Consider the following 72,089-nt stretch of genomic DNA (forward strand, 5'->3'; position numbering starts at 1 on the left):
AGAATTCTGGTAAAACCACGTGTTTCTATACATTTCAAAAGACGTTGCCCTTATAATTCAGCGTAATTCATTCTTCGATATTGGAAACGGAGCCACATCATCTTTGAGGTGTGCTTGTCGAGCTGCTTTATCGTCTCCTGTGTTGCCAGGAATGTTACAATGCCCTGGTATCCACTGGAATGCTATTTCATGCTTCGCTTAGCTTGCCTTTGTGAGGTCTTTTAGTGTTTCGTATATTATACTGTCATTGATTCTTTTCCCTGGTTTGTGCTGCAGAGTGATGTTAGAGCCGCCTGTGAATCGCTGAAACTTACCCATTTTTGCGCATCTCTTACTGACAATGTAACTTTTATCTCACATAGGATTGCCAACAGTTCAGCCGTTGTGGACGAAGTCGCACGAGATAACTTAAATGATTCTTGTTTGTTGTGCTGCGGTATAATAAATGCTGAAGTTGAAGAGGTTGCTGTGCTGGCGCCAACTGTATAGACATGTGTGTATCCAGGATACCGCATATATATCTGATAGAGTGCTAGTTGCTGAACAGCTTAAATGAACATATCCTTTTTTTCTAAATATCCCGTCTACTGAAAATACGATTTTTGGAAGTGCAAGCAGCCATGGAGGATATCTTACGTCGGAGTTCCAAAATTCATTTCTTGGAAATATATGAAGATTTTCTCGAATTTCTTTATGCACATAACTTCTATCTCGTTTCATTATGTCTAGAGCTAGTGGGAGGCTTTTATGCTGTGTTTGAAGACGGAAATAATGTCGGCATGTTTGTGTAGTTCGCATAACTGGAAATGATTATTGGCAAGCCTCAGCTATTACAAGAGAGCTAGAATTCGCTCGTGCAACTCCTAGACATATGCGTAGACCTCTAGCTAAAAGTCTTTCAAGCCGTTCTTCTGATGTGTGGGAAAGTCCGTGAAAGGTGGGCGCGGAATACGCAATTTTTTTGTCCTATTAATGTATCGTAAACAGTCAGCACTGATCCGCCCCATTTTGTGCCTGCAAATCTGCGAAGCACAGTCACTTTCGCATTTACCTGGTTGTCGAGTTTTTTTTTTATGTGGGGTGGCCGGGATAGCTCCCTATCAAGTATTATGCCAAGAAATTGATGCTGTGTGAGGATGATTAGAGGGTGCCCTTCCAAATTAAGAGTGAAATTTTTTAACTGCCTCCGAGTGAAGGGCAATAGAGCTGTCTTTTCGTGTGATAGTACCATTCCTTTCTCTTTCAAAAATTGGTTAATGATATTTATGCCGTCTTGGAATGTCATCTGAAGTAGTTGAGCATTAAACTCAGATATCGAAATACACACATCATCTGCATACAGTGAAAACTTTAAATGTGATGGTAGTCTTCTTGTTCAACCAGCCATGACGCAGTTAAAAATAAAAGGGCTGGGCACACTTCCCTGTGGTACTCAATGTTTGACAACAGGTTCAGCACTCTTTCCGTCACCCGTCTGAACAAATATTTTGCGACCTGATAAAAATTCAGAAATTCATCGCAAGGACCTGCCAGACATTCCGAGTTCCAACGTACTTAGCGGAACATGAACGTGACTATAACAGTGATAAATGCCCTCTTGATGTCTAGGAATACTGCTATCGTCGTTGTTTTCACGTGCACGCTCTTGTTCCACACATGTTACTATATCTAATGTTGCATCCATTGTGTATCTATCTTTTCTAAAACCTGCTAAGTAGTTGGGCAACACATCTGTTTCATTACACCACCATTGAAATTGCGCGTCAACCATTTTCTCGATTAATTTGCATAAACAACTTGTCAAACTAACTGGGCGGAAGGACTCAAAGCGCAAGAGCGTTATTTTCGGTTTTAAAATTGGAATCATTCGAGCGACTTTTCAAGAGTCAGGTACATTTTCTTCTATCGATAAATTATTATAGATGTCTTAGAGAGCATTTGTACCTGTCCGCCCGAGGTTTCTTAGCTTATTGTACGTTATGCCGTCCGGTCCAGCAGCAGGCTTTCGGCGACATGATGCAACTGCACATTGAAGTTCGCCCTATGTGAAATTATCATTTAATTGAGGATGTTGGGCCCAATAGCAAGCAGTAACTTTCTGTTAGCTAACCCTACTGAAATATCAAATTCTGCACGTTGTGATGAGAAAGCAGGTCTGGAAATGAGCTGGCAAAATTTATCTGCAATTATTATCTCGCACGTGTTCCGAGCTACAGCGAGCCCGAAATAGGAAGCTCTGTCTTACAGGTCCACTTAAAGAACAATTTACTAAAAACATTCGTGGGACAGACGTGTGAGGAGACAACATGCCGCCGACATCGCGCCAGCGCCGTTTGCCTAAATTTTCGATGCGTCTGCACATTACATTGTGTATTTTCTGAGCTCCTTTGTATGCTTCTAAACTTCCGCTCCGTCGGTACGCTCTTTCATATCGGCGTCTGATTTCTCTTAAATGTTCATACCCTCCGTCAACTGCAGCATAATCTTTTGGAATTGAGACCTTATTTGTGCTAATGTTCATATTTTCTGCAAAAATTCTGCATAAGTTACCACCTTTCATCATCATCATCATCATTAGCCTGGTTACGCCCACTGCAGGGCAAAGGCCTCTCCCATACTTCTTCAACTTCCCCAGTCATGTATTAATTGTGGCCATGTCGTCCCTGCATACTTCTTAATCTCATCCGCCCACCTAACTTTCTGCCGCCCCCTGCTACGCTTCCCTTCCCTTGGAATCCAGTCCGTAACCCTCAATGACCATCGGTTATCGTCCCTCCTCATTACATGTCCTGCCCATGCCCCCCCCCCCCCATTTCTCTTTCTTGATTTCAACTAAGATATCATTAACTCGCGTTTGTTCCCTCACCCCATCTGCTCTTTTCTTATCCCTTAACGTTACACCCATCATTATTCTCAATTTAAGTAGAACCCTTTTCGTAAGCCTCCGGGTTTCTGCCCCGTAGGTGAGTACTGGTAAGACACAGCTATTATACACTTTTCTCTTCCACCGTTTTCTCCACCGTTTTCTCCACCGTTTTCTCCACCGTTTTCTCCACCGTTTTCCACCGTTTTCTCTTCCACCGTTGAGTGCTGATTAATTTGATCCGTATGCGGTACCGAAAAGCTTGCCAGTTGGTTAGTCTGCTGTAACGCCTGATATCATAGTGCATGCTAGGGTGATTTACAAAGATGGGAAAGTAATCACTTCCGCGCGCTTCGATATCTGTTGTCCACCCTACACCATTTACTAGATCATGTGAACACATGGTAACATCTATGCAGCTTGAATAATTAAATCCACGAAGAAATGTTGGCGACCCATCGTTTAAAACAGGAAAGTTGCATTTGTCTATGGCACACTCAATTACGTTACCACGAATATCACAATGATCACTGCCCCAGATGATGTGTGCGTTGAAGTCTCCACATATAAATACATTAGAATGAGCTATATTGAAAATATCTACTAGCACTTCTACTGAAATCCGGTTTCAAGGTTGTAGTTATAGATTAATCACTGTTATGCAGAGCTTACCAAAGGATAATTTACATGCGACGAATTCCGGAAAGTCTGAATCACTGGACTGAATTTCATAAGATGGTAGGTCCTTTCTGACGCACAGGAGTACTCTGCTAACGAAAAGTCTTGTACATAACACAATTCGACGGGTGAAAATCGTCATTGGTTCCAGCCTCTTGAATGCGAAGTATTGGAAAGTTGTATTGTACAACCAATTCACGAAAGTCAGCACACTTTCTTCGAAGACTGTTGGCATTCCACAGAAATATGGAGACATTTTTGTAGCGGCTATTCATGTAGTGTTTGCCGCAGTTTGGCCCGGATTGTTGACACAGTAGTGCCTCCAGATGCAACAAGGCTTTCACTTCCGGTGGGTTGTTTGCTTCCCGTAGAGCAGATATGATTGCCTTAAAAGCTGCGATAAGCATTGGCAAAATCTATTGTGTCACCGATGCGGAGGTATGTTCGCTATTGGCTGGCGTTACTACTGCAGTAGGTGCGTAAGGTCGCTGAGAATAATGTCTGAGAATATTGGAGCTTTCTGGTGTATTACTTTCTGCCTGTTGTCGCCTGGGTATCCGTAGCATTGATGCATAAGACTGGGCGCTTGACTGTGATCCTCTTGGTTGGTCTCTTGATTGCACTGTTGGTTGTTCACTTGAGGGGGGATAGCTTGTTGGTTCTCTTGGCTGTGGTGGTTCCGATGCCCGCTGAGGTGGGTGACCTTGCATTGGATTAACAATCTCAAGGTTTGGGGCCGGTTCATTGCGTCTCGGTTGTCTTCCATATATAAGTTCATGTCGACGCATTTTGTGCCGCTGCCTTGTTCTGAGGGCAGCCTTAGTAGGAGGCAGCATGGTTACCCGCACAGCTCGCACATTTAGGTTCAAGGAGAGTCTTGCACTCATCGTGGTCATGATCTGAGAAGATTTTGCATCTACGTGTGCTGCGGCAGTTTTTAGCCATGTGCCCAAATCTCTGGCAATCATAGGAGCTAAGTGCTGGTACTACATATTCCTTGACAGGGTGACTGGTGAAATTCAAGTAATTTCTTCATGGAGTAGGGCGATCGTCTCTGAAAGTCAGAATTACTGTATGAAGTGGATGTGACTTTACTGCTCCATCTTCTTGCGGTAATACTTCATCTTTCTGCGTGCTGGTATAACTCCTCCATCTTTCAAGAAGTCTAGGAGTTGCTCGTCTGTGCGCAGAGGCACGTCTTACTTTCCCCACGTTTCGCGTGTAGGACTCTAGGATGAAGGGCTGGACTTCCAGGCCGCCTACACTTGAGATCATCAAAAGGCATTTTGCGGATGCGAAGGAAGCAACGCTGACACTGAAACATATCTCTGGTCGTACTGAAAGACTGTACTTTTTCTTTGGCAGCGGAAACTATTTCGGCAGACAGTCGGTTTGGATTTACTTGCCAAAAAGTAGTACCTTCACTTGTTGGGCGAAAGACAACCGGGTTGCCTTCTGCTTGTTTTTTCTTATACGGAACCAAAGTTAATGGTGCATCCTCACACATCTCTTCTTCATCACTTAGCTCATAATTCGATGTTGTATCACCATACTTGCTGTCCTCTAGGCGAGGTTTCTAGCTCTCAGCTTCACCGTCAGCCATTACTCCTGAAGTCGTCGTAGTTGATTCCGAGTTGTGGAGAACCAAATGTGCCGGCATTATGAAGCTTTGCGACGCCTGCAAGACCCCAGGCTTTTCATTACGGCCTGCAGCATCATTGATATGGCTTGCTACACTTGGACGAGCATAAGGCTCGTGACCATGTTCTCGGCTTCCGACCACCGTAGTGGCAGGGTAATAGCCACGTCCGGAAAAAAGAAACGTCGTACCTGTAAGGCACCTGGCCTCTCTGAATCTTCACCCGACGTCTTGTTAGTCAGTCGTCGTCAATGCTGGCCGTAAATGTCCAAAACACCGGAAAAATCAGAGCACCACCCAATGACAGCGTCTAAGCAAATACCAAGTTCCACCTTATTTCGCTAAACGCCAGAAATAAGCTAAACTAAACGCGCGCAGTGGAGTCTATGTTACTCTTATATGATCCGCATGTCTGCGTGATTACTGAAACTTCGCTTCATGACGATATTCGCAATGATGAAATTGCTCCACTAGGATACTGCGTGTATGGGCGGGATAGGGGTTCCCGAGGAGGAGGCGTGGCTGTTCTTGCAAAATATTCTGTCGATATTACTACCGGTGATCAGATTGCTCATCATGGAAGTTTTCGGCTAAACGTATGTTTTTTGGAGATTACATTTTTTCTTTGTGCAGTGTGTCGCTCTCCCGTTGCAAGGGATGGGTACCTATGAAATATGTACGATCACTTACTTAGCTGCGTGATAGAAATGTCAATATGACGGGTGATTTTAACCTTCCTGCCGTCAATTGGGATCGGTTAAGATGAGGATATTCCAGAGCAATTGATGTCATCTTGGATATGATGTTATGTCTAAATTTAGAGCAAATAGTGCGTCAGTTCACGCGTTCTAGATCCATTGTCGATCAGCTGTTTATAAGAGAAATGTTTTATGGTGCATCGGCATCAGTGCTGCCGGGAATCTCGGATCATAATTTAATCTAGTTTTATTGGGAACTAACAAATAGCAGGCCTAATTTAGCAAAAAACTCCTCAGTTGTTCGGGATTTTTATAACGCCGATGACGTTTCAATTATTTATTATCTAGGTATAGATCTCGACTTTGCAGTAACTGACATTGAGACTTCATCGAAGAGGTTCCGTGAAGATGTTAATTTTTGTGTAACGAATTTTACACATACTAGAGTTATAAAGAAGCGACGTTTCAATCCTTGGATAACTAGGGATATCATACACAGAAAGCTTAAATACAAGCGACTCCGCAAGCAGAAAAAGACGTCTATATTTCTTGATTTGAAAAATAATTTATTTAAAAAAGTGAGTCTCGCAGGGCTTACTTCAACCATAGTCTTTTTCATTTAATTAAAAGTGAGAGCCAGAAGTTCTGGCATTTCATAAAGAAAAATAAGCAGGATATTTCTAAAATTAAAGTTGGTGACAGCTTAATTACTGACGCTCGACAGATCACAGAGCATTTTAATAATTGTTTTAATGGGTTCTTTACGAGGGGTGGTGGTTACATACCTAAGAGCACAGGATCATGCATAGCCGATGACGTAACATTGACGCGTGAAGGCGCCGTGCCTATGAATCTTAATGTTAACCTAAAAAAAAACTTCACCACCGGACGGTATCCCAAATGATTTCCTGCGTCGGCATGCGGAACATATGTCTCACTTCAAGACACATTTCTTAAATTTATCAATTGCAGCAGGTGAAATCCCGGATATCTGGCGCTTAGCACGCGTTACTCGTATTCACAAAAAAGGCGACCGTTTGTCTTTAAGTAACTACGGGCCAATATCGATTACATGCACATGTGGTAAGTTGCTGGACCACGTCATCTCAAAGTACATTAACGATTTTCTTGAAAGTCGTGGTGCGTTATCACCCCATCAACACGGCTTTAGAACGTACTTGACAGTTTCTCAACTTGTATCCATAGTACACGATTTTGCACATATCCTTGACATGGCTGGTATAGGAGTTGAGGAGGACTTTGGGATGAAAACTGGAGGTTTATTTACATTATGTACAATGGGAGTACAAAGAAATTAACAGTCGTAAAGTCATTACGGGCCGGCAGCAACTCGGACGCTGCGGCCCGTGGCAAGAAGCTCGAAAGAGATGAATGAAGAAATGCTCTCTTGCTGCTCCCAGTCTCTGGCTTTTAAGCCCTTCGGTGTCTCGACGTCACGTCACGTTCGGCCAATCGGCGAGCCCGCTCAGGTGACGCCATTTTCGGCCAATCGGCGAGCCCGCTCAGGTGTCGTCATTTTCGGCCAATGATAGGCGCCCGTGCGATTGTGTCACACCCGGCGGAGAGGATCGCTCCTTGCTCCCCAATTGTCCGAGTGCTTACTTCTCTCTGCGCTCTCGCCTTCCCGGTCTGCAACTACCGTGACAAAGGCGAACCTGGGGGGATTGCTGCCAGGGCTTCACGGTGCATTACACCCGTCTTGCCTCTTGGACCCACGTTACCTGGAACAGTGCCAGGCTCTCGCTTCACTTTCGGGAAGAGTCAGGCAGCGAATAGCTCCAGATGCGGCGTACGAGGTGGGGCCCGCCAACTTGATTGCACGTGCCGCGCCTCGGGAATGTGGTATACGTGCTTCTGCGCTCCTTAATTAGTTGTGGCGCGATTCGATGTGGTCTGGTGAACTCGAAGGAGGCTCAGGAAAAGGTCCCGTATCTAACACTGGTCAGCTGGACGCCTTCTTCCTAGATTTTTCGAAGGCGTTTGATAAAGTCCTACACGGGAAGCTGTTACACAAATTGGAATGCTTGGGTCTTCCGTTAAATATTAATAATTGAATTGGTGCCTACCTTCGGGAGAGGCGGCAATTTGTACATATTTTAAATCGCTCTTCATAATTCTTGCATGTTACTCCTGTCGTGCTCCAGGGAAGTGTTTTGGAACCGTTATTGTCCTTGATTTATATAAATGACTTAGCAGACATGATTCATGGTGGTGTCCGCATTCGACTGTTCGCGGATGACTGCGTTGTTTTTAAGGAAATCAGTAATCCAAATGATCATACAATATTACAAGAAAGCCTACAGGCCATTGGAAACTACTGTATTTGATGGGATATAGAATTGAATAAAGAAAAAAAATTGTACTTTTGCTTGTTAGGAGAAAGAAAACACCTTGCACGTTTACGTACTCACTTAGCCAGCGTAGCATACAGGAAGTAGATAAATGCAAGTATTTCGGTATCACTTTAAATAACAAACTTACCTGGTCATCTCAGATATCGGCTGTTTGTACTTCAGCGCTACGAAAAGGATCGTTTCTCAAAAAGAAACTTAAAAGTGCACCTCCTAACGTTAAACTTACAGCATATAGTACATGCTTGGAACTACGCTCGAATATGCCTTCATTGTATGGGACCGCTCTAACAAAAGTGATATTCGAGAGCTAGAGCGTGTGCAGAGAAACGCCGTGCGCTTCATATTCAATAAGTACAACATGACTGACTGACCCTCCTTACTTATGCAGCTACACAACATCCCATCTTTATAATCCCGCAGAAAACTCAATGGGCTGGTTTTTCTTGATAACTGTCTTGCAGGAAACGAAAGTAAATATACCAAATTCCTTGCGTCCCCACTCAACTAGGAAAACTACACACAACCAGAGCAGGTCACTTGCCTCAATTTTCGCAATGACGAATTGATATAAATACAGCTTTTTTGCTAAAACATTGTTGGACTGGAATGCTTTACCCCCCACTGTTTTTTATTCAAATGATTTTGGACGCGACATAGAACGCCTGTATTACGATTGTAATTAGCGTCACATGACTTGCATTATCTATTTTTGTTGTTTTTCTTCCTGCCTGATTGTTACTTGCTTGTTATGATTGTGTTTATTATTTAGTCCTGCATGGACCACACGGTGGTCGGCAGTATAAATAAATAAATAAATAAATAAATAAATAAACAAACGTTCACGCTGCGCTGTTTATGAGCAACTTCGGATTATGATAGTTAAGTTTTTAGCAAACACCTTAGCACCAATTTTGGACCATATCTTTATCCTGTTCCTTAAATCGGGCGCCTAGGCTCCAGTTCCGAGGAGGGTGTCGACGTCCATCGGCGTAAACGAGCGAACGAGCAGAGCGATGAATGAAAGAGCGAACGCGGAGCGCTGCGGGTGATGAACGATCCGCGGCAGCGGCAATGCCGGCCAAATAGGGGAATAAAAAAGTGAACTCGCCATCCCAGCCCTGCAAAAGCGAATGTCCAGCGAAGCTCATGAAAACCACCACTACAACTGCAGATGGTGGTATGCATTGCTTAATGGCTTTAGAGTAATGGTGGTAGTGCTATGTTCGAGTAACGAAAGGAATGGGAGTAACCATAATTTTGATGGCACGCCGGCACCCATAGCGCTGCTGCAACAATATTGAAATCAGTTGCTCGGCTGGGTGTTTAATACAGGAAAGGCTAGGGACATTGCACCCCACGTTGCAAGCTGGCGTCGCCGCGGCAGCTTGCGCAACAGTAATCTTTAGCGGGAAACGTAAGAGGAGAGCGCTGTGCGCTTCGCATTGCTTTCACGAGCGCCTTATCAATGATGTGGTTTGTATGCTTTTTTGAGCTTATTCTTTATTGAAACGTATGTTGTTCTGTGTGTTGTATGCGTGGTTCCAAAGAATGTATGCACTGTTCGTTGGAGGTTGTTTAGTGCGCACCCGCCGTGGTTGCTTAGTGGCTGTGGTGTTTGTCTGCTAAACACGAGGTGGCGGGATCGAATCCCGGCCATGGCGGCCGAATTTTGATGGGGGCGAAAACACCCGTGTACTTAGATTTAGGCGCATCTTAGAGAACCCCAGGTGGTCCAAATTTCTCGAGTGACCCACTAAGGCGTGCCTCATAATGAGAAAGTGGTTTTGGCACGTGAAACCTCGTAATTTTGTTCAGTGCTTGTGGGGCTATGCGCCATTGCATATTTGGCTTGCGTACGGGTGTATGAGTGCTTACAGGGTTATGAGCTGTTGGTGATAATAGTTTTCTGGCGACGGATGCGAAAACATCCCGGGATCTTAGCTATATACAGCTTCACTGTAAAAACCACAAAGCTCGCATTCTCGCATAGCGTTCGCCGCTAGCGTTTCCCAGTACCGTTGCATAAAGTGCACATGTGTGGCCGGTCCTTATAGTATAGCGCCACACTTCGCGGATCTACCAGTCGGTGGGGTGATCGGTGCGATGCCTCAATATATCGCGAAATGAAAACAGAGAGCTGCGCTCAAATTTCGCATTAGGGATTGTCGTAGTCGTCGGTGAATTTTGTTTTTGTTTTTGTCCTCGTTCCGTTCCGACACATTGCGCGCAAGGCGTCAGTCTGGAAGTTTTTGCTTGAGTGTCCGAAATATCCCAGTGAACTAATCGCCATCAAGTGGCACGGAATCGCCGTGTGGCGGCTTGTTGGAACTACGCTTAGTGCAGATCGCTCCTCGAGTTGTCTAGTGGCCATCGTTGCGTATACACATGTGTGTGCGGCGTGCATATCTTCTCAAGACTTATTTCGGTGGTTAGGGCACAGATGCCGTTGACCTCAAGCATTTCAATTTTATTGCGATAACACTTATATGGACACTCCAAGCCGTTGGTGTCGCTGAGAGGTTCCGTATATATTTAGGTATATGTATGCTATATGCCATGCCATGCTGTGTAGCATGTGGTATATGCGGGTTATGTTGCCACACCCTTATATCACTAACTTTACTGATACCAGTTCGTACATTCTTGACAAAATTATATTTCAGAATTCTGAAAACGGCAGCCCACAAACAAATGTATTAAAACAAAACACCGACAGCGCATGCCTTTTATTTTACATCATCTCATGACTCAAACCTTAAAATAATGTACTTTTATTGGCGCGGTTTTGCACTACCTCGAATATCAGCCCAGGAAAAAGGTTTCGAACATGCCCGATACGATAAAGTGGTGGTAAAGTCGCTAAGACAGATGATGGCTTTAATTAATAAACATAAATGAAATTGTCCAATGGCAGGATTCCAACAGAAGACCCCCAGCACAACAGCTCCTTTTTACTTGGTCAGCTTACGTTCACTTCAAGCCATACTGCCACTACAACTAAGAGTCTCACACTGCGTGTTATATCCTAACATGTTGCTGTCGCCTTCATTGCTTCGCTCTTACGGCGAAACCGTGATTTTTTTTTCTTCCGCTCAGCCTTTTAGCACAAGCAACATCCGTGTAGGCGACTAGGAATGCTTGTAACCCGACTTTATTTATACATAATAAGCCTGAGATTGTACGTAGTGTTCTGCCTTTGCTACTTCCTCGGCCCGCGCAGTAATTTCACGGACAATGTCCCGCGAGGACAACATAAGTGCTGTCGTGTGACGAAAACGGGCAATAATATCCGCCAAACACTTTGTGAATTGCGTTAAACATTTTCTAAAGTGACACTTTCCTTGCCTCATGCTTAGACGGGCCCGCTGATGTTACTACTGATGCTGTCTTGCGGAATTGCTGATACCAGGATGGTACTCCTATCTTCACTACCCTTACTTTGATTATACCTCCGTTGTCTAGTCATCCGACGGCGTAGCCAGGATTTTTTTTTTTTTTTCGAAGGGGGTGTCACGCACTTGACTGGAGACTGGAGGTCTGGAATGGTGATGGTACTCGACAGGCGACATCGTGGTACACCGGAATTTTGGGTGGGAGGCGGGGAGGGGCGGTGGCATGCGTCCGGTGCGCCCCCTATGGCTACATCCCTGAGGTCATCGTGGTCGTTTCATCCTCATCATACCTTCGTAGTGATTCCAGTGCCGTCATCCCGTTGCCATGCTTCTGTCGTGACACCATCGCCCTTATCGCAGCTTCGTCATCTCATTATCGTCATACTGTGGTCCTTATTCTAGACTCGTCATGCCTTTGTCGTCATGTCGTTGTCGTCACGCAGTCTTTACTCTTTCGCCAACACTGCGTTGTCATATTGTCATCACACCACCATCTCTGAGCCGTGGTAGTCATAACGTCATTGTGATCAGTTTGTCGTCAATCCATCGTCGTAAAGCCATTGTCGTCCGTGAGTGGTCGCCACAGAGTGTCTGTTGATCCGCAACGAAAACGTAACCGAAACATTCTTTTCTTCGTTTTGGAGTGAAACCGAAATATTTTTATCTGTTTTCGGTTAAAGGGGACAGTCGGCAATACGAAACAACCGATGTCAGACAACGTCACCCTTGGCGCCTATCTCAGGCAGGGATAGTGCGAGCGAAAGCCGGTCGAGCGCTCCACTAATCTAAGCCTGCCGCTCGGTGCACTAAAAAATCTGCATCATAGCGGTCTCGCAGGTCTTGTGCGCTGAAGAGCTCATTGTTTCGTTTTCTAGCGATGTCGCATTTCGGAGAGTCCACTCGTTGGCGTGCTGCTTCTGAGATCATGCTCAAAGCTTTGACTCAAGCCAGTGAGCATGATCTCAGGATTCATAATCCACTTATTAAGATAAATATATACATTTACCGTTACATTGCTTCGAAAATTATTGCATGCGAACCAAATTCGTCATGAAGCGTCATGGATCAATTTTTGTTTTCATTTTGGAACAGAACTGGAACGGAACTTTTATCACTAGAACAAAACTAAAACTGGAACGAAAAAAGTGCCAGTTTCGCCCGAAAGGAGGAGCATCGATTGCAATAGCAAATTAGTAGAAAGATATACGAAGTAAGATGGCAGGTTTATCGGCCGTATTAAGTTAGAAACATTCGCTTACTATAGCTAAAGTAACAAGCACAGTGTCACACGCGCACATGTAAACATTAACACATCTCGCTCCATCACCGCGAAAACTCGCTGTGAAAACGGTGGAGTGAGCAATCGCGGCAGCAGCAGCCAGCGAATTGAATGCGTGCATCTCTCGCTTCAACGCGAAACGTCGCAAGCACACCGCATACGAAGCTACCGGCACTACGCGCAATCTGCAAACATCGGATATCGTTTTGAAGGCCCGCGTGGGCGCGTACTTTCGCCACGTCGCAGATCGCTTTCAAGATGCAGTGACTGCACGGCCGCGCCGTAAGCAGCAGCCGCCAAAGAACGTGTCAAACACTTATTTAGTGATTCTTTGTTAATTAGTTAATTGTGAATTTCAATATTTTGTGCAGGTAATGTCCGCCTCTTCCATTAGACCAGCTCATGGACTAGAATTGTGCTATTTGCCACAGGCTATTCCAAAATTTTTTGAAATTTTGAAATTTATTTACTATTTAGGTAGGGGACACTTCTCGACTTGCTTGCGAAGCGTGATTAACCAGATAGAGTAATAACGTCGCGCGCCTGTCGGTCTACTGACGGCGGCGGCTACCTATCGGCGCTATGACGCAACTTGAAGGCAGAAAAGGTTTTATCTCCCGTTGGCATAGCAACAGGCGCTTCACGGGAAATCCGAAATGCTTGACTGACGCGACGAAAGTGCGTCACTGGCGGAGAGAGAAACGCACCTATCACAGCGGCTATACATCTGCGAGGCGACGCAGCAGAAAGGGCGCCCGTCTGTCAATGAATTCAGATTTCCCGCGAAACGCTTAGTTGCTATAGCAACGGTAGATGAAGCCTTTTCTGTCTTGAAGTCGCGTCGTCCCGTCGATACATATCCGCTGCCGTCCCCGGACCGACTGGCTCGCGCCGTGGCTACATTATCTGGTCGATCGTGCTTCGTGACTGGCCTCACCTTACACAGTGGTACGTACCCAAAATTTAAAAAAATATATTTATTTATGGGGTTTTCCGTGTCAAAACCACGATCTGATTATGAGGCACGCCGTAGTGGGGGACTACGCAAATATGGACCACCTGGGGTTCTTTAACGCGCACCTAAATCTAAGCAGACGAGTATTTTCGCATTTCGTCCCCATTGAAACACGGCCGCCGTGGCCGGGATTCGATCTCGCCACCTCGTGCTTAGCAGCCCAAAGCCATAGCCAATAAGCAACCACGATGGTCCGACGGCTGCTTTCGAACCCTGTTTCGACACCACAGCAACCTTATGCTCTACCCATTAGACTATGGACTACACAGCAACCCAAGTTGTCAGGAAAGTGGTTACATAGCCTGACAGACATACACAAGTACAGCCTCCTAACAGTGCGTGATATTCCCAAAGAATGATAGTCACATTAATAGATTAGCACTATTTTTGCTGGAAGTTGGTGGAGCCTAATGAGGCAGAGGCGAGTCCTTCGGATCAACTTACACATTCATGATGATCAGCGCGCACAGAGACTAATAAAAAAAGTCGCAGTTTTGCCGGTAAGGCGAAAATTGCGATAAAACATTAGTAGACAGCTACTCAATGTAAGGATAGTAGCTTTATCGGCCGTATAAACTTGTAAATATTCGCGTACCAACTAAATTAACAAGCGTGGTGTCACGCGCAAACAAGCAAACATCGACACATCTGCCGCCCGATCCATGGCCAATCCCCCGTAGTGGTTTGTGCTATATCTACAGGCACCAAACCAAACTAAAATCACTCGAAGAGCGCGGACATTCGGTGTCACAATGCTAGCGCCAGGTGGAGCGGCAGCAGCATGAGCGAATTGACCTTCGTGCTGCTTCTCGATTCAACGCGAACTAAGCGGCGGCAACACTGCGCACACGAAGCTATCAGCAATCGGCCGCGCACCGACTCTGTACTCATCGCAGATCGCTTTCAAGATAGGGCCTGCGCGACCGCGCTCAGCCGTGCCATACGCAGCCGCCGTTGGGGTACACAAACGTCAGGGGCAGGTATGCATCCCCACGTGGATAAATGCGAAAGCATCGCGACGTCTTCTTGATGACGACTCGTTCTACGGAACGTGACGGCATTGTTTTCACGTTGCCTTGTATCATTTCTCGCATCACGTGCGTCGGCCTCGTTCGTCTACTTGCGTGGGCGTCCAAAGGAGCCGGGTGCAGGTACTCACTGAGAATTGGAATTCGAACGTTCATCCATCCACCCAAGTCACCGCACCGAGTGGCAGTAGGGCAGTGCCGTCATTGCCTTTGCAGAGGGAGGGGTACTATGGGAATGTTGGCGTGATGAGCGCCATATGAGCCATCTGGGGAAGGACACGACGACGAACGCGCGAGCAGTGGCACAAGCGCGTCTCTGTGACCACTTTTCGTACGATCTCCGACCACGCCGCCAGATTTTCCGCTTCATGAGCCATATAATGCTTTCGCATTCATAACACCCGACATTTACAACATATCGTCCCTAATATTGAAATACTACGCAGTATCTACCGCACAGTTGCCAGTTTCAAAATCCTCGGCATCAGGGGTGAATAGCATTTGAGTAACGGAAATTTTCAGTACCCGACTCACGGAGGTCCCGTGAACCACCAGAGTGTTGCCACGACCCCAAACTGGTTTGTCGTCTTTCCAATTTCACTCTTGCGCCAACGTTCACGGACGCCGGAGCTAGGTGGAAGACGCGCACTTGCGTTTCCCGGCCGTGCTTTGCGAAACGCTGCAGCCGCTCTGAAAGCGCGTCTCCACCCGTCACTGTTTCATCTCTCAACAACAACGTTTTCATGATGGCTATCGCAACAAGTCTGGAGATGTGAGCGGTATTTCGCTTGTACTTCTTAAAATTGAAATAAATTGCCTGTTATTCGTCTACTGTGAATCATTCTTCGTGAAAGCGTTCCTCGTAAGCATTCAAAGCTTATGATGCAGATAATTTACCTTCTTAATTTGGTGTCTGCACTCCGTTAACGGTCAAAAAAAAAAAGAGCCATGCAAGATGTAGTGTGTCACAAACATTTAAAGTTGATGCTTTCGAAGTCTCTGTAACAAGTAATGTTGACGTGTCTGCCGCAACTGTAATACTTGAAAAAAGTTAGGTATTTATTCATTTGAAATGAACTAATTATGCAGAGAACAAGAAATATGAGACTCTCCTTCAGCTTGCTGCGAACGACATGCAGTTGGTTTCGTCCGCATGGAAGGCTTTCTTTTTCTTTTTAACTTGACGTAGAATAGCTGGAACACCCAGTATATGCAAAGGTTCAACGTGATAAGTGCCGGTGAAGTTTTATTCATGCAACCACTTTTGATAGGTTTCTTTGTTGAGTACACCGCCGCATCAACCAGACTCCCGGTAGCAGAAGTGCGTCGTGTTGCAGTTGCGCAAACAGCAGATCATTCCGCTATCCTCGCATCTCAGGCTGCGACATGATTTGCCGTCGTGTTCGTAAAGGCTGCAGTTTTCGTTGTCTCTGACGACGTAGCAAATCGTTGTCACGATAGTTTCCGCTGTGGCTGCACGGAAGAATGTCAAAGAGGTGCAACATGAGTCACGAAACGAGCTGCAATTTTGAACAAAAGTTTTTCGGGCACAGTTAAAGAAATAACGGTAGCGTTAACTAATACGACAGTGGCAATACATATTGCAGAACAAACGCTGCACTTGCAACTGGTTTAATTCAGGAAGGAGGACGGCAAAATAAGTATACGTGTGGACCAAGTGAAATTCTAGGCGTTGTCATCGAAGAGAAAGAAAAAACAAGACGAACGACAGCCAGCTTTTTAGTGCACCCGGTTAATAACTGTACGCGCCGCACACGTTTGGGTTCGAATCTCAATGGCAGCGCGACGAAAGTCTTATTATTCAGAACAATTGCTTGGAATATTATTAAATGCCCATATTTGCAATCTCTTTCGCAGGAAGTCCTACTCTTTAACCGCATAAAGAGCAGCAATGAAGCATTTGATGATGAGGGCGATATCTCTGACCAAACGTATGATCGCTTCTTTCACTCTAGAATCACGTTGGGACGAAAAGCCACAAGCGAGGCCATAAACGAGGCTAATTGGCGGTGTATACTTCACGGTAAATGCTGCTTTTCATCATGGCATAGGTACTGACGCGATATTTTCGAGTATGCTTTCTATTTCGATAGCACATACACGGGCACTCCAATCGAATTTCCGCCGTCGTTGTCGCCGTGATGTTCTGTACAAAGTTCAAGTGCGATAAAATCGCAGCCGCACGCCGTATGCTATAGGTGCGAGGAAAAGCTTGCCATGGTTAAACGAGACGGATGGTGGAGACTTTGTTTTCCATATTTGCCCCGAGCGCCATGGCCATGCGTGAGTGGCGAGAGACACATACGGGGACTTCCGCTTTTCCGAACCTGGCTTTCCTTAGGTACTAAAGTACCACAGAGGAAAGCATGCTTTGATCCGTTTGTCCCTAGCTGAGCTGCACTACGCGACAACACATAAATACTCCGGCATAAATCTACTGTCCGGCCGTATGTGCTTGGGACGGACAGTAGATTTCCGTATAGCGCTTGGGTGCCTACAGGCCTCCCAAGCGCTGCGCTGGCGCTTGGGAGGCGTGGAGTGCGAATCGCGTGCACGATTGCTTGTTTTCTTCTTTTTTTTGCGCAATCATAGTTTTCCTCCTTTGATTTCTGCACTAGGTGTTTGTTACCTAGGCTCTACTACCAAGCGTGACACGGAAGGTTCCTGCCAAGGGGAGCGAAGTGACCGGGCGCAAAGCGCGGGGGAAGAGAGGGAAATTGTGATGGTTACTTAGATGTCGCTTTAGCGGCGCCAGAACAATGGGGTATGAGACGTTACTGCGAACTTATTGTAATATAATCATTTACATGTTATACTAATTTTCTTACCTGGCCGGCGCCTACGCAGAGCGATAATCTTGTCGCCAAGGACGTGTGCTACTGGCAGAGCGCCGAACACGCAATGCGAAACGGCTACCCTGATGTTACGTGTGCTCCAGTGACACGGGCCAATCACCGAGGCAACAATGCTTGCGCTTAGCAATTATAGCTAGGCTGTGTATCGAACGGTATGATCCGCTATGAAGGGAAATTTATTCGGCAGGCGAAGCAAAGCGCATCGTCTTCCTTAGTATACACGCAAAACCACATTTTGAGGCGCAACAGAGGGAAGATTCCCTCGCGAAAAGTGACCACATTTCTCTCTGCCGAGTTTTTCGCTCGCGCAAATACGATAAAGGAGCTCTCGTAGAAGGAAGTGACTTGATGCGGCAGCATCTCGTGCACGCAAGGGAGGAATGCGGGGAGGGTTCGCGCCATCTTTTCTCGCGAGCAAGGGAGGGGGGGGGAGGGGGCATCGGGAATATATGCGCAAGCGCAAGGAGGGCTAGGTGGTCGGGCTGGGGCGCATGTCCTCATCTAACCGGGCATCGGCGGCTGAGCGCAGCTACGCGCGCCCTTTCTCCTAGGTAATGTGCGATGGGTTCGAAGTGTAGGCGACCCGAAAAGTTGGTGGCTTTGTGTGCGCTGTGTTCTCGGGTGCCTAGTTCGCATTGAAGCAAGAAGCAGCAAGAAGGGCAATTCGCTCGCCGCTGCTGCCGCTTTTCATCACAGCAGCGTTCAGACAGCGAGTGCCTGCGGTCATCGAGTGAGATGAGTTTGTATTTGCCTGTGCGCGCGTGGCAACGTGCTTGTTTATTTAGTTAGTAAACAAATCTTTACAGCAGTTTATGCAGCTGACAAAACTGCTAACCTTACTTCGTATAGCTGTCTAATAATTTGGTATCGCAATCAATGCTTCGCCTGTTGGGCGAAACTGCGGTGCTTTTGTCTTCATTGAAAGTCCGGTACCTCAAAAAACCCCTCCCCCACCCAATAAAAGAAGAAGAAAAATACCGTAAAGCGTCACAGCGGACTAAATAATTTAAGATAGTAGATTTTATGCAGCCAGTTTCGGTTTCGTTACTGTGTGCTGACGTTATGACGTAGTATGCAGTCACGTCGGAGCAGGACATTGCGACGTTTTAACACTTGCTCCGGCACGCTGGGTCGTGCGCTATGCTGCTACATCGGCCCGCAACGCGAGTTGCAGCATACGAGGCGACTGAACGAGCCGGAGCGGGTGTCAAAATGTCGCAGTGCCCTGTTCCCACGTGACTACATACTATGTCATGATGCTACAACACAGTATCTTCCTGCGAAACGAAACCGGAACTCACTGTAGAAAAGCTTCTATACAAGACAACTTAGGGTGCTGTGAGGCTTGTCAGTAGTTTTCAAGGGTTCATAGGTAAGGACGTCCATTTAACGCACATAGACACAAAAAAAGAGAGAAGAGTCTGATATATTATGCCAGAACCCTTTTAAGAAAAAGAAACATTTTAGAAGCAGGCTTCAGACAAATTGGCATAAATGTTTTCATTTCGAACATTCTTTCTCTGGAAGTCCCCTCCCTTGCACGATGTCATAGGGACGTGGAAGCACTTTTGGGCACTTCAAGCAGTTTCTCCTGACGAATTCTTCATGCAGTATTTTTCATTCACTTCTCCCAACAATTTCTATTACATATAGTAACAATACAAAACTTTCCTTATATCATCCGAATCTCGCTCTGTTCAGTCAAAATGCGCCATCACTGAAGGCAAACGAAACAAAACGTTCCGGCGGTGTCTTCTTTACGCTCGATAATGACATGTGTCCATTTGCTTAGTGCCGCAGGCAGCACACTTAGATTCGATGCGTCAAGTATGCAGCAAAGTTACCTGTGCAACAAGAGTACGCGTACTGCTCCGCCTAGCATGGTGTTTCTCTACCCAGACAAAATGCAGCTGCACACTCAACTACGGGATACTGCTGCCACTGTTCGTAGCTGACGCATTCGCTTTTGCTTGTTCGTTTCAAATTGTTTCGGTCCCTAGGCTGTAAGCGAGAGTCGACAACATTAACTTATAGAATGCGATAGAAGATATTTATCTTCCGTTTACACTTTCGCAGAGTGTAGCCTAAACACGCCCCAGAAGATTTACTCACCGTGTTCGCTGCAGAAGAACGAAACCATGGTCAGGAGGAAGCCAAAAGCCGCGAAGGCGAGCACCGCACCGTACTTCATGGCGTAGCAGCAGAATTTCAACGTCTGCAAGAGAGAAGGCGCCCTGTTGACGGTTGTTATAACACAAGCGGCGTTTACATTGACTCGCCCTCTTCCTCCCCTTTAGACAATTTGACTGCGCTATCTTTTTAAATAAATAATTCACTCAATAACATTACCTCGGCAATGCCACGCAGGGCTTCTTTGGTGCGTTCGAGAACTGATTTTCTGTTTCATGCGATCGCTAAGAGATGCTGTATAGAGTGGTCGGCGATCAGGTTCGAGAGAGAGCGAGAGAAAGTTAAGTTATAACTGGAGAGCGTTTCCTAGCGAAAGGCTTGGCGGATTGGGCGATCCCACCGACACAAGTATAAGGGCGACTGCAGCGGCTCCTTTTGCTACTGTTATATACGGGCTATGGCCCCTGAAATTGCAGTAGTGCGTGGGAGGAAATTTCCAGGTATGCCTGCAAACATTACGCATCGGCACGGACACCACTGTTGGCTGAGTCGACAGGATTGGTTGCAAGTAAGCGACGCTTCAGGTTGGCGATGTCGGGTCCGTCGGCTGGCTCGTCGGCTGGTGTTCAGGCGCAAGTGGCCGAATATGGCGCGTTGTATGTGATAGGTACGGTGCCGGTGCCTCGCTTTATGAAAGAGCACGCGCGAGACGCCAACGCTACGAAGGCTTTCAACCACATGGCCCACATGTGTCGTTCTCATTCGTTTTTATTCGAGGGAGGCTGTCGTTAGGCATAGCAATTGATATAACGACTGTACTATACAGGGTGTCCCACGTAATTTTAGCCAAACTTTAAGGACGTACAATTGCCGCTTAGCTGGACAGAACAGAGGTAATCTTGTTTGCCGTCGCTCGGAGATACTCAGGGAATGTTTTGCATTCCGTCTGACTATTTAAGTACTCTTAATTAATTAATCGATTACCCAAATTAACTGTTAATGTTATAATTAGATGAAAACTGTGAATGGGAAAATTGTAGAACGACATAAAAGAATAGCGGTACTGCTTTCGGCTGCCCAATACGGGCTACATAAAAGTGTTTTTCCGAGCGTGAAAGGAACCCCCGAGTACACGGAAAAAGGCTGCGTGACTGGCAGCTCGAGGCACACCGCGTATATCCGCGAGCTTTTTTCACGCTCGGAAAAGCACCTCTGTGTAACACGTATCGAGCAACAGAAAGCTGTATTGGGAGTATTTCATGTTGCTCTACAATTTTTTCATCATTGACACTTTTCATGAAATGTTAATATTTGAGCAGTTGATTAATTATTTGAGGCTAACTATGTCAACAGGAAGAATGCAAAAAATTATCTTAGTATCTCCACGCGACATCAAACAACATTACCTTGGTTCTATCCAGCTACGTGGCATTCACATACTTTGATATCTTGGTGCATGGCAGTCAGGACACCGTATAGATGGATACAACCACAAATTACCCGCCGTGGTTGCTCAGTGGCTATGGTGTTGGGCTGCTGAGTACGAGGTCGCGGGATCGAATCCCGCCCACGGCGGCCACATTTCGATGGGTGCGAAAACACCCGTGTGCTTAGATTTAGGTGCACGTTAAAGAACCCCAGGTGGTCGAAATTTCCGGAGTCCACTACGGCGTGCCTCATAATCAAAGTGGTTTTGGCACGCAAAACCCCACAATTTAATTTTTAACCACAAATTGGGCTCTCTTTGTTTTTTGGTGTTTACCGCCAAGCTGTGAGTGCGACTAGTAAAAAGGAATGAAACGTGCGCTTTCCAGGTGTTTTGGAAAACTAAAAGTAGCAATAAGATGAATTGCAAAATAATTGGACGGCATATAAGATATAATCATAGGTCTGCAAGCTCACTCATGAGTCTTCCTACGCACACTCACTCATACTGACACTGACCCATAAGTCTAAGTGAGTCAGGCTGAGTAGAATTTTGGTGAGTCTGAGTCCGAGTGATCACTAATAAAAAAAATGTATTTTGGGAGTGAGTATGAGTGAGTTCAGTTTATTTGCGGACCTATGGACGTGATAAAATAGCCAAGTTAGAAGTGTTCAGGTTAATAAGGGGCTTGGGGAAATGACAAAACCCGATTTTCTTGCTTTTTTAAATGCCGTGGACATGTGCGTAGTGCGCAGAACATTCGCGTGCTGTTCCGTGGGAAATAAATTAGTCGGCGAGTTTTAATACTACAGGCAATTGGAAGCATGTTATGGGTTATGTAATAAGCACATAATATAGTGCGTGAGCTATTTGCGGGCTTTCGAAAAAAAAAGACAATTGTATGCACGCATGAAAACTATAGCTTCGCTGGGGATCGGGCTGTTACTTCAGTCGCACAAGACTGCTGTTTATTTATTTATTTATTTATTTATTTATTTATTTATTTATTTATTTATTTTTGTCCGCGCTCCTAAGTACCGCTCCTCTGGTACATTTAAAAATTGCTTGCGCCTGTAATACCCAAATGTTTATGTGTATGTTTACTCTCTGTTTATACTAAGCACGTAAATAAAAGTGAGAGATTTGATACAATTCTTGCATGTTTTACGGAGTTTTGAGGCAAGATATACAATAATCCTGTATTTATTTATTTTTATTTTTTGGTTAAGTGCAGCTCCTGCTAACTCACAATCGTTCTGTGGACCTGGCACGTATACTAGACGTTGCCAGAACAGTGTTCACTGCAGCACGGGGTAATTACTTCTCGCACTGGACAATCCACGTGCGAAGGGCGTTAATTTTGATGACTACGATGCGTGCAGCAAACGTATGCGCATTTATTAGATTTTCGACACTGCCTTAGTAGAGCCGACACAAAGCGTGTAGATGCCATAACAACGCGATTAAATGTCTTGTAGCACAGTGCGAAGCTACAATGGGACATTGGATACAAAGACGCCAGTTCCAACTTATGTGAGTGCAATGCGCTGCTATATCGACAAATGCACGAACGGGAAAGCTGCATGTACACCTCTGTCTTCTTTTAGCGCCCAAACTCATCCACTCTCGCCTATAGCACTGGACAGCTCCAATCGCAGCTTTTCTTTGTAGGTCACCTTGAAAGCAATAGCAGAAGTACTAACTGACCTGCCTTGACACGGGAGCCTCGTTGCAAAAAGACGTAGTCTGCTTCGCGTGAAAGGACGGCGCCGCCGGACCATGCGAAATTCAGTAGGTGGTTTACACATTTTCGGTGGCCTTATATTCCAGACCCCGCGGCGTCCGAGCTCGGCGTTGGCGAACCACGCACGTGCGAGCTGATAGTCTTCTACTCGTAGATAGTGTCGGCGCTGAGACAGGCTATGCGTCAGCGAGCTTGCGCCACGAAGGAAAGCCGCTGTTTACACAACAGACATTGGCGAATGCCTAATCCAGCACAAAATTAAAACATGTGCATGAAGATCTCAGCAAGGACGTGTCAGGGGATAAATAAAACAATAGCTGGTCCACACCAAACGGAATCAAAAGTAGAATAGCGAAAAAAAAGATATTTTACAAGAACCATCCACGAGACGTGCGATGCATTTATCCATCGAGTAGTAAGGGGGGGGGGGGGGCAAAATGCCCTAAAAAAGCATTGGATCTTGTTAATCCCGACATTATTTTTCACTTTAGAACACGTAAACCTGAGGAGTTTACTTCGACAAAGTGTGGGAACAGAGGTTGTTCGGTGTCAGTTATAGTTAATAAACAAGCGAGTGAGATCATACATATTGTTTCAACCCTAAGATGGGTATGTCCCGCCTGATCATTGCTTTTTCTGTGCACCTAGAGCCTTTCTGTTTGAGAGTTATTGATAACCAAAACATGCACGGCTTTCGACTCATGACGTCAAAAGTAAAGATCCTTTGTTAGGCTGACAATATCACCCTATTCAGTAACGACAAAGAAAGCATTACAGGGGCATTGAATGATATGTCATGTGTCATTTTGTAAGAGCACCAGATGCAAGACCAATTGGAGAGAAAGCCTCAGCTTTCGGCAGAACAATTGGAGTAGCACACCGGATAACAACGCATACCTTCAATGGGGGTCACACCAGCCAAGTATTTATGCGTTCCGTTACAGCTTTAAAAGGACCTAGAACAATATTGGAAAGACGAAACAGAAACAATAAATATGAGAATACGAAATGGGGCAGATATGGTCAATCAATTTTCACTCTAGCAATTCTGAGCAACTTCTTGTAAGGAAAGTATGCTACCTGAGTGTGGTATTTGTTATGAAAGTGTGGCCTATAATTCGTGCTGCTGATCAAGAGGTCCCAGTTCGAAACCCGTGTGCCCCCTTGTCATCATGTTGTTCTGTGCAATATCTTTTTTTTAAATGTGTGTGAAGCTCATGCAAACAAGTCTCCCCTCCTTCTCGGGCGAGGGGGGGCATAGCATACATTTGTTTACAGATAGGGAAGGGCGCCTAATCAGTTGCGATATTGATATCAGTTGTACGAGCTTTAGATTTGTGTGTGTTTGTGCCCCGAACAAGTTACGTGAACGCGAGTGTTTCTTCTTATCTCTAGAACATCATTTCTGTACTGATCGTGCATTGGTCCTCTTCGGAGACTTTAATTGTGTATGTAACGTGCAAGATCGTACGTCACGGAAGCTGAGACATGATCCAAGTAGTGATGCGTTGTGTTGTGTGGTTGTGCAGTTGGTTTCGTTTCTAGTTTCGGTTTTGTTGTTACGTCATACGTGACGTCATAATGGCAATAAAAAGGCTGGTGCTGTCAAGGGACAGATACAGAGAAGTGAGGGCTGTGATCGCAGTAGATTGAAGTCGTGGTTGTTCTTTTGGGACGGAGGCCCCCCGAGTGTGGCTCGGTGCGTCTGGCCACCTGACCCAGCTACCCTACACGTACGATACAACACGTTGCAACGCCTGATATGTGATTATCAGCTTGTGGACATTGGGGAGGGGGGGAATGAAAAGGCGGGATGTCGATATACGCACTTCCAGGGTACCTCGCATGCAAGGCTTGATAGAATTTACGTTTCACTTAGAGCGCTACCTCTTATTTATGGCTAGACTATGCACCCTATATTCTTTAGTGACCATTGCCTAGTCTCAGCATTGTTTGGCAGTCGTCGGTACCAAAGTCAGCGTATGTGCTGGGAACTGTGGAAGTTTAATAATCAATTATTTTCGCGTGAGTGTTTCTTAAATCGTGTTACTGAGCTGATAGCTCATGTGTCATGCCGCAAGCACTTGCCACTCTTTGCTGTGTGGGAAGTATTCAAACAGGAAGCTAAAATGATAGCTATCGAAGAATCGTAAACATTGGCCTCTGAAAAAATGTATAATTACAAAGCATTGTATAGACTTCTGAGTGAATTGCATGAGCTTGAATGCCTACATCCGGGTCAATATATTGATGATATTCATAAGGTCAAGGCACAGCTACAAACTTTGAACGCTGAAAAATACAGAGGTGCACTAGTGCGTGCGCGAGCGCAGCGGTTCCTGGAAGAACAGTCTTGCAGAGGGCCCTTGGTGATGAGCGCCGACACGCGCCGTCTAAACAAATACTAGATATAGAGTATGGTGAAATCATTGTTAATGAACCTATTCTAATAACTAAAGCGTTTTTCGAACATTATCATAAACTATTTCGAGACGATAAGCCATTGGATACAGATGCTGCCAAAAAATTGTATTGTTGCTGCCCCAGTTGAATCAGGATGATTACGATTATACAAATGAAAACATTGATATTAATGAGGTATATGCGTGCATCGATTCGTTAGCGAAGGGCAAGACGCCTGGCCCGGATGGCCTTACTGCCGAATTTTATCAGTGTTTTCGCTCCCTCTTATCGCCATTATTACTTCAGGTGTGCCGAGAGGCCTTGGAAGTTGGGTACCTAGCTGCCACAATGTACGAAGGACACACCGTCCTTATAGCCAAAAGCGATGATGAGACTAAATTGAAAAAAAGTTGACGGATATCGGCCTATCTCCTTATGCAATGTGGATTATAAAATTTTTGCCAAGGTATTAGCTAACCGTTCGCAAGTTGTAATAAGATCTGTGGTCGGTGATCATCAAACATGTGGCATCAGGGGCCGCTCCATTCAGACAAACATTCATGTTGCGAGATCGGTGCTAGAGTCTGTAGCTGAGGGGATTGGACAGGTGGCAATGGTACAGCTAGATCTGGCTAAGGCGTTCGACAGGGTGAATCACTCATTCCTGTTTACTGTACTAGAGCATATAAATATCGGATCCCTGCTCCTTAGAGGTGTCAGGATATGTTATGCTAATGGTTCAACGAGGCTGATAGTGAATGGCTCTCACTCCGATTCGATTAGGCATGCATCATCAGTACGACAAGGATGCCCTTCGTCACGGCTTCTGTTCTGCTTGTATTTAGAGCCACTTTGTATTAGCATTCTTAAAGAGCAAAATTTGCAAGGGTTTAAATTACTGACTAATGAGGTTCGGGTTCTTGCGCATGCAGACGAAGTGGCCTTTTTTTGTACAGATAAAAAGAGTGTAAAGACTGCTATTGCAATTACAGAAGAATTTGGTGCGGCTTCCGGTGCAAGCGTTAACTTTGAAAAAAGTTCAAGTTTTTGGTTTGGATTATGGGCCACAATGCCACCACATTACGCAGGCATTCAATGGAAAGAAGATCTGCGTTATTTAGGTGTGCCTCTCTCACAGCATAAAAATAGCAGTCCCCATTGGTCGGGAGAAATTGGCAAAATTCAACGTAAAGTGAATTCATGGCGAGGGCGGAATTTTTCAATGTTCTTTCGTGCTGAAGCTTCCCGTCTTATGTACGTGCTGCAAGTACTGCACTGCTCACGACTTCGCCTTCAGGCACTGCATCGCGTATTTGCAACATTATTTTGGAGTTCGAGTTGTGAATCGATGCGGCGCGACAATCTGTTCCTCCGCCTTGAACGTGGTGGTCTAGGATTAGTTCACCTCTTCGTCAGGCAAATTGTTTCACGCCTGTTTTTCTTTCGAGACAATGACCATCCATTTTTGCGTGAAATGTTGCAACTCCGTCTAGTTAATTATCTTCCTAATATAGTTGTGTCATCAAATGCCAAAGATGTCCCACAGGCTTCCTGGGGCTTTCTCAAGGAGGTTGTTGACACATTTCTTTTCTTGAAAGTTAGATTCAGCCTGGGAGTATGTGTTAACTGGAGGATGTGTTAAGCTCAGCGGTAGAGCATTTGACTGCAGATCGAGAGGTCGCTGGTTCAAACCCAGTGTCCCTGCGTTATCATTTTCTTTATTTGCAGCATTTTTTTGTTTGTGAAACTCATAAGAATGAACCTCCCTGCCAACTCCGACGTTGGGGGCATAGTTCAGCGTCATTCCACTTGTGGCTTCCGAGCTGAAGGAAACGCGGAAACATGCGCTCCAGTGGAGCGGCATATGCGGCTTTCAGGTGCGGCAACAGGCTTTTGAATGAAGGTTATTTTGCGTCGACGACGAAAAGGACGCATCGATTTAAATACTGTGTTTTTGCACGGGGACGCTCGTGTTCGCCCATTCGATGTAGAGGATTTTCGGGACGCGCTTTTAGCTTTTGGTATGCTCTCGCGCGTCGTCGTCGTTTTAGGAGTGTACCAGATCAGTCATGTGTGGGCGTTGACGCTGAACACAGCCGAGGCTGCCAAAAATCTAGCTGCGCGGAAGGAGCTGCAGGTCAAGAGGCATCGTTGCCTGCTCATTGACCCGAATGAACGATCGGTGAAACTTCGTCTCCACTGGCTTCTGCACGGGGTGGCAGACGACGACGTAAACACAACCCTGGCTTCCTTTGGCAAAATGACCAAAGTGACCCGCGAGCGCCGGTGAGTGGATCGCGTTTCCGACAAGGGTTCGACGACCCGTACAGTGATATGCTGCAGCTCAAGACCGGGGTGAAGGTCGACAAGCTACTCCACCAGATCCGCGTCGCCGGCGAGCTCGCGCTGGTGGTCGCCTCAGATCGCCCCATGTAGTGCGTGTGCTGTCGGGGCTCTCACCACATTCGACGAGAATCTAAGATTCCCCCTTCCCGCTGCAGGCTTTCCGGCCACATCCACGCGGACTGTGCATGCTCTTACTCAGGGGAGAGCGATCCGTCGACATTAGACCACATATGATTGGCGTTATCGAAGAGGGGGACGCGGCCCAGGAGCTGCAAACGGCAAAGTGACCGCAGCCTGTACCTTGCCCTGCCCGGCCTTTTGGACATGTCGGCATTGATTTGTATGGGCTACTTCCTGTGACAATTGCTGGTAACCTCTGGGTCATCGTCGCAGTTTAGCATCTCACGCGACACACCGAAACCGCCGCTGTTAGGAATGGCCTGCCGAGGTGGCAACGTGCAGGTTATTTCAGCCCGCTGCATGTGTTTCGATCAACCCGAGGTGGGGGCGCACTTCAGAGAACCAGCGAGGACAGCGCTAACCAACCATGAACTTACTTCAGAGAACTGCGGCCAACCGGCAGCCACGCGGCAAGGGTCAGCTCTGGGGAGTTCTCGAGGGGAGGTAATTGGCGGAACCTCCCCATGCGCGTTTCGAGACACCAGACAATGGACCGCGGCGGAGGCCACTGTGCGAGGTCCGCTCTGGAATTTCGAGGCGCCGGCTGGGGTCGGGCGTGACTACCTGGCTACGGGGACGCAGGACAATGGACACCACGACGACTGCGCTGCAAAGCTCGTCTGCCCACGGAGGGGGCACTGAAACCTGTGTGTGCGTGTGTGTGTCTGTAAACCGTCGCGCAGAGAGGCGGCTGGTTTACGATGCCGTCGAACGTTTTGCCTCACCTAGGGATCTAGGGAACACGAAGTGGATAAAACCAGCTGTTGTCGGCGGCTAGAATGTGCTCGTCGTCGTGCTCTCTGCTCGTCAATGTACTCGTGAGCTGTGTGCTCGTTTGCTGTATGCTTCGTCTTGCGGGCGCCATTTGGGAGCCACGCTAGACTATGTAAATGTAAAATGTATCCCATGTTCAAATGTAAATAATGTAAATAAAACCTGCTCGCCTAGTCCTGTCCCCCCAAGTTCCTCCGATCGTCCTACAAGCCCGACCCCAAATCTAATACCGCCCTCCCGGAAGCTACAGCGCCTGACATTGCCTCGTTCCTTCTTCAAAGTTTTATCTTCCGTCACGGACCACTCAGGAACTGTTCAGTGATCGCGGGCGCGTCTTTTTGTCCAAAGTTGTTCAGGCCATGTTGTTCATCAAGCTTACTGTGTGCCACCCTCAAACCAACGGGCTCACTGAACGCTTCAATCGACGGTGGACGACATGCGTGCAATGTATGTCGCAGCTGGCCGCACAAATTGATACCTCATTCTACCCTTTGTCGCCTACACATACAACACCGCCCTCCAGAGCGCCACTGGCTTTTCGTCCTTTTTCCTATTGTATGGCTATCACCTGTCGCACACTATATCTATACAAATCTCCCATACTGGCTGGATGCATACGAGTGTGTGCCCGCTCCAGCCGCGGCGAGACATGCTGAGGAGTGCAGCGAACTCGCACAGACCTTAACTTGATTGATTGATTGGTTCTTTACTGGTTTATCACAATACATGTGATGGGAGGCGAAGGAAAAACCCATTCAGGAATGGCTGAGCAGGTGCGCCAGGAAAGATGCCTCACCGGAAAACACCGACGCATGCACTTTCTATCATGGCCTGCTTGGGTGTCCGTCAGTTCGTTACAATGCAACTTGTCTCTCTTCGAAACTATTACTCGTGTACGAAGACCCCTACCGCATCATCTAGCGCACATCTCCCGCGAACTACGTACGTTATTGAACCCGTCGCGCCGTCGTAGGATCTGCCCGGTCGGGGACAAGATATTGTACATGTGCAGCGCCTCAAGTCATGCTACGAACCGCTCATCATGGCGAGCTTCTAAGTCGCCAGGACGGCTCATTCTCGTTCCCTGGGGTAATTGCAGTGAAGACGACGAGCGCTGGCCAATTATCATGACCAGCGCTAGGCACGGGTTTGCTGCTCGTGCTGGGGCTCTTGCTTCTGTTATACCGCCGCTCTCAATTCCCACTCATGAACTTCCTTAAAGAAATTAAAAATAATGATGACAAGGGGCACCAGGAGTTGAACCCAGGACCTTACTGCTTTAATTCTAAAATTTATTGCCTGTCTTCGACACGGTACAGTGCACACGATATAGAACAAAATTACAAAACACTTCTACAAAACATTTTGAAAACCATGAAAGCCATCAGTCCTATATGGACTGGCGTTGTCTAATTAAAATTATTTCAATGCTGTCAGAGGTTCTATCCTCGACAGCCACTCGGGTACACAATCTTGTATTTTGCTAATCACGAGATCGCGGTATCGAATACCGACCACGGCGGCCGCATTGCGATGGGGGCGAAATGCGAAAACACCAGTGTACTTAGATTTAGGTGCACGTTAAAGAACCCCAGGTAGTCAAAATTTCCTGAGTCCTCCACTACGGCGTGCCTCATAATCAGATCGTGCTTCTATCATGTAAAACCCCATAATTTAAAAGCAACCTTGTATTTTCTTTGTTTCAATGAAGCCAGACGTACTTTCTCGAAATAAATACGTGCCGACCTAGCGTCCGGGTCACAATGTAACCCAGCCAACCGAGCCCGACCACCATAAATAGTCAAGGCGATTGAACATTATTAAGTCGAATGGAACCCCGTCCCCAATCTTTACCCCTAGGTACCTGATCCTAGGCGGATTCAACTAAAACTCCTTCTTGATTGTTCGTTTTAGGACAGCCTAGAAGTACACCCCTTCCCAGCAATGCAAAAACACACGATCTATTCATTTTTATTGCGCCAAGTACTGTAAGACGCAACAGGGACGAACACAACTTATCTGGCTGTCGTAACTCAGTACTTCTGGTTGAACAGGTTAAGAAACGATGAAAGTACCCGTGACCCGCCGTGTTTGCTTAGTGGATATGGTGTTGGGCTGCTGAGCACGAGGTCGCGGGATCGAATTCCGGCCACGGTGGCCGCATCTCGATGGGGGCGAAAACACGCGTGCACTTAGGTTTGGGTGCACGTTAGAGAAATCCAGGTCGTGCAAATTTCCAGAGTCACCCACTACAGCGTGCCTCATAATCAGATCGTGGTTTTGGCACGTAAAGCCGCCTAATTCAAAATTTCTTAAACTACCAGCGCCATCAAATTTAAACAAACGTCGACAAGCAACAACACAACGTGTGAAGGGGGCGTATTCTAACAGCTGAACTTTATGAGCGCGCCTTCCTGCAAACTTCAAGAGATGCATTGCAAGCGATAGCGGTGTCAACCCTCCCTCTTACGGTACGCGCGTAGAAAAGGTATTTATTGATAATGATAAAAATAATGTAAAATAGAGCTGTCTTGCTTTTTATGGTCACGCGCTTTCAAGATTAACTAGGAATTTTATTGTCCTTGAATTAATCTGCATCTCATTTTAGTTATTAAAAACCTTTTTCTTTCCCAATGTTTGTTCACTCCTCACATAGTCGCGCTTCAATTGCTGCTCCCATAGCAACCCTTGCTGGTGTCAATGACAATTTGTTCTGAACCGCTATTCGCCCGAATCTTCGCGACCTATTTGGATCGACGTTGTAAATACCGAGAACAATCGGGGCAGAATTTGCTCGTTTACCCTTGAACAATACAACGCCTGCATGACGTACCACAACTTCGTAATAAAAAACATGTTACACACAGTTGCCTTTGCGAAAATGGGCAGGTTGATGCCTCTCCATCTGCCGGCTTTTTTTCTTGTTTGTTTTGCTTGGTTCGTCCAGTATTGCCCGCTATTTTTGTAATTGTCCAGGGCAACACCAAGAGACTTGGCCGGGGATTTCTCCCAGCTTACATTTGCAAACCTGTCCGGCGCCGAAGACCACTCTTCGTGACACAAACCGAGGCACTCAACTGCCCGTCACATCACAAAATGTTTCACAACTCTTATGGTTTTCGTTACACTTTCTTTGTATACACACGGCGATATCATCTGCATATGCCAGAGCCTTGGCTTCTGTGGCTACCAAGCTATAACCGCGTATTGGATCATTTTTATTCAATGCCAAACACATAGTCTCTATGTAACTACGACACAAAAGAGGACCGAGGAGGCAGCCCTGACACACAGAACACATGACGTTGATCGGGGCCCCCAATGATTTATTGACATTTAAGCATGTTGAACAGTTCTGGTACGCCAATGACATTCCCTCGGTGATGATGGAACCAACGTTAACGTGATCCAAAATGGCAAACAAAATATCATGAGCGACATCATCATCATCAGCCTATTTTATGTCCACTGCAGGACGAAGGCCTCTCCCTGCGATCTCTAATTACCCCTCTCCTGAGCCATCCGATTCAAACTTGCGCTTGCGAATTTCATAATTTCATCGCGCCATGTAGTTTTCTACCATCCTCGACTGCGCTGTCCTTCTCCTGGCATCCATTCTGTAACTCCGTAACATTCTGTAACTGTCAACCGGTTATCTATACTATGCATTGCATGGCCTGCCCAGCTCCATTTTTTTTTAATGTCAATTAGAATATCATCTATCCCCGTTTGTTCTATGATCCACCCCGCTCTCTTCCTGTATCTTAACGCTACGCCTAACATTCTTTGTTCGGTCGCTCTTTGCGCGGTTTACTTGTTCTCTAGCTTCTTTGCCAACCTCCAAGTTGCTGCCCTATATGTTAACCCCGGTAGAATGCATTGTTTCTGCACCTTTATTTTCAATGATAGTGGTAAGCTTCCAGTCAGGATCTGGCGATGTCTGCCGTATTCACGCCAACCCATTTTTATTCTTACGTAAATTTTCTTCTCATGATCACGGTCCCCTGTGAGTAAATGACCTAGTTAAACTTACTCCTTCACAGACTCTAGAGGCGCACTGGCGATCCTGAACTCTTGTTTTTTTGTCAGGCTATTGATAAATATCTTTGTCTTCTGCATATTAATCTTCAACACCACTCTTACAATTTCTCTGTTAAGGTCCGCAATCATTTCTTGGACTTTGTTCCCAGTGTTGCTGAACAGGACAATGTCGACATAGTCAAACGCTTTATCGAGGTCTTTCAATCTTACCATCGAGGTCGAGCTGCAGTATTGCGACGCCGGCGTAAGTGACGTTGCAGCAATTGAGCACGCACCGCATCGTGTGAATACTCGAAAAAGTTTTCGATCTCCCCCTTTCCCTCTGTTTCTTTTTATCCCCCTTAACCCTTACCCCTGCGCAGGGTAGCCAACCGGAACTACCTCTGGCTAACCTCCCTGCCTTTCTCTGCATTATTTTCTCTCTCTCTCTCTCTCTCTCTCTCTCTCTCTCTCTCTCTCTCTCTCTCTCGCTCTTCGAAAAAGTTGACGTTCCTTTGATAGCACACGTTTGGCGGTCTGCGACTATTTCCTTGATGACGTCTTGGGGTTTGGCTGCCATAACCTTCATAAGAATTCTATAATCAACATTGGTTAAAGATTTTGGCCTATAAGATGTCGCTAGCCTAAGTTTCTCCAGTTGGTCACTCTTAGGGATGAGTATGGTATACACTTTGCCAAAAGAAGGTGGCAAAGCTTCGTTCTCATACACATTGTTAAACAGCTCTCTTAACAAGGGCGACAGTTATTTCTTGAAAGCTTTATTTAAACCCGCGTTGAGGCCATCAGGTCTGGGTGTTTTATTTATTTCTTTATTTTGCCCTCAAGCATACAAAGCTTTACAGAGAGGAGTGGGGTACATGAAATAATACAAGATATTAAATATAATAACATCCACAATACATATGAGGAAACAATGTTAGACTAAAACAACAGAAAGTAAAGGAGTAGAGGCAGAGCGGGAAAAATAGCGTATAGAAAAAAATTAACACACACACACACACACACACACACACACACACACACACACACACACACACACACTTCACGAATCATCAAACACGCAATTGTGTATGGTTCCACAGAATAAGTCATGGTCCGAAAGGGAAACTATATAGGAGGGAAGGTCGTTCCAGTCATGTGACGTGCGTGGGACGAAAGAATAAAAAAAATGTTAGTGTGGCAAATATTAACGTGCACCTTGTGATGATGATCCAAGCGGACTGAATGATAAGATGTGGTCGTAAAAAATTGAGCTTTCAAAACTGAATGATGGTATATCTTATGTAAAAGCGTAAGACGACATGCTTTGTGACGTGAAACAAGCGACTGCAAGGAAAAGGTGTGCCTCATCGACGTGATACTACTAGTGTGGTGGTAGTTATATAGTATAAAACGTGCTGCGTTATTCCGTAACACCTCAAGAGAACGAGTTAAGGGCAATTATGAGGGGTCCCAAAAAGAGCATGCGCATTCAAGTTTTAGGCGCACTAGTGTTCTATACATTGTCAGTTTCACGCTTACAGAAACACGACTAAAGTTACGTCGTAGGTATCCTATCATGCGGTTGCATTGTTAATAACGTAGCTAATGTGACGGTTCCAGCTTAGACCAGATGTTATATGAATCCCCAAGTATTTATAAGAAGGAACAGATTCTAGAGTAGCGTTATTTAGGCTACACATAACAGGAGGTCTGCTAGTGCGTGAATCGCGTAAAACTTTGCATTTGTTAATGTTTAGTTCCATGTGCCAAGTTCTGCAATAATGAGCAATATTAGAGATACCAGTTTGCAGATAACTAACGTCTAGGTTACTTGAAATTTCGCGGTAAACGGCACAGTCATCTTCTAAGAGGTGAATTGAAGAGCTTTGCAATCGGGTAAATCAATAATATAGATGAGCAAAAGTAAAGGAATCAATACAGAACCTTGGGGAACGCCGGAGGTAACAGGTGACGACGGTGAGGTAGAATTATTGGCAACAACATTCTGTAAACGATTAGTTAATAATACCTCAATCCAAGTTGAAATTCTGCTGTCGATGTTTAGGCTCCTAGGCTTGTAGAGTAATAGGTGGTGGTTAATCTTGTCAAAAGCCTCGGCAAAGTCCAAAAATATACAATTGACCCAGGATCGAACCACGATCTAGAATGGTGCGTAAGGAATGGGTAAAGCAGAGCAGCTGCGTCTCGCATCAGAACAATTTGCTAAATCCATGCTGTGATTTGCTAAAGAAGGAGCTTTATTCTAGGAAGGTGACCAGATTAGAGAAGACTGTATGCTCCAGAATCTTACACGGTATACAAGTGAGTGATGTAGCTCGGTAATACTTGACGGATTGTTTGCTTCCTGATTTATGTTGTGGAACCACCTTCGCCTCTTTCCAAGCACGGGGCACCGCACCTTGATCCAAAGGCTGTTGAAATATTCTGCACAAGAAAAGAGGGCAGCATAGTTTTGTTTCCTTAAGAAATCTTGAATTAGCATTGTCAACACCACAAGCAGATGGCATTGGGAGTGATTCAATCAGTTTTGCAATGCCAGGAGCTTCGATATTTATTGGAGACCTGGGCAAATAATTGCGCATTGGTAAAAAAACAGACATGCTAGTAGACGAAACTGAAAAAATTGCGCACAAAGTTTTCATTTAAAAGCGCTGCCATCGTTCAAATCCGTAATTGCCTTTTCAACTTCGTGTTTTGTTATGTTCCCTCCTAATTGGTCCTTCGTGTCGTCCCTCAATCGCGGCATGCGAAAGAGATTAGCCTTTTTAAATTCGTCTACATTCGCTTCTCGAAATGCAAAAAGCGAGTGGTGATGTTTTAAAAACGCTCGGTTTATTCTCTCACTATCGTCGGCAAGTTTGCCATTCCATACAATCTTATCGACATGATTACGTGTCGCTTTTTCAAGTCTGAGCGCCCTTTAAGTGGGCGTCTCCCTCACCGCTAATGCGTTTGCTATTGCGCGCATAATTGCACCCTGATACCGTTCCTTGTCAGCCTGCTCAACTTTTTTCTTTAATGGTTCGCACATCTTGCTTATATGCCCCTGGCTCTTATGTGCCCCTTGGTAGCGCAGGCACTGCATCGGCCGACCGGGCCCCAGCACCAAGCTGACTCTCCGGCAACGCGAATCTGGGGAGGAATGTCTTCCACTTTCAGGCCGCTCTTGAGATTGATTACAACGAAGGCGCCAAACAAAACAACGGACGAAGGAAGGAGGCACGAGTCAACCACGTCTCCACGTCTCCTTCCCTTCGTCCGTTGTTTTATTTTGCGCCTGCGTTATAATAATGCATAACCAACTCGCCCACCAGCACATGCTTGAGATTAAGGAAAATGGTCCTCGTGGTCGAACGTTTGTCTGCAACGCCTTGAATACGCCACTTCTCACGGCTCACCTCACCCACCTTGCCGAAGGGCCTGAGCTGCGCCTGCTGGTCCTGAGGGTCGAAAATGACACATGGGACATCCGGGCTTGAATTGGAAACCTATCGATTTCTAGTCGAATGCGTAGTAGCAATCTCCCAGACGTCCAAGAAGGAGGAGAGGTCATTCCCAAGAGCTTCACACACAAAGCACAAAAATACTTTAAAAAAGTATGACAAAGCGGTGCCTGGCGCGGTTCGAACCGGGAACCCCTCTATCTGCAGCCGAATGCTTGGCCACTGAGCTATGGCCCCGACGTCCGAGGCGGAGGAGCGGTCCATTCGCAATACACACACAAAACAAGATATACTGAAAATAAACAAAACGTTGCCAAGGGGGCACCCAGGTTTCAAATGGGGAGCTCTCGATCAACAGTACGAATTATGGGCCATACTTTCATAACAAATAACACACTCACGTAGCACGCTTTCATAACAACAAGTTGCGCACAAATAATCGAATGAGAATTGACTGAACACATCTGCCCCATTTTGTGTTTCATTTTTATTGTTTCTGATTCATCTTTCCATTATTGTTTTCGGCCCTTGTTACGCAATAACGGAATGCCTAAATACTTGGCTACTGTGAGCTCAATTGAAGGTTTGTGTAGTTGTCCGGTGTGCTACTCCAATTTTTGTGCCGAAAGCTGAGGCTTTCACTCCAATTGGTCTTGCATCTGGTGCTCTTACAAAATGACACATGACATATCATTCAATGCCCCTGTAATGTTTTCTTTGTCGTTACTGAATAGGGTGATATTGTCAGCCTAACAAAGGATCTTTACTTCTGACGTCATGAGTCGAAAGCCGTGCATGTTTTGGTTATCAATAACTCTCAAACAGAAAGGCTCTAGGTGCATATAAAAAGCAATGATCAGGCGGGACACACCCATCTTAGGGTTGAAACAATATGTATGATCTCACTCGCTTGTTTAGTAACTATAACTGACACCGAACAACCTCTGTTTCCACACTTTGTCGAAGTACACTCCTCACGTTTACGTGTTCTAAAGTGAAAAAAGAATGTCGGGATTAACAAGATCCAATGCTTTTTTAGGGCATTTTGCCCCCCCCCCCCCGTTACTACTCGATGCATCGTCAATGCATCGTCAATCGTCAATCGTCATCGTCAATGCATCGCACGTCTCGTGGATGGTTCTTGTAAAATATTTTTTTTTCGCTATTCTACTTTTGATTCCGTTTGGTGTGGACCAGCTATTCTTTTATTTATCCCCTGAAACGTCCTTGCTGAGATCTTCATGCACATGTTTTAATTTTGTGCTGGATTAGGCATTCGCCAATGTCTGTTGTGTAAACAGCGGCTTTCCTTCGTGGCGCAAGCTCGCTGACGCATAGCCTGTCTCAGCGCCGACACTATCTACAAGTAGAAGACTATCAGCTCGCACGTGTGTGGGCCGCCAACGCCACGCTTGGGCGCCACGGGGTCTGGAATATAAGGCCACCAAAAATGTGTAAACCACCTACTGAATTTCGCATGGTCCGACGGCGCCGCCCTTTCACGCGAAGCAGACTACGTCTCTTTGCTACGAGGCTCTCGTGTCAACGCAGGTCAGTTAGTACTTCTGCTATTGCTTTCAAGGTGACCTACAAAGAAAAGCTGTGGTTGAACCTGACCAGTGCTATAGGGGAGAGTGGATGAGTGAGAAAGAGCGCGAAGAAAAAGAGAGGGAGCGAGTGGTGACGAAGGAAGCCCGAGAGCGGGAATAACAGTTGTTACAATTAAGGATTCAGCTTATTCAAGGTAGCAACAAAACCAGGGCAAAGAACGAGCACCTAGAGGTACAGGACTTTGAAGAACAGCAGCAGAAATGCCAGGCGCTCGTAGAAGTGGCGCATGGAGGGTGCAAAGAAGTCGCATGCACGGTTCTACCGATGGCACAAGGAGAGTCAAATCCCTGTGAGCCTAGGTGTACGTTGACGGGTGATGCCAGATGCTTAGACCGTGGCGTAGTTGCGGAGGAGCCCGTTGATAGGGACCTGATTGAATGCGACGAGATACGGTACCACTGGGGTGCTAGGGAAGCAGCTAGGCCAGCTGTGAAAGATTTGGCAGTGTTACCCAGGGAGTACCCCAGCCGAGGTAGCAATGATAGGAATGATTTAGCCGCAAATCATTCAGACTGTGCGGTTCAGATGGCAATCGTGACCGACGATATGAGTTGCCGGTCAGCACGAGACGCGAGCGGAAAACTCGGAAATGAGCACCAGGAAGCGTGCTAGAAAAAAGCGGCGCCGCAAAATCGGGATTGCGGCAGAAAAGACAACACGACCGAATAAATCGAAAGGCGCTAAACCCTGTAGGGATCGCAGACAAAGTGTTCGCAAGGCAAGGTTGTCACTTGCGACGTTTTCATTCAGAGCGCGCCGGTGCCGCCCGACTAAGAAAAAATGAAAGGGCCGTTCGGGGCGAAGGTGGACAAAGGCCAGGGGGCAATTATGCTCCCCCTCCTTTGGTTCTTTTCATGTACTAGGCATAACACCGGAGAGCGAGGCGGTAAGATGTAGCAAACTGGTCACGCGCGGCCGTGAAGTCGCAGTACAATACCCAGAAAGCATGTTGCCAGTATCTACAGTTTCGGGGGTCCGCAGCGAGCGGGATAGCCGACGTGCCCTTTGTGATCCCTGGTTGACAGGATGAGCATTCAAACTGCGACAGCCTCGAGTTCGGCTTAAAAAATATGCCACAGCCATAGGCTTCTGAGAAGAGAAATGGCAATGCGGGTCTTGTGAAAACAACAGTTGTTTGTTTCTTTACTGTAGGGCTCAGTTAAACGTTTTTCAATAAGCAAGGTTCGAGCTTTGGTTAGATTATTCTAAAAGCTCATAATAATCGCAAAACGCTGATTTTCAATGCGTCATTGCTTTTTTTTAAGCAGGTGGGCTTCTTTTTATTTTTTTTAGAGAGGGAGATGCGCTTGTAACATCGTCCAGATTGTTCGTTGGAGGACTGTAGTGGCGCGCTTGAACGTCAGTTCGCTTTTTGGAAATGTTCGCGAGATTTTTCTTTTAAAGTGGAACGCGTTATTTGGAGGAGCCGTTGTTTGACTACACAACTTTAGAAAGTGTTTTTTTTTTTGCACCTGTAAAGTGTGTCTTGGCACGGACACAGAAGCATTGGTGCATGTCCAGCACATGTATTTAGAAGACGACAGCACTTTTGAGGTTCGCTGGTGCGTGAAGTACTCGTATATAGAGATGAGCGCGAATATTCTTGTAGTTACGAGCGCGTAATTTACGCAAGTTTTTTTGTGTTTCTTTAGAACGCATCCTTTAAGGACACGAGAAGGGAAATGTTAGTACGTGAGTCGCACGCATGAGTTTTGACCGCAAGGTGAGGGCCATTCTCATAATACATCCATGAAGCAAATATGGCTCTAGCGGCACTAATACGTGCGTTAATAATGGATGTGGAGCAGGAACAGTCTGTTCATGGCGGTTGTGCTGCGCATATTTCGATTATATTTCTTTTTGCATTATTGTGTATCTTTTGGTGTCGTGCAACGCTAGCGTCTGGCGTTAGGTTGGAGGATCCAAAAATTCTCAATGCACTTGTAAGGCGCTTACTACTTCAGGAATTCCAATTCATGGTCACCCACAGTAAGCGAAGTGAGAATGCGATAGCCGATTACTTGAGCCGAATATAGGGTCATTCTGCAGTTAAGTTGGAGATTCTTTTGTTGTCCACATAGGCGTGTAGTTTTCTGTTCGATTAAGTTTTTTTTTTGTATGTACACATTGTATATTGGGTGGAGCGGTGGCGTAGAGGTAGAGAATCCGCCTCGCGTGCAAGAGGACCGTGGTTCGAATCCCGGTGCCACGCAATATTCCGCTGGATTAAAAAAGAAAATCCACGTGTTGATAAAATTGCGCAAACAGGCCTGGAGTGCGGCCTGATCCCGAGGACCAGAACCGGTAACGCACTCCCTCACCAGAGCAGGATTGGCCACCCTGGTGCAGCACTTGGCCACAACCCCCTATATGAATACAACAATCAAACCGCGACCCTCAGTCCCCAGCAGCTGCGAAGCAACTGACCACGGCGGCGGTCATACCTGTGACGCAGCAGAGGGTGCTAAGAATACCTGGGTCCAAACAGGCCGCCATTGGACTTTGAACCTGGCAACGTTTAACGCTAGAACGTTATCTAGTGAGGCGAGTCTAGCAGTGCTATAGGAAAAATTAGAGGGCAGTAAATGGGATGTAATAGGTCTCAGTGAAGTTAGGAGGACAAAAGAAGCATATACAGTGCTAAAAACGGACACGTCCTGTGCTACAGGTGCTTAGCGGAGAGACGAGAACTAGGAATCCGATTCCTGATTAATAAGGATATAGTTGGTAACATACAGGAACTCTATAGCATTAACGAGAGGGCGACAGGTCTTGTTGTGAAACTTAATAGGAGATACAACTTGAAGGTCGTACAGGTCTACGCCCCTATACCCAGTCATGATGACCAGGAAGTCGAAAGCTCCTATGAAGACGTGGAATCGGCGATGATTAAGGTCAAAACAAAATACACTATACTGATGGGCGACTTCAATGCCAGGGCAGGCAAGAAGCAGGCTGGAGACAAGTTAGTGGGGGAATATGGCATAGGCTCTAGGAATAGCAGGGGAGAGTTATTGATAGAGTTTGCAGAACAGAATAATATACGGATAATGAATACCTTCTTCCGCAGGCGGGATAGCCGAAAGTGGACGTGGAGGAGCCCGAATGGCGAGACTAGAAATGAAATAGACTTTATACTCTGCGCTAACCCTGGCACCATACAGGATATGGACGTGCTCGGCAAGGTGCGCTGCAGTGACCATAGCATGGTAAGAACGCAAATTAGCCGAGACTTGAGGAGGCAACAGAAGAAACTGGTACATAAGAAGCCGATCAATCAGTTAGCGGTAAGAGGGAAAATAGAGGAATTCCGGATCAAGCAACAGAACAGGTATTCGGCTTTAACTCAGGAAGATGACCTTAGTGTTGAAGCAATGAAGGACAATCTTATGGGCATCATTAAGGAGTGTGCAATAGAAGTCGGTGGTAACTCCGTTAGACAGGATATCAGTAAGCTATCTAAGGAGACGAAAGATCTGATCAAGAAACGCCAATGTATGAAAGCCTGTAACCCTACAGCTAGAATAGAACTGGCAGAACTTTCGAACTTAATCAACAAGCGTAAGGCAGCTGACATAAGGAAGTATAATACGGATAGAATTGAACATGCTCTCAGGAACGAAGGAAGCTAAAAGCCGGGAAGAAGAAACTAGGAATAGGCAAGAATCAGATGTATGTATTAAGAGACAAAGCCGGCAATATCATTACTCATATGGATGAGATCGTTCAAGTGGCTGAGGAGTTCTATAGAGATTTATACAGTACCAGTGGTACACACGACGATAATGGAGGAGAGAATAGTCTAGAGGAATTTGATATCCCACAAGTAACGCCGGAAGAAGTAAAGAAAGCCTTTTGGAAGCTATGCAAAGTCGGAAGGCAGCTGGGGAGGATCAGGTAACAGCAGATTTGTTGAAGGATGGTGGACAGAGTGTTCTAGAAAAACTGGCCACCCTGTATACGCAATGCCTCATGACCGCGAGCGTACCAGAATCCTAATCCATAAGAAATGGGACGCCAAAGACTTGAAAAATTACAGACCGATCAGCTTACTGTCCGTGGCCTACAAAATATTTACTGAGGTAATCGCAAACAGGATAAGGAACACCTTAGACTTCTGTCAAACAAAGGACCAGGCAGGATTCCGTAAATGCTACTCAACAATAGACCATATTAACACTATCAATCAGGCGATAGAAAAATGTGCGGAATATAACCAACCCTTATATACCGTAAGACGTAAGAAAGCGTTTGATTCAGTCGAAGCCCGAGCAGTCATGCAGGCATTACAGAATCAGGGTGTAGACGAGCCGTATGTAAATGTATTGAAAGATTTCTATAGCGGCTCCACAGCCACCGCGGTCTTCCATAAAGAAAGCAACAAAATCCCAATAAAGAACGGCGACACAGAGGGAGATACGATCTCTTCAATGCTATTCACAGCGTGTTTACAGGAGGTATTCAGAGACCTGGATTTGGAAGAATTGGGGATAAGAGTTAATGGAGAGTACCTTAGTAACTTGCGATTCGCTGATGACATTTTCCTGTTTAGTTACTCAGGGGACCAATTGCAATGCATGCTCACTGACTTGGAGAGGCAAAGCAGAAGGGTGGGTCTAAAAATTAATCTGCAGAAAACTAAAGTAATGTTTAACAGTCTCGGAAGAGAACAGAAGTTTACGATAGGTAGAGAGGCACTGGAAGTGGTAAGGGAATACATCTACTTAGGGCAGGTAGTGATCGCGGATCCGGATCATGAGTCTGAAATAATCAGTACAATAAGAATGGGCTGGGGTGCGTTTGGCAGGCATTCTCAGGTCATGAACAGAAGGTTGCCATTATCCCTCAAGAGAAAAGTGTATAAAAGCTGTGTCTTACCAGTACTCACGCACGGGGCAGAAACCTGGAGGCTTACGAAAAGGGTTCTACTTAAATTGAGGTCGACGCAACGAGCTATGGAAAGAAGAATGATGGGTGTAACGTCAAGGGATAAGAAAAGAGCAGATTGGGTGAGGGAACAAACGCGAGTTAATGACATCTTAGTTGAAATCAAGAAATAGAAATGGGGGCATGGCCAGGACATGTAATGAGGAGGGACGATAACCGATGGTCATTAAGGGTTACGGACTGGATTCCAAGGGAAGGGAAGCGTAGCAGGGGGCAGCAGAAAGTTAGGTGGGCGGGTGAGATTAACAAGTTTGCAGGGACAACATGGCCACAATTAGTACATGACCGGGGTTGTTGGAGAAGTATGGGAGAGGCCTTTGCCCTGCAGTGGGCGTAACCAGGCTGATGATGATGATGATGATTGTATATCTTGTGTATAGGGTTTTGTATACATGAAACTGTGCTTCCTTTTTTTTCTCGAATATGCCACCCTTGAAAGAGAATATTATTTCATAATGTTGTTACGTAGGAAGACGCAGATGAAAAGATATATACAAGTATATATTTACAAGAAAATACGCCGCACTTGGCCAAGACGCAACAGCCCGCGCTAGCCTCTAATCGTCGTCGTCGTCTTCGCACTGCTCGCCTCTTCGTGATCCCAAATACTGTTCCGTAGCACTACCCCCGGCGGCAAAAGCGCCGTCCCGGAGCGACTAAAGGCTGGACCCGGAAGCAGTGTAGTAGGCCTTGAGCCTACTGACATGCACGACATCACTAGATGCCAGAGGAGAGGATGAGATTGAACCCACAGGAGCAATATCGTACGTCACAGGCCTCACCTGGCGCAGCACGCGGTAGGGCCCTGTGTATCGCGTAAGGAGCTTCTCTAAAAGTCCGACGTGACGAAATGGCCACCATAGGAGCACGAGCGCACCAGGCGAAAACTCTACGTCACGATGGCGGGCGTTATACTGACACTGCTGAGTGGTTTGTGAGGCCGTCAGTCGAGCACGGGCAAGCTGTCGTGCATGGTCAGCGAGGGCGATGGCGTCGCGCGCATACTCGCTTGTTGAGATCGCAGCAGGAGGAAGTGCCGTGTCTAGGGGCAAAGTAGGTTCGCGACCGTATATACAGTAAATAAAATGGAGAAAATCCGGCGGTATCGTGCCGGGAAGAATTGTACGCAAATGTTACGTAAGGAAGGGCAATGTCCCAGTTGTGTTGGTCCTTGGAAACGTACTTGGACAACATATCGGTAAGAGTACGGTTTAACCGCTCTGTCAGGCCATTGGTTTGAGGATGGTATGAGGTAGTCAGCTTGTATTGAATGGAGCGGGAACGCACAATGTCGGCGATAACTTTCGAGAGGAAGTTTCGACCACGGTCAGTAAGCAGCTGTCGCGGGGCGCCATGAAGTAAGATAATGTCACGCAAAAGAACGTCCGCGACGTCAGTGGCGCAACTGGTAGGGAGAGCCCGCGTGATAGTGTATCGGGTGGTGTAATCAGTTGCGACGGCTACCCATTTGTTCCCAGAGGATGACGTGGGAAAGGGACCGAGGAGGTGTAATCCAACACGAAAGAATGGTTCCACAGGGGCGGTGATCGGCTGGAGATGGCCGGCAGGTAGCACCTGAGGTGTTTTCCGACGCTGGCAGGGATCACAGGCAGCAACATAGCGTCGGACGGAGCGAGCGAGACCAGGCCAATAGAAGTGACGGTGGACGCGGTCGTACGTGCGGGTTACCCCAAGATGTCCTGCAGTGGGTGCGTCATGCATCTCAAAGAGCATAGTCTGTCGTAGTTGTTTTGGCACGAGAAGAAGATCAGAGCCGTCAAGGAGGAAGTTCCTTCGATACAGAATGCCGCCCTGGAGGACATATCGGCGAACGGATGCGTCGGTAGGTGCAGAGCGCAGACGCTCGACGCGTGCTCGCAGCGATAGGTCTCGGTACTGCTCATCGGCGATGTTAGCGAATGCAGACACAGAGAAAATGCCGTTGGCGCTACTACTGTCGGCGTCGTCAGGCTCGTCTACCGGGTAGCGAGACAGGCAGTCAGCGTCGTTGTGTAGTCGGCCAGATTTATAGGTCACAGTATACGAATATTCTTGGAGGCGTAAGGCCCAGCGACCAAGTCTTCCTGTAGGATCTTTCAGTGAGCATAACCAGCAAAGCGCGTGATGGTCTGTGACAACGCAAAAGGGTCGGCCATATAAGTATGGGCGGAATTTCGCAACCGCCCAAACTAGGGCCAGACACTCACGCTCAGTGATGGAATAGTTGCGCTCCGCGGGTGAGAGGAGCCTGCTGGCGTAAGGGATAACACGGTTGTGGCCACGCTGGCGTTGTGCCAGTACTGCGCCAATTCTGTGCCCGCTGGCATCAGTACGGACTTCGGTAGGCGCCGAAGGATCGAAACTGGCCTGAACCGGAGGCATTGTGAGAAAGTCGATTAGATACGAGAATGCAGAGGCCTCGTTATCGCCGCACTGGAAAGGGGCTTCTTTTTTCAAAAGCTCTGTTTTTGGTCGTGCTATGGCGGCGAAATTTTTCACGAAACGGCGGAAGTACGAACAAAGGCCGATGAAGCTGCGCACATCCTTGACACACTTCGGAACAGGGAAGTGCGTAACAGCATGGATCTTGCCTGGGTCCAGTTCCTCTCCGCTCGCGTCAACGAGATGTCCAAGGACGGTAATCTGGCAACGGCCGAATTGGCGCTTCGATGCGATGAGTTGCAGACCGGCTCGACGAAAAACGTCCAGGACTGCTGAGAGGTGCTCGAGGTGCGTAGCGAACGTTGGGGAGAATACTATAACGTCGTCCAAGTAGCACAGGCACGTGGACCATTTGAAAGCGGGAAGAAGGGAGTCCATCATGCGTTCAAAAGTGGCAGGGGCGTTACATAGACCAAACGGCATCACTTTGAATTGACAAAGACCGTCGGGTGTTAGAAAAGCAGTCTTCTCGCGGTCGAGATCGTCCACGGCAATCTGCCAGTAGCCGGAGCGAAGGTCAATAGAGCAGAAAAGCGAGCACCGTGGAGGCAGTTAAGGGCGTCATCAATACGAGGTAGGGGATACACGTCCTCTTTGGTAACCCTGTTAAGCTGCCGATATTCCATGCAAAAGCGCCATGAGCCACCCTTCTTTTTGACCAGTACAACAGGTGACGTTCATGGACTACATGACGGTTCAATAATGTTCTTGGCAAGCATTTTGCGAACTTCTGCGTGAATAACTGGACGCTCAGCCGGTGACACTCGATACGGGCGGCGATGAATAGGAGGGGCATCGCCGGTATTAATGCGACGTTTAACAGCTGTAGTTTGGGCCAAAGGACGATCCTTAAAGTCAAAAATATCGTGGTAGGAAAACAGAACGCGGTAGAGCTCACGAGCGTGCTCGGACGGCAAGTAGGGCGCAATCATTTTCTGTAAGTCGGCGATGGTACAAGTTGCCGACTGCAATGGTAGAGGAGGATCCGATGAATTGTCGTCTACTGCAATAGATGCTACTGAGTAATCCTCGAATGAGCAAAACTGGGCCAGAGACATCCCTTCGTAGCAGCAATTGTGTCGTCAAGCCAAAACTGACCACTGGCAGGCAGACGCAATTCGCCGTAATAGATAAAACTGTATGAGGTGCTGTGATCCCGCGTAAGGAGGACCTCTTGCATAGGAGCCGCGATGTAGTGACCGTCGGGGACTGGTGGGGATGACACTAAGTCAACGTAAGTCAGTGCCGAAGGTGGCAAGCGAACGAAGCCGACGCAACTGAGGCGACTGGGGTGTGGTTCAGCGGGACCCAGAACAGGCAGGTCAAGGCGGAGAGTACTGGCGGAACAATCGATGAGAGCAGAATGTGCGGAGAGGAAGTCTAAGCCGAGGATGATGTCGTGGGGTCAGTGGGCGATGACTGTGAATAGCACGATAGTGGAGCGATCGGCGAAGGAGACGCGGGCGGTACACATACCAATTACGAGGGCTGTTCCGCCATGGCGACACGGACAACAGGCGTCGTGGCGGGCGTGATAATTTTCCTGAGCCGGTTACGAAGGTCAGCGCTCATTACCGACGAATGCGCCCCAGTGTCTATAAGTGCAGACACATAAACACCGTCGAGAAGGGCCACCTGGAGGGCGAGAGTAGGCACTATAAGTAGACCGGGTCGGGGAACTCCAGCGACTGCGACAGTGCCGAGAAATGTGCCCGATTCGACGGCAGTGAAAACAGATGGGCTTGTCGTCAGCAGTGCGCCATTCAGTCGGCTCGCAGAAACGTGGTGGGTAAGAAGATGCGGGACGGGGCGGAAACGAAGAAGCCGGGCGGCTATCAGGGCGATGGGCCGAGCAGATGGTGTGAAGACCCATGTTTTCGAACTCTTGGCGGACAACTGCCTGGATCAGTGAGACCGTGACTGCAGATGCGTTGGTGGGACTGGGGTCGAAGGCAGCCGGATAGGCGGCCTCGATCTCACGCCCGACAATCCTGATAACATCGGCAGTGTTGTTCGGACGAGGAGCGTCGGCACAAGATGGCGACGCTGGGGTGTTGGGCGGACGGGCAAACTGCTGGTCAATACGTCGGCTTTTAGCGAGTTCCAGGTGGCGGCACTCTATTATAACTGCATCGACCGTCGCCACATTGTTGCAAACGAGCAAGTTGAAGGCGTCATCGGCAATGCCTTTGAGGATGTGGGAAACCTTGTCTGACTCAGTCATGTGTGCGTCAACTTTGCGGCACAGAGCCAAGACGTCCTGAATATACGTGACATAGGGCTTTGTTGATGTCTGCACACGGCCGGAAAGCGCCTTCTGCGCGGCAAGTTGGCGACCGTAGGGGTTGCCGAACAACTCCCGAAGCTTTTGCTTAGGTGAATCCCAACTGGTGAGCTCATCTTCGTGCGTCCGAAACCAAACTCGAGGTGTGCCACCAAGGTAAAAGACTACGTTGGCGAGCATGATAGTAGGGCCCCACCGGTTATTGCGGCTGACGTGTTCGTACAGGCTGATCCAGTCATCGACGTCTTCCCCATCTTTGCCCCAGAATACGCCAGGATCCCGGGGAGCGGGGAGAGTGATGTAGGTCGTCGAAGTGGTAGCAGGTGTCGGAGCCGGCGGAGTCGAGTTGTCGTCGCCGGGAGCCATGAAGGAAGGCTCGAGGTACCCTCCACTGCGAAGCTCCGTGACGAGGTACAGGGAACGTCCACCTCCACCAGATATGTTACGTAGGAAGACGCAGATGAAAAGCTATATAGAAGTATATTTACAAGAAAATACGCCGCGCTTGGCCAAGAGGCAACAGCCAACGCTAGCCTCTAATCGTCGTTGTCGTCTTCACACTGCTCGCCCCTTCGTGATCGCACATACTCTTCCGTAGCAATATTGTGAAAGTGGGGGGCAGTTGTCACGTTGCGGTATTATTCGATTCGGCGAAGCACCGATTAACGGGCGCCAAAAGCGTCGTAGTAATAGGAACCGCCGAGCAAGAGGGTTATTGCCGGTCACTCGGGCAAGCGGCCAAAATAAGTCGAAGGCGGATTTAGAGATTATTGTCTTTTTGTCGTTGGCGCGACCGTAAATCACCGAGAGCTTTTCGTAGAAACCCCTGTCTATTCTCTGCTCCGCGCGTGCATTGAGAAGCTTACTAAGAAGGCGCGGGTGCGAATACTCTGAAGTATGTAGTGTCTGTGCAATCCCATGTCCACGAAGTGCTGACAGTGTATGTGGTGGCTCTGTGCAATCCCGTGTCCACGAATTGCTGTCAGTGTATCTGTGCCGACAGGACCGTATGGCCGGCTGCCGTCGTTTCTCCTATGTTTATAAACGAACAATAGAGGCCCGCCACGGACTCAAGGGTGTGCGTGTGTGGTGCAACACGAGTGCGTGAACTCTATCAGCTGGGGGGAAGCACCCGTTACCTCGCCCCTAAATAAAAGCGGCGCTGCCGAGACCTTGGGAGGAGCTATTATACAATTGGGTGAACTTGATTGGATCGTCAGCAACATCTGCCGTTCTCCAATTCAGGGCACTAGGGAAAGGACAAGTTATTTGAGCGAAGGTTTTAGACCGAGCTAGGCAGTCTAGAGTCCAGAAGTTGCGCCTACAATCTGCTGAAAAGCTTCAAAGAGCTAGTGCAGTCCAGTATCGCCTGGGCCGCCTAGCCGTGTCTCAAATGTGAGTTACTCGTTGGCGTAAGAGACGACAAACCAACGTCTGCAACGAGGCTAACGGTAGTTCCCCTCAACCTAGCTCAACCTACTCGAGGGAAGATGTGAGACCTAGACTCCCGGGAAACCCAGCCCATCAATCGCGTCCACCACAACGAGATCGGCTTGCCAGCGTTCTTGGGGAAAGCTCTGCCGTCGACTCCACACTTTATGGACTTGCTGCAGCTGCCCGCCCATGCGTATGCCATCATTTGCTTCCTATTGAACTCTGTTTAGTTGAACACCGTTAAGTGTGTTTTGTGTAGTGTTAATTTCTATATTTACTGTTAACTGTTCGTTGTATTTCTTTTGATTCCTCATTGATCTAGATTAAGTGCTGGTGCGTTAGTGTTCTTGTGTCTTTTGTGTTTCTTTTAATCTTTGTGTCACTGTCAGTCGATAAATTTTTTTTCTGTATTTCTCCCGACTCTGATTCCTTCGCTGTGTTCGCTTGAGTACAGAACGACCGACGGCGAACGGGTGGCCACGGCCAACGGGTGACATGTACTCATATAGATCGTGATATGCTAAATGCGCATGACGATCGAGATGACAAAGCGGGGTACAGATGCAGCACAATGTACGGCGGTTGCGTGTGGCACAAGTATGATACTTTGAAATTGATACTGAAGCGAAATTTGAGCGCACCTGTATAGGTGTTCTTTATTTCGCGATATATTGGCTGGCGCGGACAACATGTCTCATGGGGCTGTTGCAAAAGGAGCGAAATGTGCCGCGACTGTGCCTCACTAAACTGGAGATCACGAGAGCCAGCGCGTGGGCGACGCGTGGTGTTGCAATCTGGGTCGCAAGCCCCAAGGGTAGCGTTGGCCTGGCGGCCTGGGGCACAACTGGAAGCATCCGAAGGTCCTGGCAAAGCATGAGTCGACTGCTAACAGAACAACTTGTTTATTCTAGCATCGCAAAAGAGCGGCCGGTCAGGTCGACCGAAGTGGAGAGACGGGAGAGCACGTTACTCGACGGAAGAATTCGAAGCCTCTCTTGGCGTCCGGGGGCAGCTGCTTTTATACTCTCGCAGTTGAGGGCAAGAAGGAACGGCTCTGGATGGGGCGCACGTGGCGGCCCCGCTCGGGCACGTTGAGACGAGTAGGTGACGCATCCGCCGGGCCGGCGCCGTTCAGACCTCCTCGCTTCACACTTGGGGAGATCCTCTCCCCGGCTGCCGCGCTTTGACAAGCGTGGGCGCCAAGATGCGCACACACACACACACACACACACACACGCACACACGAAGACACGTGGCATTGAAACATGCCTGGACGCGCTTGGCGGGGAGGCGTTGCGGCAGCGCTGAACGGGCCAAAATGTCCGCCGCTTTGAACGAAGCCCCGGCGTCCGTTGCATCCGTGCCGGCTATACCGCCCGTCGTAGGCTAAACGTAACAGACCGCCCCGCCGGGAGAAGGAGATCCCGATGGTCAGGGGACTGCATCCGCTGTCCGGAGGGATGTCACTCGATGATGCTCATAACCGAAGTCGGTCGTCCTTCGGCGTTTCTTGAGCGCAGAGCACAGAGAAGGCCTCGTTCTCACGTTCAGGTTCACACAGGACACTGCAAAGTGACTTCGGGAGAGTTGCCATTTTTGTTCTCGTTCCCAGCAAGTGTTAGAACCACGCCGAAACTCAACCGCTCAGTCAGTAAGCACGACATAACCCTCAATAAGCCATGCCAGGCTCTTTCCCCTTTTATACCACTGCCTAGTTCCTTACAGTATTCTAGCAGCACTCAGAACGCGTCCACAAATTGGAAAATTGCACTAGAAAGCACGTCATGACTTTGAAACACAAAACAAAAGCAATATGTTAAAAATCCTGCCTCAGGAAGAAAAACATCAGTAACAAATAACTTTGAGGCTGATTCCTACGTTAGGGGACTCGACTTAAGCCATCGGCGTTACCGTTGAGACTCCCCTTTTTGTAACGCACCTCAAAGGAATATTGTTGCAAAGCGAGACTCCAGCGCAGGAGGCGGCCATTTGTGAAAGAGATGTTCTGCAGCCATTGGAGAGGGCAGTGATCCGTCTCGAAGCATGCGAAGCGGAGACCGCAGCGAGCGACCGTACACCAGCTCAGCTGGCGAAAACCCCGTAGCCGCATGCGGCGCGGTCCTTAATGCAAACATCACCCCCGGCAGACACAGCTCCCAGTCAGTTTGCTCTTCAAACCACAATGCTCTCAACACGCGCTTCATGACGGAGTGGAGCTTCTCAACGGAATTCGACTGTGGGTGGTACACTGAGCTGTGTAACAGCTTTACCCCGCACCTTTCGAGAAAGGCTGTCGTCATAGCGCTAGTAAACACTGTGTCCAGATCTGACTGGATTTCCGCAGGAAAACCAACTCGCGCAAATATGAACAGTAGTGCATTGACTATCTCAACTGAGCTCAGTTCTTTAAGCGGCACTGCTTCAGGGAACTTTGTCGCTGGGCAGATCACAGTCAAAATGTGTCTGTACCCCGTGGTTGTTACCGGCAGAGGTCCCACTGTATCACTAACCAGCCATCTAAAAGGCTGTGTAATGATAGGTACCAACTTCAACGGCGCCCTCGATTTGTCCCCTGGTTTGCCCACCCGCTGACAGGTGTCGCATGTCCTCACAAAGTGTTCTGCGTCACGAAAACACCCTGGCCAATAGTACTCTTGCAAGAGACGGTCCTTAGTCTTCTTAATTCCTAGGTGGCCGGACCACGAACCTCCATGCGACAAGCGCAACAGATCCTGCCGGTAGCACTGAGGCACGATCAGCTGATCGAACTCCACTCCCCTGCTGTACTAGATACTTCCGGTACAGGACCCCACCTCTTTCCACAAAACGAGCATTTTTCTTGGCGATTCCTTCCTTGATATTGCAGCGCATGTTTTCTAGGCTGCCATCCTTTTTTTTTCTCGGCTATCAAAGCCGACCGGCTGACTTTTAGCAACCTATTAAGTCCGTCTGACGTAGGCGCGATGAGCGAATCTGCAGATAGCTCTTCTAACTTTCCCGTGTCGGGCATTTCCTCTCCAGTATCTGGTGCCTTCAACGCTATAGGCTCAATTGTATTCAGTTCGGACGTGCTCAGAATATCAGCTTGCTGCGCCTCCGACCCTTTCTCATTGTTCGACGTCGGCCCCGCAACTACCGCCTTTGCAGCTAGCTCCCGAACTCTCGATCTGGTTAAGGCCTGAACGCTAGCCTCACCAAACAAAAGCCCCTTCTCGCGCAGGAGGTGATCGGACCTGTTCGAAAATAGGTACGGGTACTGGGGGGCAGCATAGATGACACTGCGGCCTCCGTCTCAAGTGCTCCGAAAGGTCCTTCAATAAGCACTTTTGCTACGGGCAGACACACGCTATGAGCTTCCACGGCTTGCTTGATCCATGCGCACTCGCCCGTGAACATATCGGTTTCTACGTAAGAGGGGTGAACTACATCCATTGTAGCTGCGGAATCACGAATCACTCGGCACTCTTTCCCGTTCACGAGGAGGTCTCGCACGTAAGGCTCGAGAAGCTTCATGTTCTCGTCAGTGCTGCATAATGAGAAAAACACGACTTTTGTTTTCGTTTCTGGACAATGCGCCGAAAAGTGACCCGGCTTCTGGCACGTATAACACACGCGCGCTTGCCTCATCTCGAACCGCTTTCTGCGTTCGGCTTCGGCTGCCGCCATCTCCTTACGTTCGGTCGGACTGCTTTCACTCGCATCCGCACTGCGTGGGTCCCCCCTTGCTCTCATGGGTGTGAACTTCGGCCTCTCAAACTTGGAGCCAAATTCACCCTTTTGACCGTCCTTAGCTCCGCGAGCCCGACGCGTCACAAACTCCTCGGCTAGCTCGGCGGCTTTAGCCACCGTACTAACGTCTGGCCTATCCAAGACCCAGTACCGCACGTTCTCAGGTAACCGACTATAGAACTGTTCCAGCCCGAAACACTGCAGAACTTTCTCGTGGTCACCAAACGCTTTCTCTTCTTTGAGCCACTCCTGCATGTTTGACATAAGCCTGTTGGCAAACTGTATATGACTCACTTCTGCCTTTCTCATTTTCGCGAAACTTCCGACGGAACGCCTCTGCTGACAGCCTGTACTTTTTTTAGCAGACTCGATTTCACTTTGTCGAAATCCTCTGCCTCCTCTCTCTTCAAGCGAGCGACTTCGTCGGCCGCCTCGCCGGGTAACAAAGTGAGCAAGCGCTGTGGCCACATTTCCCGAGAGAACCCCTGCTTCTCGCACGTTCGCTCAAAGTTAACCAGGAACAAACCAATGTCCTCTCCAAGCTTAAACAGCCGCATCAGGTCAGTCATTTTGAACGATACTCGTTCTCCTGCACCGTGTGCCTGACTTCCATTACGAGCGCGTTCCATCTCTACCTCGAGACGCTTCATTTCCAAAGCGTGTTGACGGTCGCGCTCTTTTTCTTTCTCTTGTTGCTCTTTCTGTTCTTTACGTTCGCGCTCCTGTCTTTTCGCCCTCTCCTCAATGGTCTCAAGGCATTCCGACAGCTCGTCATACTCAGCTTCTAACTCAAGAATAGCCCTTAGCGGTTCTGGTTTTCTGAGTTTGTCTCAGACATCCAGACCCAACTCTCTTGCAAGCTCCAGCAATTTCGGTTTGCGCAACGACTTCCAATCCATGGCTGCTCTGAATGCTGCTTTCTCTACTGCCTACTATTGTCTTGCCGCAAACTAACCCGGCAGCAACGACAACCACAATTACCAGCTCTGTTTCTGACACTAACAAAAGCCTGGCAAAACTCAGAAGAAGCAAGTCCCGCACTCACCAAACCTCGCAGCCAAGAATTCAGCACAGTCGTTCCGCTGCAGGCAACCAGTTATCACACAGGGCTCGTTGTACTGCTCCCGGATGGTCGTTGTGCTGCTCAGCCTACAGTCGACCGCATATCGTCGCTGCTGGCCTCCGTTGTTGCGATCTGACCGCTGGCAAACAGTTGTTGCAATCTCACCGCTGGCACCAGTTGTTGCAATCTGGGTCGCAAGCCCCAAGGGTAGCGTTGGCCTGGTGGCCTAGGGCAACACTGGAAGCATCCGAAGGTCCTGGCAAAGCATGAGTCGACTGCTAACAGAACAACTTGTTTATTCTAGCATCGCAAAAGAGCGGCCAGTCAGGTCGACCGAAGTGGAGAGACGGGAGAGCACGTTACGCTACGGAAGAATTCGAAGCCTCTCTCTTGGCGTCCGGGGGCAGCTGCTTTTATACTCTCGCAGTTGAGGGCAAGAAGGAACGCCTCGTCAGAGGGGCACGTGATGCGCCGCTCGGGCACGTTGAGACGAGTAGGTGACGCATCCGCCGGGCCGGCGCCGTTCAGACCTCCTCGCTTCACAGTTGGGGGAGCTCCTCTCCCCGGCTGCCGCGCTTTGACAAGCGTGGGCACCAAGATGCACACACACACACAGACACACACACGAAGACACGTGGCATTGAAACATGCCTGGACGCGCTTGGCGGGGAGGCGTTGCGGCGGCAGCGCCGAACGGGCCAAAATGTCCGGCGCTTTGAACGAAGCCCCGGCGTCCGTTGCATCCGCGCCCGCTATACCGCGCGTCGTAGGCGAAACGTAACAGTGGGCACGATTCACAGGAGCCGCGTCCCACATACCTGCCAGACGATGCGCGCTGGGCTCTGGGGCCCTCTCCTAGCCATCGCCGTACCCTCATGTCCGCTTCTTCGTTCGCTCGTTTACGGCGCTCGCTGCAGGAACGGGCGCTTAAGAGCTGCGCTCTATAATAATGGCAAGCCATGGCAATGTAACATGCGAGATCGAGACCAAACCAAGGTTCGAGAGCTTACGCGGGGAGACAATTGTACGGAACGAGCGATCTGGATGAAAGTACGCATCGAGCGGTCGGGTGAGTTCACACGACATCAGTTGAACGCGCGCATCTCGCAGAAGTGGCCGCTCTCATTGGTCTCCGCTGTTCGCGGCTTTCATCTCCCGCTCCACCTTCGCTCTGTCACTGTGCTCGTTCGCTCGGTTACGCCGCCGACGACGCTCGCCGCAGGACTGGGTGCCTAAGAGATGCACTCTAGAAAACAAAACGAAGTATAGCGTACGAGATGTCGTCTGGTATCGTTCACACAGTGCCTCAAGCTCCCAAAAGCACTTGCATGCTTACGCAGATCTCGATGAAAAAAGCTTGGCCAACTGCATGATGTTGCAACTGCAGTGAAGCCGACGACGCTGAAGCTCCGTTAGTAAATGGTGCTACAGGGTGTCCTCGGTGAATTAGTTCCGGGGTACATTTCTGTGCTCTGAAATATGATCACGATAACGAAGACAGACCTACCGGCATTCACAGACGCTAAGACGGCTGCAGCGCCTTGGGAAGTCGGCATCGTAGGCGGCTGACAACCACAAACGCGGTGTGGGCCGCTGCAACAAACGCCGTTCCCACACCACCATCATAACAAAAGCATGGCGGCTGCATACAGGCGCTGGGAATTCTGGTCTGTATTTACACATGCGCCACGCGCAGAATTAGCATCCGCGGCGCTAGATGGCGCAGTCTACCCAGAAGGAAGTGCGAGAGATGAGGCAGGCTTTGGGGGCTGCATGCCTCAAACATGACACGCCTCTCCATGGAAGCTAAGATTGCTTCAATGCTAATTACATTAACGTCGATATTATCATAAGATGTGTTGTGCCGGAATTCTTTACCAATTCTTTACGAGCCGCTTTTATCCGGGCACGAGTGCAATGCCGGAACGACCCACGGCAAAGGGGCACAGCGAGCTTCAATCACTCCGTCACATGAAATATATATATATATATATATATATATATATATATATATATATATATATATATATATTGTGATAAAAAACTTTTACAGTAAAAAATCACCATACATCTCATGCATTTGTTCGATTTAACTTTTTGCGACACTATCTTCACTCGTGTCAGTTTGTGTCTATGAAAAGGTGGACACGATATGTGCAGTTTTATTTGGCAATATGCGCAAGCAATTATTGGCATTATTTTATTTATTTATTTATTTAGAATACCTTACAGGGCCCAGAGGCCATTGAGTAAGGAGGACGAACAAGGATATTATAAGAAATGCAAAATATGCAGGTCAAAAAAAGGGAAAGGGAAGGCATTGCACAGGGCTAGTACTAAAAAGCAGGAACAAACATAAGAGCAAGGTACAAGAAATAACGGAAGTACATAAATACGGCACAAATGTCTCACACATGACTCAAGAAAAATAAAAATAAAGCAGGGGTTCACAAAAAACAATAGCCAAAAAGTGCGATATTTTATACAAGAGAAGGTTTAACGTCACGATGTCACTTGAAAGTATTCGCCCAGCTGATCATGGAATGATTGATGGTTGCATATGGATGCAATATTATCGGGAAGATCATTCCAAAGAACGGTGGCACGTGGAAGGGTTGATGAATTGAAGGCTTGTGTTCTTCCGTATATGCGCTTGATGCTGTATCGATTATGTAAACGGCTCGAAATGCGTGATGGCGCTTCTAGAGGTAATGCAGATTGCCTGGTGCAGTGGCGATGTTTATGAAATAGGCATAAAAGAGCGATTGAACGACGAATATGTAATGGCTCAAGCATATTGATTTTCTCTGACAGAAGTATTGTGCTATGCTGATCCGTATTTTCCATAATTGCATATGCGTACCTACAGTTCCGGCAAAACGTCAATAGGCGGAAACCCACCACACGAGAAGGCCCACGTGACTCCCGCGGGTAACACTCTAGCCGAGATCGACCCGACTCTGGCGGCGCCATCTTCGTGATCGACCTATTTTTTATTTTATCATCTCCAGGATTGACCACTCTACGGCTGTTCTGTCCGCGAGGTCGGCGCAATTCTTTCGGCGGGAATGCAACAGAGCAGATGCGCCAAACTCGAAAAAAATTGCAAATAAAGCTTTGCTTAAAAACTCAGCGGCCTTCCATTCTGTGAAGAAGGATGACCGGCGAATCTCTGTATGTAGGCCCCTTAATGGCCAACTGCACCTCGCCGCGGCCCGTTCCGGCAGTGCACTATCTCCGGTATTGGCCCACGTATGGGGCGTGCTTAACGCTTGCTTCATTTCCGCAGTGGGCCGGCTCGGTTTTGCACTACCTCCAGGATCCGGGATATTTTTCTAGTCATGAAGAAAATCGTGGGGAAAGAAGCCCTTAACAGCTTCGTTGCAATAAAAGAATTATGCTCTCAAAGATGGTTATTTGTTACAGTGAGGTTATGCAGGTGCCGCTTGCTGTTTCTTGGAGCAATTCTGTAGAGAACAGCCGGCTCGTGGGACATGTGTGGTCCTGTAACAGGTGGTTATATATACGATACGCAAAGCTCTTTGTTTAGATCCCATCCGAAACAGCCTCTGCCTTGGGCAGGTGGCTGTTTCGGATGGGGTCTCCTTTTACACCCGAGAAGTTTGAGTGGCGCCCTCTTGCGTGTGACGTGGATTGATGTTTTCGAAGGCACTCAGCGCCTTCGATAACATGAATTTTACTAAAAATGCCGCGATGCAAAAAACAGAAAATTATGTTTTCTTAACTGCCACATATATAATAATTAAAACTTAATTATTAAGTATAAATAATTAAGGAAGGACAGATAAATGCGAGACGCTTCTTCGGGTTGCTACCAGCGATAGGCATTGGTGTTCATGCGCATAAAATGCTTCCTTTCTTTTTGTTCAAGCTTCGTACACGATAGCTGGTACACCCTATACCATGTGTGCCAGCTAACGTGTGCCATGCTGTTCAACAACAACAAAAGAAGACTTAGAAAACACTGTGCAAGATGCGATTATAAGACCTACCGTGTTCGGTCCCGAGAGGCCTGGCGACTGAACAGCATAGGTATTAGAATCTTATCTAGCGCCATGTATCTTTAACGTTGCTTTATTTGTTGAACTGCTTAGCTAACGCTATATGCACTATACGTACCACGGAATGTCCGGCGTTCTCTTACCAGGAGCGTTTCGACGTGGAGTTTGGGAATTCGTTCTCCTAACCAATGTTGAGGCAGAAACGCCGGTTTAAGGCATGCGGATTGTGTAGACGCAACATTCATCACTAAGCAGAGCCGTACTCTTGTATATGAAACCACTATTAAAAAGCTGAAAACTTTGAAACGGAGCATTTAAAATATCGTGGTGTAGCAAACAAGAACAGTTTGAGTTGGTCTCAACACGTCTGTAAGGTGAGCGTCTTCCTCTCTAGGCTGGTACGACGTAACTTAAAGCAGTAAACAGGTAGGGCCACTGTAAGCCGACAAACATTTTTATTTTAGGTGATGAAATCATGGTAGCGCTGTCCCATGTTAAGAAAAACTGGTTTAATGCGATTTTGAGTTTGAAGCGTTGATCTGTGCTTGTCTCCTATAAATCTCTTTGATGCCAACTTGGATTACTGGCTACGTTCCAATAGGTGTGTGTCGCTTTTCCATGAACGTATTTGGCGCCAACTTGAGTAAGTATGTACGTTCGTCTAGAATTGGGAGTCACGCTGCAGTATGCGCCTCATACATAACACGTCTCGATGATGGCAATACGTTACGCCGCCATATTGATTCAATGCTAACACATTACCGTCGGCAGTCATGGGTTCTGCTGGAATTTTTGAAAGTTCATTCTTATCTTTTAAAAAGTGCGAAATTTCACCCTTATGCGAACAGTCATATACCTTTGAAACCAATCGCTTTATCTCATAATGCTTTGATGTTACCGTATAGGGCTATCTCTGAACTGTGCAATCAACTATAGAATAAAAAGTAGGTGATGCGTGTCTATGGAATTATCCATCAAAAATTCAAAACACACAAGAAAGCGGCGTTTGAGGAAGCATATTTCTGCTACAACTGGGCAATATCCGAAAATGTATGCGTGTATGTAACAGCCTGAAAAGTTTCAAGCGAAGATCTTCATCGCGTTAATGTTCATCAGTAACGGCGCAGCATGAAAATGAAGTAATTTGCCTTTCGAGGAAAACAAGAATAAAGATAATAAGCTCCAATATACACATGAAAGCGAGGTACCAGAGTACTAATACGCTCCATACTTGTAGCCAGGCTGTCTTCGAGCATCGTCGCGGTCGTGTTTAGCCCGCTTGTCAGCTTTTTTTTTTTCTGGCTTACTTTGCTCTATCCGAAAACTGGCGAGATGCCTTCTTGAGAAGAGGGGATCTTTCAGGGGGCACGTTGTAACACTGAAAGGGCCAGGTTGAATTCAAATTTGCTGCAAGACCTCTACAGTTGCGTCGATACCGCTTTCAACGTGGTAGGCAGTATGAAAGAGAGAGGATGATTGGGAGACTCGCGTGCACGTTTTTTGGAACGCTCCTTGATGATGACGATTAGGGTTTTGATTGGTGTTCTCTTGAGACGGTGCTGCGGCAAATAGTAAGCTAGCCTGCATCATATAATCAGGCTTTACTTCTGTCGCACTCTAGCATTTTGCCAGTCTTTCCTGGAACTATTCTATCTCCATTAAATATTTTATGGTATAATGTGCTTTTAACTGTACCTGTGACGACTATGGTTCTATCAATCTTTTCACTCCTTTTTTTGCCAACAATACTTTAGCCATCTCTTGGTTATCTAGGCTGCAGCTGACTAGTTAATCTTTGAATCCCAGCGCTTCTGGAGACGCGAACTTTCCCAAAGGGTATTGCCAATGATGATGATTTGATAATGCTTTATGGGCATCCCCTATGAAACGGAGCCTGCTTGATTTAATCAGGTATGCTTGACCTCCCCCGCAGGGGCGTCTTCGTCAGCAGGCGTTTGATGTGTTGCGACACCACGACCCCGAGCACACGAGGGTTGGCACTCCCGCGTGTAGCCGTGCGCGGCCTAGCCGTGTCCGGGGAAAGGGGGATCCTGGGGGTTGAGCCGATGCCGGGTGTTCGGACTTTTAAGGCCCCTCGGCGGAGGCAACAGACCTCTTTGGCCTCTGCTTCACGTAGACGGCACCCCCGGACTGACCCACCCGGGGGGAATCAGCAGTCGCCTTTTCCTGTCCTCCTCTCCAATCTTCGTCTTTCTCTCTCGCCTTTTTCATCTTTCCTGTCTTCTCATCACTTCTCCTCACTTCCTAGTTTCCCGGCGGCAAGGGTTAACCTTGTGTAGCTAGCCAGCCTTGGTTATGCTGTATTTGGTTATAGCAGCGATGTACGGCTGGCGTTGGCAGGGTTTCTCTAGCAGGAACTCCTGTTACGTCGCCCTGTTGGGCTCCATGGTGGGTGGTCGGCATCGCGGCCGAAAACCCTACTTTACTATGGAAAACGCTTTTGCTAAACTCCCTGATCGCCCTCACAATCGAGGGCGCACCGAAGATCTCTTTCAGTTTTTCGGACGACAAGTCCAGAACTTTCCTAGATATCATGTGATTCACTCAGAAAACCCAGACAAACTAGTGCGTAACATTTCACCGTTCCTTGTTTCGAAGTCTTTAACTGAAGTTTTTGGAACAGGATATAAGGCGTCGAGAATGACAAGTGGTAATCTTCTCTTGGAGCTCCACGATAAGAAGCAGTACGAGAAACTGTCGAAACTTGTCTCATTTGGGGAGACCCAAATAACAGTAACTCCGCACCGTACCATGAACACCACCCGCGGCGTTGTCTCGGACGATGACACGCTAGAGCTCACTGAAGCTGAACTCTTGGAGGGCTTCAGTGAGCAGAATGTAATAAATGTTAAGCGAATTAAGATGAGGCGAGATGGTAAAGAGATCAAAACTAAACACCTGATACTCACTTTCGGTTCAAGTGTCCTCCCCGAGTCCATCGAGGCCGGTTATATCAAACTTCGTGTCAGGCCATACGTGCCCAATCCTCTTAGATGCTTTAAGTGCCAAAGGTTCGGCCACAGTTCACAGAACTGTCGAGGCCGGCTGACATGTGCCAAGTGCAGTGACAAAGAACATTCTTCCGAAACGTGCCAGAACACTCCACATTGTGTCAACTGTGAGGGCGAGCATGCCGCATACTCGCGGTCCTGCCCGTCCTGGAAAAGAGAAAAAGAGATTGTGACAATCAAAGTCAAAGAAAACATATCTTTCAAAGAGGCACGTAGGAGGGTGTCATACCTTCCTAAGGCCAGCTACGCCGAAGTGGCGCGTCAGAGGGCAGCGTCACGACGGCCTCCGGCGGCTGTCCGATCCACAAACCGTGAGTCGGCAGTTACGCCATCTGCCCCCGCGGCGGTTGCAGCTAGCGCTGCTCCGTCAACCGAGGAGAAGGGACCATCGACCCCGAAGGTGGGCGTAGCCGAGCCTGCTCCAACCCCCTCGGCCCCTTCCAGCGCTGGCAACAGCCGGCGCAGCCAAATCCGTCAGGGAGCCCCATCGACCTCCGGGCTGGTGGGCGCAGGGGTCTTGCCCTCCAAGGCGGAACTCCCCCTGAAAACCTCTCGCTCGCAAGAGCACGTGTCCGGAGCTTCACTAGAGGCAATGGACACAACACCTATCCTCAAGGCGCACCAAGCGCCTAAGGAGCGCCGAGGCTCCCTCGAACGCTCCAGAAAGGGCAGAACTCCCGTTACAGGGCCTCGAAAGGGCTCTGTAATTTAATCTCTGTAATTTACATAATCACTACTTCTGTTTCTGTACACACAGCACCTATTGACCTCCAATATGGATACAAAAATCATACAATGGAACGTCAGAGGTCTTCTTAGGAACCTTGATGATGTTCAAGAGATTATCCACAAACACAATCCAATAGTGCTGTCTCTACAGCAAACACACCTAAAATCACAACACACAAACTTTCTCCGACAGCATGTTACTTTTCGCAAATATCGCGATGATGCAATCGCATCATCGGGCGGTGTTGCAATTGTAATTCAAAAAAGCATAGCGTGTCAACATTTACAGCTACGAACGGCCCTTGAAGCAGTGGCGGATCGAGTTGTTTTGCTAAACAAACTTATCACTATTTGCTCGCTTTATATACCCCCGCACTACAAACTAAGCAAACATGAATTTCAGTCCTTCATAGATGAATTGCCAGAACCTTATGTTGTTCTTGGGGATTTCAATGCGCATAACTGCCTGTGGGGCGACTCTCGTGTAGATGCGCGAGGTCGTCTTGTTGAACAGTTCCTTTTCTCTTCTGGTGCGTGTCTGCTGAATAAGAAGGCACCCACATATTATTCTCTAGCAAACAGAACCTTTTCTTCAATAGATCTTAGTATAGTTTCCCCGTCCATACTGCCTGAACTCGAATGGGAAGTTACGAACAATCCTTATGGAAGCGACCACTTCCCTATACTATTAAGAACACTTAAAGAAAACGAATGTCCACCACAGAGAACTTAGCACGGGAATGGATGTCCCAGTTCTCGAACAACGCCTAATGCCTCCAGCTAAGCTAGTACCGCCCTGGGAGTGGCAACTGATAGAGTGTGACACATCCTTTATAGAGGTCACTAAACATGCGCCAGAGACACATATAAAAATGCACTTCTTGGAGCTCCAGTACAAGTACTCGTGCACAGAGTTTTACACAGACGCTTCTAAGTCGCATGCCGGGGTGTCCCACGCAGCCATTGGCCCATCCTTCTCGGGATCCGGTGTACTGCACCCTGAAACAAGCATATTTACGGCTGAGGCCCATGCACTATTGTCGGCTGTGAAACATATCAGAAAATCAAATATTCAAAAAACAATTTTATTTACAGACTCCCTATGCGTCGTAAAAGCCTTGAAGTCACACTGTAAACAGAGAAACCCCGTAATTACTGAGGTCTATTCCATTCTCTGTAGAGCGTATATGACTAACCAGCATGTCATTATATGCTGGGTGCCTGGACATAGGGGCATCGAGGGTAACGTTCTAGCAGACCAGATGGCCACATAAATTTCATTGCATACAGTTAATCCTACAGCTTCAGTCCCTGTCACAGACCTGAAGCCTTTTTTAAGAAGGAAACTGCAAAACCACTGGCAACGTAAGTGGGACGCAGAAGTAAATAACAAACTGCACGTGATAAAGCCACAGTTAGGTTCTTGGCCCTCGGTAACAAAATCACGGCGAACAGATGTCCTATTCTGTCGCCTCAGAATAGGACACACATTTGGCACACATAACTTTTCACTCACTGAAAATGATCCTCCAACCTGCGGTAGATGCGGGGAGAGGCTGACCGTCCTCCACGTCCTCCTGGAGTGTCGGGCAGCCGAATCTGAGAGAAGGAAACATTTTTCCCTAGCATACCGGCAGCACATCCCCCTTCATCCTGTTATGCTACTTGGTCCAGAACCACTCTTTGACACCAACGCCGTCCTAGGTTTTTTGAAAGATGTTGTATTGCATGTTCTTAGCCCCACACGTTCGTAGCGGGTCCTCTCTTCAGAGGATGCCGCTGTGATAGCTCTTTGGTATAGCACATGCCTCTAGGCCCTTGTGTTTCAAGGGCTCTGGCGAGGCAGCAGTGCTCCAAGTAATTTTACCATCTTATATATTTTATATATTGCATCATTCTTCTACGATGGATTTTAAATGTTCATAGTATTCGTCATTAGTCATCGCCATAATTTTATAGCACGTAGATTTTACGCACTTTACAGCGAATATTTTTAGGCTACTTTACAGCCAAGTCACATCTTCCATAATACATCGTCAACATTACCACGTGTCATGGCGCTCTTTGGCCAAACCTGGCCCTTGCGCCACAAAACACCACACATCATCATCATCATGCTTGACCTAGTTTTCAGTCTAGCATTTTTGTATACACCTCCTTAATCTCTTTCCCCTCTTAGCCTCTCTATTTACCTTGTACGGGTACCTATGCTGTAATAGATCCGGTTCTCTCAAGTTCTTCTCTGTTTTTTTCCACCAATACTCTGAGCGTCTCTTGCTTATTTCGACTGCTGACCGGCTGATGCTTCTTTCCACTTTAAGTTCAAGCGCTTCTGGAAGGTGTACGTTACTGACAGGTCGGACTCGGTGAATCCCTGCTTATTCCATTAGGATGTGCCGAGTTGTGTCCAGATTTTTGCTGCAGCATACACATGCCTCATCTTGTTGCGAATGTTTTCTTCGGTATGTTTTTGTCCTTAGGCAAACAGATCGAGCCTCAAACGTGAAGGCACAGTCCTCTGCGTTGGCGTACAATTTCTCACTTTTAATTAATTTCTTCTCATTCTTGTAAATTTCCATGTTCTTTTTTGTTTCCATTTTTTTGCATCCAATTCGCTGTCTCTTTCTCTTGCTTCCTTTACTATGACTCCTGGTTGCCTATTAACACTTTCTATTACCCTGTACTTGGTTGTCAACTTTCTTGACCTCTTCATTCTGTGTCCACGCTTTTCATGTACAGATGCTTGTGCGCTTCAACCGCCCATTTATTTTGATGCATATGCCTGAGTCTCCCTTCAAAATTAATGTTGCTCTGCTCTTCTCCGACTTCAAACGAAGCCCATCCCATAACCCCTTGCACTTCCACATCTGTGGTTTTGTCGTGGAACCGAAAACATTTTGCAGCTTAACTGGAAGCGCCATTAGTTGGCAAAAATGCCTAGGATTCTGGCACGGTGAATGGGAAGAGCGGCCGACGCAATACGAAGGTATAACGTTTTTTGATACGCCAGGCAGATACCTTGGCGTTCCGATGGAACCCTATGGCGTAAACAAACAAGAATGGACGGGTGAAATCGAGCGTGTTACATCAAACAACAAAATGGGGCGGACTCAATCTTTCGATCTTTACACGTGAGACTGTGTTTAATATGTTCATCGTAACAAAAGTTTGCGATATGATGCAAGTGCTTTGCATGGGAAGGATGTCCGTGCAAAAGTTACACAGACTGTTTTTTTTTATTTGGGGGTCGAATGGGGAGCGTACTAGTCGTCTCAACTTATTTCAGTTGGTTCAAAACGAAGGGCTGGGCTTATCGCATTTATTTCTTAGACAAGTTGTTACACGGTTCTTTTGCTCGAAGCACCAAAACGATGGTTTCCTGTAGATTATTTCTCAAGTGTTTTTGAGCAAGGCATTACCCGAGTACATAGTGTTATCTTATTCTACCAATCATGCTCCAGTAAAAGGGTTATTGAAAGAAGTTGCTGATGCGGTTCGTTTGCTGAAAAACCAGTTTCGATTATATATCTCTCGGCTGTCCCCAAGAAAACATTGTATGAGATTTGCTTGATGTGATATGTCCTACGCCTGTCTATCGCTCAATGGATGTTCTGAAGAGCGTTAAGAAGATTGCTGTTACTGCGTCGACGACGACGTTTTACTTCCTTATTCCCAGCTGCACGGTCCTTATAAAACCCTGGCTGAAAGAAAAAAAAGTGTTTTTGTCCGCTGGAGTTCTAATTGTATAATATGCAATGAGCTCAAAACCTTGAACACATATTTTCGGACTGCACAGACTCTGTTTTTCTGTGGGACATATTACAGAGGACACAGGAAAAGCAATTTCCTCTTACACCTCACGGGATTCAAGTCTTGCCCTTTGATAAGGCAGGGGACGTGCCATGTGATATCGTGAGGTTGACAATGCATAGTGTATGGAAAATAATAATATTTGGGGTTTTACGTGCCAAAACCACTTTCTGATTATGAGGCACGCCGTAGTGGAGGACTCCGGAAATTGTGACCACCTGGGGTTCTTTAACGTGCACCTAAATCTAAGCACACGGGTGTTTTCGCATTTCGCCCCCATCGAAATGCTGCCGCCGTGGCCGGGATTCGATCCCGCGACCTCGTGCTCAGCAGCCCAACACCATAGCCACTGAGCAACCACGGCGGGTTGTGTATGGAAAAAGGCATGGATGTAAGACACAAGCATGTTAAACCATAACCGTCAAATGTGTACTTCAGGGAGGGCATTATGTACGTTCGCAACGTCTACAGGACGCTTACCGATGCTCCAGAATGGCTACCAGTGTTTGATCAGTTGCTAACACAAGAGCCTTACTAACATAACAACACGAGATAAAGTACTAGTCTCGTTTTTAAAACAACGTAATCAAGTGTATGTATGTCGAATTTCAACATAAATTCCTGTCCATTGTACGTGAAGAAATCCGGCAATAAAAAGAAAAAGAAAGCCGGAGAAGCTCAGTCGGTAGAGCGTTAGGCTTTTAACTTAACGGTCCAGGGTTCGAGGCCCTGGTCGCGCGGGACAGTAATTTCTTTCCTTTTCTATGCGTACTAAAGTTTTGAATCTTTCTGAGCTCGCTCGAGTAGCTCTTTCTCGTGGACTGTTAGGCTTTTAACTTAGCGGTCTTGAATGATGGCTTAGTTTCTTTTTCTTTACCAATAATAATTTTTCAATGCAGACGAAAGTTTGGGTAGCGTTCCTTGCAGGCGCGAGTAGCTCAGTCGGTAGATCGTAACGGAGCTTCTTGAACTGCCTAAAACTTTGGAAGAGATCGAGAAAGCAATAGATGCTCTTCCGTCTAGAAAAGTTCCGGGGCCAGGTCGGCTGAACGCTGCCTTCTATAAAACACTTATACAGTATGTTTCTCAGTTTTTGTTACAAGTGATAACAGAAGTCTATGAACGTAAAAAGGTCCCATTGTCTTTTGGTATTTCACACATCGTACTTATTCCCAAATCTGATGACCCGGAGAGACGAATGTTGGTTGGTTGGTATAGACTTAGCCTCAGTAATGCCGACTACAAGGCGTACATGAAGGTACTAGCCAGACGACTTCATAATGTAATCGAAAAATTAGTAGAGCCGCACCAAACCTGTGACGTGAGAGGTCACAGCATTTAAACAAATATACATGGGGCAAGAACCGTATTGAGATGTTTTGACGCGCTTGGGAAGTCAGCTGGCTATGATAAAGCTGGACTTGGCAAAAGCATTCGACCGCGTTTCACGTGACATTCTTTTCTCCATTCTAGAGCATGCCAACCTGGGTAGTGTGATAGCGCAAGGAGTAAAAATGGGGTACGCCAATTGTACGGCGCGTTTTGTAGTTAATGGTGACCTTAGTGACAGCCTGACAGTGCGTTCCTCGGTGAGGCAGGGTTGTCCGCTCTCCCTTCTGCTTTTTGCAGCGCATCTATAGCCTTTATGTCTGGCCATTATAAACAGCGATTAGGTCACGGGTTTCAAGCTGCAATCTGCTGAAGTGAAACTACTTGCGTATGCGGACGACATAGCAGTATTTTGCACAAACAGAAATAGCAGTTGGGAAGTTAGGGATATTGCGGAAAGGTTTTGTGACTAGGTTGGATGTCAGGTGAAGTGGGAAAGAAGCTCTGGATTTCGGCACGGTGAATTGGATATTACACCGGAATTTTTCTCACAACCGCAATGGTCTCCCTTGCCAACGCGATACCTTGGCGCGCCCCTAGAATGTTATGGTGATCCCAGCCCACTCTGGAACGAAGGGACGTCAAGGGCGAGAGAAAGTGGGAGCGTGGCAAGTAAGGCACCTATCAATCTTTTCACGTGCCTTTGTCTGCAACCTTTTTCTCATTTCAGAAATATGGTACGTCATGAATGTGCTCTGTGCGTCATGAACCGCTATCCAAAAATTGCATCGTGTATTTGCCGTGTTTCTTTGGACGTCGACCTGGGAAAAAACGAGAACAAACTTGCTTCTCTCAGTTGAAAGAAGAGCATTGGACTGTTACCTTGTTTTTGTTTCAAGAGGTATCACGCTTTACTTTCTTTCGTGATCAAAATGACATCTTCTTAAGAACGGTTATGGATGTCCGGTTGCAAAGGCTACTCCGAAGAAGCATAGTGTCGTCTGGTGAAAACTTGTGCGGTGCTGTAACCGGTATTTTGCGCGAGTTTGTGCTTTTTTATAAGTAGACAGAAGTGCGTTTTGTCCCCAGACTACTTGTACAGTGTTCACAAGAAAAAGTTTATAAAAATCTTGTGGACATCATGCTGCCGGTGCCTTTGTACCGTGCGCCTTATTGTGGAGGCCCATGGCAGAATATCTTAAAACGAATGAAGAAGATGCCAGTTAGGCCAGGAGTGAAAACATTCATCCTGTTACACTTTAATACACTACCTGTCAAAACTTGGCTTCAGAAAAAGGAATCTTTGGCCCTTGGACAACGAACTGTCTGTTATGTAACATGCCAGAGACAATCGAACATGTTTTTCTGGACTGCTGGGACGCAATATTCCACTGGGACGTCCTGCAGGGAAGTCAAGAAACAGTTACCACTAGACCTTTATGGCATGATATTTTTGCCAATTATTCACAATGATGATGATGACGATGATGATTACGATTTACTCGTAGCCCCTTTGAAAGGGGGTGGTTACAAGTAGTCACCTAGCCCGCTTGAATTACAAAGGTATGCTATACATGCTTTTCATTCTTAAATTTTTGTATACCTCTTTTGAATCTTTCTTCCTCTTCTTCAAAACTTATGTATCAATTGTTATATCTCAACACCACAAAAGCGATAATTGGACGTTTATCACGTGTCAAACGACCATCCGTCTTATCCAGACGTCAACGCAGCGTGGACACCGACTGTTGAAGGGTCCCGCGAAAGGCGCTCACAACACCATTATCTGGAAGCCTGAGAAAAGGATGAAAAGGGGGGAACAACGACGACGAACTGAGAGGCGCAGGTTGCTTTCTTGCCACAGGTTCCAAACCAGTCTCTTCGGAGGCGGAGTTACTGGGGGTTATTGCGAACATGGGCATGGTATCGCAACGGAGTCAACGATTATGATTGGCTGCTGGATAGTCTTCAGATTCCCTAGTCGACTCGCCTAGGGAAGACAACGGTATTAAAAGCGGATACTTTTAGACAGTGGGACAGACCGTCGTGATGTGAACTGAGATGTCTAACTTGGTCCTGCATGGCTTGCGTACTGGAGCCGTGAAACTAAGCTAAGTAAACCCCTTTTCCTTCATCTTCTACAACCTGACGTAGTAGCCCATGGGCTTGGTGGATTCCCTGCCCTGAACGCCACCCTAGCCGCAACAACTGGTGGCAGCGGTGGGATGAAGTACGCAGTCCTCACGATCTGGGATCGGTGGACCTGTGTACGTGGCTCCGGGAGACACGAACTTCGCAAGATCGAGGGAAACTACGTGTGGAAGAGCGACTTCTGCCAATCCGGGATCAGCAGTCCTCCTCTCCGTGGCTCAGGGAGGCACAACCTTCGCAGTAACGGCGTGGAGTCTTGGACGACTCGAGGAACCTCGAAGGAAGAGTAGCAGAAGGCACAGTTTCACCATCTAGGATCGGCGGACCTGGTAACGTGGCCCCGGGAGACACGACCTTCGCAAGCTCGAGTTTGGGGGAGTGCCTGAGCGACTACGTTTTGCCGGAAGATAAGAGCAGGGTACCATCGAATTAGCTGTGATTGATCGCCACCGGCTGTGCGGGAAACACAGGGGAAGTGGTAGTCAGTCCTCGAAAAACATGGAAATTACAGTGGTAAAGAAAGAGGAGCTGTTTCTCATGGCAGCGAAGCTCGGTATGGAAATTAATCATACGTTGAGGAAACCCGAAATTCGTACTGTGATTGACAAAGTGCGTTTCCGTGAAGGCGAGGTCACAGAGGCCTGGGAAAAGATATGTCGCGAAAAGGAAGAAAAGCAGCGCCAGTGGAAAGAAAGGGAGGTCGAGAAGGAGCGCTAGAGGAAATAAAGAGCGGAAGAGACTGAACGTGAGGAGCAAGAGAAGAAGAGGCAGCATAAAGTTGCGCTCGCGAAAATAAAACTAGAGGAAGCGAGAATAGCAAGCAGTGCGGAACAAATGGAGAGCGGAAAGTGGCGCGGAACAAACGGAAAGCGTTTAAATAACGAATTTGCTTCAGCCGTACAAAACAGGCAATGACATCGGTCTCAACCCGATTAATTTCGAACAAATTTGTGAGAAACAATAATTTCCCCAAGACACACGGTCGGAGCTGTTGCTGGCGATGTTGCCGGGAGGAGCCTCGAAAGTTGTAGCGCGACTGAGCACAGCCGGGTCGGGCGCGTACGGTTCCGTAAAGTCGAGTTTGCTCGCAAAATACAAGCTTTCCATCGAGAAATTTCGGAGGAGATTTCGGCAGGCAAGAAACAAGCCTAATGAGAGCTTTGTCGAATTTGCAAGTAACATCAAGGACAATTTTACATTAGGGGCGGATAACGTCAGTAAACTGTCATATTAGTCTTCTTAGAGCAGTTTTGCGAGAGCCTGCCGGATAACCTGGGCCTGTGGGTGAAGGACAAGAAGCAAAGTGTGTCTGTAAAGAACTCAGCACAGCTGACCGATGTGTACATGGCAAGCCGTGGCCCCAGGCCACAGATCACTACCACACAGTACTATCAAAAGCCTTGCCCACATCCACAACCTTACCCTCGACGACAGGAAACCACCGAAATGGAACGACACCACACCAGTCGCAGTTCGGTGCGCCCAGAAGGCATAGCGATACCATCTGAAATGGGTAGAAAGCAACCTACTCATCATCGGAAGCGCTCGAATCGAGAGTTCCGTTGGGATGTTATCACTGCAGGGGAAGCGGGTCACTTCGCTCAAAACTGCCCGAACAAAAGGCAACTATTCGCTTGCATAAGCAATCATCAGAGTAACAGCTGTCTTCTAAAGCCATACATGGCGGACCTAATTGTAAATGGCCAAGAGTGTGGGGTAATTCGGGACTCCGCGGCCACCATGGATGTCGTCCATCCAAAGTATGTGAAAAGTGAAGCCTACGTGTCCGAAAGCGCATCGAAAAGGCAGGCAGTGAGCGAAGGCTCAGTGAGCTTACCAATGGCAAAGGTACAGAACAAGGGACTTTTAGGAAATATCTAGACTGTGGCAGCAGTCTCCGATGGGCTATCGGAAGGCTGCCGTTGCCTTTTCTCAAATAGCTCCGAGTCGCTATTAAAAAAAAGGGGGTGCACATTTGCTGAAGCCCAGGTCCCGGCTTTGACGAGGACCGAAGCACGCGAACTAGCTCAGCCGCTGTGTTACGGCGAGGAACAAAGTACAAAAACGAATGAGGAACCAGCAAGCTCCGGAGACGCAGGAAAATATTTTCGAGTTTTCCGAAGGAAAATCGGGAGAAGTGTCATGCCGAGAAAACGCCATTCAAAAAAAAAAAAAAAAAGAAAAGGGCACTTGAAAGGAAAACAGCTTCCAGGGGCACCGATAACGCACAGCTACGAACGTATGCTAGGTGTTGACAGGGAAAGGGCACGGGTGGCACAGCAAAATGACCCTACGGTAGTGATCCTGAACAGCGGGAGAAGTGAAGGTGTGTCATTGAAAAAGATTTCTTTGTAAGTGAGGGACGGCGTCTTATACCGTAAGTACCAAGATAGGCGAGGACAGTTTTACGATCAACTGGTGGCGCTGGCTCCGTATCGTAAGCACTTGCTGCGCCTTTCTCATGACCGCTCCTGGGCAGGACACCTAGGCATTGATAAGACGAAAAGACTGCTGCAGGGATTTTATTTGCCGGGCTGTTTCAGAGAAGCGCAGGATTTCGTTCGCACTTGTGAGACTTGTCAGAGAGCATGCAAGTCTAACGACAAATCGAAAGCACCCATGGTAAAGGTGCCCATTATTTCCAAGCCCTTCCGCAGAGTTGTTGTGGATTTGGTGGGATCGTCGCCAGAAACAAACGCGGGAAATAGAGACATTTTCAACTTGTGCCCAGCCACAACGTTTCCTGAGGCGGTTCCCTTAAAGGAGGCAACTTCGGTAGAGGTGGTCGATGCTCTGCTTTTCGTATTTTGACGCTTCGGTTTCCCGGAAGAAATACAATTAGACCAGGCAACAGTTTTCGCGAGCGCACTGATGACAACGTTTCTCGAGAGATGTGGCGTTAGAACGTTGCATAGCTCGATCTATCATCCTCAGAGCAACAACGTAGAGATGGCATTCCGTCCTCAAGAAAGCGTTGAGAGCGATTTGACATGAGAGGAAGTGTGACTGGGACTATTGTCTACCGGGCACACTCTTTGCGTTATGCATGGTGTCACAAAAGGGAACAGGGTTTGCCCCGGCAGAGCTCGCATGTGGCCAAAATCTTCGAGGTCCCCGTGAGATGGGAGGACGACCGGGTGCAACAAGTGTGGTGGAGTATGTGCTGGACCTGA

This window comes from Dermacentor variabilis, unplaced genomic scaffold (genome assembly GCF_050947875.1).
Source record: "Dermacentor variabilis isolate Ectoservices unplaced genomic scaffold, ASM5094787v1 scaffold_20, whole genome shotgun sequence".
In the NCBI taxonomy this organism is placed as follows: Eukaryota; Metazoa; Arthropoda; class Arachnida; order Ixodida; family Ixodidae; genus Dermacentor; species Dermacentor variabilis.